Below are 72089 nucleotides of genomic sequence, written 5' to 3' on the forward strand. Positions count from 1 at the left end.
GGTGCACGCCTATCTATATTTTTACATTTTTCTGCAGTGGACAGCCTGAAGGTGAATTTGGTATCACTTCTATAATATAAAAATAATAATGTTTCTTTTTAAGTTTATTTATTTATTTTGAGAGAGAGAGAGAGAGACAGCATGAGTGGGGGAGGGGCAGAGAGAGAGAGGGAGAGAGAGAGAATCCCAAGCAGGCTCTGCACTTTCAGCTCGGAGCCCCATGCGGGGCTCGAACCCACAAACCGCGAGATCATGACCTGAGCCGAAATCAAGGGTCGGAGGCTTAACCAACTCAGCCATTCGGGCGCCCCCAAAATAATAATGTTTTAAGCCAGCGCCAGCCCACCGTGAGGTGACTCACCCAGGCCAGGAGAGTTGTAGAGCCCCCCACCCTGGGCCTCCTCAAAAGGGGAAATGGTATGCTCTACTCCAAGCACAGGGTGCATTCCCTTTACTGCCACATTCAAAGGGATTGGGGAACATTAGAGACGGTGCTGGCATTTACAGAAGACCAAGGTCCTGCTGGGGGCCCCCTGAGGACAGCAGCTCCCCTAGATAGCTTTCCTGCCTCAACTCCTTGCCACTACCCCCTGGGGCTCGAACCGAATTGGAAATGTCTCCTGCAGTGATGGCTCCTCACACTGGGCACCCAGCCTGCCCGGCCCTTCCCTTCAGGGCTGCAGTGGGGCGGCTGCGGCCACCCAGTCGGTTGTCACACCGCGCGCTGAGCTAGTGCCGCCGAGCCACCAGCCTTGGCACAGCAGGAGGGACCCTGGCAAACACAGGACACGTTTGAGAGGAACAAGCATTAGCCCAGCAGCACTCAGTTAGGTGCAGGTTTGAAGCATGAAACAGTTCCTTGCAGCAACTTGCTGTCATTTCCAGTCAGCGGGCTCTGGCCTCTAAACATACTAATGAGAATCACTCCCATGTCCTGGCGGCTCAGCCTGTAACAGGACTGTACGGACAGGCTCTCATTTAATCCGCATAACAAGCCTCCGGGAAGGAAGGCGTTGCCACAACTACTCCACAGATGAAGGAAGCCAGGCTCTGGGAGGCAAATTAACTTGCCTAAGTGTCACGAGTTGGGTCCCCAGGAAAGGAGACTCTGAGGCAGAGGTGAGCACGCAGAATGTTTATTAAGTACCTTGCAAAGGAGCAAGAAACAGGGGAGGGTGAGCAGAAGGCGAAGTCAGCTGCGATGTAGGCCCGAGGACAGCCTCGGCCACCCCCCCACGCCAGCAGGGAGCCGTTGGAGCAAGAAAGGCCCTTCAGGGTTATCCCGAGTTGCACCAAGATGGCCAGGTTTGAGACTCTGGCAGCCATCCATCAATGGATGGGGCCCACCCCAGAAGGCCACGACCTTGGCAAGGTGCCCTCTGGAGCCAAGACAGACCCCGAAGGGGCCGAGAGCTGAGGGCTGTCCACCAAGAGTATTGCTGATAGCAGTCAGAGCGACACATCTTTTCTTGAAGGGGGACCTTGGCCTCTTCACATCACTGTGCCCACCACACCAAGGTCATCTAGCTAATGAGTGACAGAGCCACCACTGGAAGCAAGCAATCCCGTGTCTACAGTTTCTGCTGTGCTATTAAGCTAACTTGCCTCCCGTGGGCTCCAAATGTTGCAGAAGCCCCGATCTTCCACCTAGACTGGATCTTCTCTTACACCTTGTAGAAGAAAGGGAGCCCCTATCTGAATCTAGATGACCAGGCTGTCCCAGGTGCTCCCGGAGCCCTGCTACAGGGGCTCCCTGACCAGCCGTTCCCGTTAATAAGGCTGTGGGATCTTTCACTCTTGCCTCAGCTAAGCCAGACATTCTGCCCCCGACCCTCCCCATCACCACCACGGTTAGCCCCACCGCATCCTTTAGCATCTTTAAGATGGATTGTAATGATCCAAAGGAATTTTACCCAAACCTAAGGAGACTTACAAGGGGAACAAAGAGCATTCGAGCACATTAGTGACACTTAGAAACTACGGTTTTCTCATCCTACAATAGCTTTCTGGGCATGAGTAAGCTGAATCGAGATCCTGACTCAGAGACTCCCTTTTTCTCTTCTCAGGTTCTTGCCCATCCCCTTCCCCCAGGCCCCACAGCCATACCAGGCAGGGGTGAGTGAGCTACCCAGTCCCGCAGCCCATCTGGAGGCCAGTGACACAAAGGACGACCCACACAGGTAAGGCCCACACTCCCTCCTGCCCCTCCTTAAGGGAGGGCAGCTCTTTCATTTGGAGGGAGCAAGATTCTGGGATCCAACACACACGTGGCAGTGGCTTGGGAACAGTGGCCTTGCTGGCTGGAGATTGGATGGAATTGGATGGGTTGAGGGAAGAACATTGATGTAGACACGGAGGGGCAAAGACACAGGAGAAGAGACAGAAATGGGTCAGAGATAGAGAAGTAACAGCCTTTGTCAGAATCCCACTCTGTCCAGCCTGGAGTATGAGTGTCCTAGGGCTCCTGTGACAAAGTACCACATGCTGCATAGCTGAAACAACAGAAGTGTGTTGTCTCACGGTTAAAATGAGAAGTCCAAGATCAAGGTGAAGGCAGGATTAGTTACTTCTGAGATGGGGGAAGGGGATCTGTTCCAGGGGTCTCCTCTGGCTTCTGGTGGTTTGATGCCAGTCTTTGGTATCCCTTGGCTTATAAAAGCATCACCCAGGAGCACAGTCAGTCAGTTAAGTGGGTGGCTTAATTGGGTGGCTCAGTCAGTTACGTGTCCGACTCTTGGTTTCAGCTCAGGTCCATGGGTTCCAACTTAGCATTGGGCTCTACACCGACAGCACAGAGCCTGTTTGGGATTCTCTCCTCTCCCTTTCTCTCTGCCCCTCCCCCATTTGCGTTCTCTCTCACGTGCAAAATAAATAAATACATTTTTAAAAAATGGAAGCATGGGGGCGCCTGGGTGGCTCAGTCAGTTGGGTGTCCGACTTCAGCTCGGGTCATGATCTCACGGTTTGTGGGTTTGAGCCCCGCGTCGGGCTCTGTGCTGACAGCTCGGAGCCTGGAGCCTGCTTCGGATTCTGTGTCTCCCCCTCTCTCTGCCCCTTCCCTGTTCATGCTCTGTCTCTCTCTGTCTCTCAATAATGAATAAACTTTAAAAACCTATTAAAAAATGGCAACATCACCTGGATCTCTGCCTTTTTTTTTAATTTTTAATTTTTTTTTAATTTTAAATTTAAATTTTTTAATTTAATTGTTTTAATTTTTTCAAGTTTATTTTATTTATTTAAAAAATTTTTAAGTTTATTTATTTTGAGAGAGAGACAGAAAGAGAGAGAGGGAGGGAAAGCACAAGTGGGGGAGGGGCAGAGAGAAGGAGAGAGAATCCTAAACGGGCTCCATGCAGGGCTCGGACTCATGAACCATGAAATTATGACCTGAGCTGAGATCAAGAGTCGAACGTTCTTGTGTGTGTGCCTCTGTGTCCAAATGTACCTTTTTCGTAAGGACACTAGTCATATTGGATTAAAGCCCACCCTATGACCCTAAAGACCCTACATCCAAATAAGGTCACATTTGGAAGTACTGGGGATTAGCATGCTAACATATCTTTTGGGGAGGGGGGCACAATTCAATCCATAACACTTACTGATTCCAGACTCAGAGTGGACATCTCTAATTTTCGCCGGCACAGCACGCCTGACCATCTTCTGGTAATGGCATACTCGTTCCTTTAGGAATGAATACTTCCTTTCCATGCAGCTGCCAATAACATGACCCCATTTTCCCATTATAGGGATGGACACATGACCTGAGCTGACCAATCAGATTCTCTCCACCCACCTCTCTCTCTCTGGATTTTGTAATTATTTAAGTGAATCAGTTGAGAAAGAGACAAAAAAGTTGGAGCTGTTCCTGAAAACTGGCCCAAGCCCAATCTGTTCCCAATATTTGCTCTTTCAGGAAAGTCTTCATGATGACATGACTGGACTATGACAAACCCAAGGCTGCCATGGCTGAGGAACGACCTTGGCTTTGATGCTTGAACCCTAACCTTCTCATTAACTAGCTGAGAGATAGAGAAGTTTTCTATGTCTTGGTTTTCTCCCCTATAAAATACAATGATTACAATGTTATCTATCTCAGAGCATGCTTTTATTTTTTTATTTTTATTTTTTTTAATTTTTATTTTTAACGTTTATTTTTGAGACAGAAAGAGACAGAGCATGAACGGGGGGGGGGGGTCAGAGAGAGAGGGAGACACAGAATCTGAAACAGGCTCCAGGCTCTGAGCTGTCAGCACAGAGCCCAACGCGGGGCTCGAACTCACGGACTGCGAGATTGTGACCTGAGCTGAAGTGGATGCTTAACCGACTGAGCCACCCAGGCGCCCCTTTTTTTTTTTTTTTTTTTAATATATGAAATTTATTGTCAAATTGGTTTCCATACAACACCCAGTGCTCATCCCAAAAGATGCCCTCTTCAATACCCATCACCTACCCTCCCTTCCCTCCCATCCCCTATCAACCTTCAGTTAGAGCATGATTTTTTTTTTAATTTTTTTTTTCAACGTTTTTGTATTTATTTTTGGGACAGAGAGAGACAGAGCATGAACGGGGGAGGGGCAGAGAGAGAGGGAGACACAGAATCGGAAACAGGCTCCAGGCTCCGAGCCATCAGCCCAGAGCCTGACGCGGGGCTCGAACTCACGGACCGCGAGATCGTGACCTGGCTGAAGTCGGACGCTTAACCGACTGCGCCACCCAGGCGCCCCTAGAGCATGATTTTTTAAAAAATATTTATTTTTGGGGGGGAGAGTGCAAGCAGGGGAGGGGCAGAGAGAGGGGGACAGAGGCTCTGAAGCAGGCTCTGTACTGACAGGATAGCAGTGAGCCCAATATGGGGCTCAGACACACAAACCGTGAGATCATGACCTGAGCTGAAATCATTCGCTTAACTGACTGAGCCACCCAGGTGCCCCTATCTCAGAGCACTCTTACAAGGATCACATATGTGAGAAGATTCCATACAGAGCAAAGGTCTGTAGAAATATGTGTCACTGGGGCACCTGGGTGGCTCAGTTGGTTAAGCATCCGACTTCAGCTCAGGTCATGATCCCTCAGTTTGTGGGTTCAAGCCCCACGTCAGGTTCTGCGCTGCTTGGGATTCTCTCTCTCTCCCTCTCTGTCTGCCCCTTGCCCACTTACACCTTCTCTCTCTCTCTCAAAATAAATAAACTTAAAAATATATTTGTCATTATTAGAGAGGTTAGAAATCCAGGAATAGGAGAGCCAAAGAGTAAGAATTTGTCAGTGTTTACCCAGTCCTGATTTAGAGCGCCGGCATCACCCTTTCCCGCCACCCCTTTCTCTCCATCTCCCAGTTGGCAAGGCTACGTGGTTGGTTCTGCCCACTGAGTGGTGAGCTGAAATGACAGGTATCACTTCCGGCCCCAGACTCAATGTGGGAGGGAGAAGAGGGGCGTGAGCACAGAGGGGCAAGGTTCATTAGGCGTCACCAAATGGTAGTCTGCCACCATGGTCAAATAATCTTCCATTTGTTCGTGCTTTCATCCGTTCATCAAATCCCTTTTGAGTACCCTTCGTGAGCCCAGCGCTGTGTTCGGCTCTGGGGATCAAAAATGAATAGGCAGGGTCATTGCCCTCAAAGTATTCCACATGTCACAGAGGAGACAGGTGTAAGCATATAACTGCAATATAATGTGTCCATCCCTATAAGGGAGGGGAACGCTGTGTGGAGTCCAGAGAGGCTTCCTGGAGGAGGTGATGCATCAGCTAGATCTTAAAAGGCACGTAAGTGATTACCAAGCAGATAGGGGGCAGAAGAGCTTTTCAGGCAGAGGAAGCCACACCTCTGAAGATACCAAAAAATGTCACAGGCATTGTGCAGAGATTCCGAGTGGCTGGAACACGGGGTGTGTGGAGGGTAAATGCCAGGCTAAAGCATTTCGATTAGATGCTGAACCCTGGGAAAGCAAAGGAGGTTTTCCAGCAGAGAAGTAGTGTAAAACGAAGTCTTTCTAGGAGAATAACTCCAGGGGAGGGGGGGTAGAAGATGAAGTGGCAGGAGACAGATTGGAGGCAGGCCAAGTAGGAGGCCACTGCACGAGTCCCGGAAAGGGATAATGAGATACACACCAAGGCATGGGGTGAGGACTGAGGGGGCCGGATTTAAGCAGAATTTCTAGGGTATAAGGGACAGATGTTGGGATGGGAGCCTGATGCTGACTAATTCTGGATGATTGGTCCAAGTGCTTTAGACAGAGGCCTGGAGTGAAGACCACCGGTCTATTGGGCCTCCATAGCTTGGTAGAAATTTGTTTGTTCTAATTCTCTGCCTCCTAAACAGTTTCCTGGTCTATAGTTTGGTCTACTGAGGAGATCAACCCTCCTGAAAGAATGTTCTGTGTAGATTAAACACTTGTGTTCAGAACCCAGAGAGGACTATCTAGTCAAAAATATATGTTCCTCTTTAAGAAACAAAATAGATGAACATATGGGAAGGGGAGGAGAGAGAAGAGAAGGAAACAAACCACAAGAGACTCTTAATGATAGAGAACAAACTGAGGGTTGACAGAGGGGGTGGGTGGGAGACGGGCTAGATGGGTGATGGCTACTAAGGAGGGCACTTGGGTTTTTTAATTTTTTTAATGTTTATTTATCTTTGAGAGAGAGAGAGAGAGAGCACGGGCGTGCACTCGAGCAGGAGAGGGGCGGGGGGGGGGGGGTGGACAGAGGATCCAGAGTGGGCTTTGCACTGACAGCAGTGAGCCCGATGCAGGGCTCAAACCCACAAACTGTGAGATCATGACCTAAGTGGAAGTCGGACGCCCAACCGACTGAGCCACCCAGGGGCCCCAGGACAGCACTTATAGTGATGAGCACTGGGTCACTGAATTCTACTCCTGAAACCAATATTGCACTGTATGTTAACCAACTAAGATTTAAATTTAAAAAAAGGGGGAAAATATATGTTCTTCCTTCTGGAACGGATGGGTGCATTTTCTCCTCTACATGTAAGATCTAAGAGGTGACAGAATTTGCTGATAGATTGAATGTCGGGTGTGAGGGGAAGAAGAAAGGAGAAGATAACACCGGGCTTTGGGCTCGAGCAATGGAAGAGCGGAGTTACCGCTTATTGAGAGGAGGACGAGGTGCGGGATGGGGGAGGTAGGAGTTTAGTTTTGAATGTTCTGTAGCTGAGATTCTACTGGGTGTGCAGGTGGAAAGATGGAGAAAGTGACTGAACATATTAATATGAAGTTCCAAGATCTCACCCAAAATGTGGCAAAGAAAGAGAGATGAAAAATATAAAAGAAGGATTACTAGTTATGGAGGAGAGAATGAGACAGTCTAATAAATGTTTAATTGAAGTCACAGAAGGGAAAAATGGAAGAAAGGCAATATTTGAGAGGATAATGGTTGACAATTTTCCAAAATTAATGAAAGACATGAATCTTCAGGTCCAGAGAGCCCAACAAATTCAAATAGGGTAAAAGAAATCCACATCGAAACACATCACAATGAAACTGTAGAATCAAAAAAAAACCCCAAAAACAAAAAAAACCCCCAAGATTCTAAAAGCAGCCAGGAGAGTGGGGGACGGGATGGGACACAATTACCTATAAAAGAATGACAATTAGAATGTCATCATAGTTGCCAACAGCAACAGTGGAAACCAGAAGAGAGCCAAATGCTTTTTTTAAAAAAATATAATTCACATACCGTGCAATTCATTCTTTTGAAGTGTGCAATTAAGTGGGTTTTTATATATTTACAAAGTTGTGCAAACATCCTACTACATAATTCTGAAACAGTTTCATCACCCCCCTCTCAAAAAACCCACTACACGTTGGCAGTCACTCCTGGTTCCCTTCTCCCCTCAGCTCCCTGACAAGCACTAACCCACTTTCTGTCTCTATGGATTTGCCTATACTGAATATTTCATACCAACATAGAAATTTTCCCTGGTGGGGCGCCTGGGTGGCTCAGTTGGTTAAGCGTCCGACTTCAGCTCAGGTCCTGATCTCATGGTCCGTGAGTTCGAGCCCCGGGTCGGGCTCTGTGCTGACGGCTCAGAGCCTGGAGCCTGCTTTGGATTCTGTGTCTCCCTCTGTCTCTGACCCTCCCCTGTTCATGCTCTGTCTCTCTCTGTGTCAAAAATAAATAAACATTAAAAGGGTTAATAATAATAATATTAATAATATATTATATAATAATATAACCATGAGGTTATATATATATATATATATATATATATAATATTATAACCATGAGGAATAATGAAATGATCATTGTTATTTTTTTTTAACATTTATTTATTTATTTTGAGAGGGGGAGCTGGGTGCATGTGAGAGTTGTGGGGAGGGGCAGAGAGAAAGGAAAAGAGAGAATCCCAAGCAGGCTCCACACTGTCAGCTCAGAGCCCGACACAGGGCTCGATCTCACGAACTGTGAGATCATGACCTGAGCCAAAATCAAGAGTCAGATGCTTAATCGACTGAGCCACTCAGGCACCCAATCCTTGTTATTTTAAATCACTAAGATGATTTGTTAGGTAGCCATAGGACACTGAAAACCACTGCCTTATTTTGAAGGCCAATTCCCTAGCACAAAGGGCAGAGTAGGAATGCTATCCTGGTCATTCAGAAAGGATAAGGTCCCAAGCTTGTGCGCGCGTGCGTGTGTGTGTGTGTGTGTGTGTGTGTGGTTAGGGCACAGTCCTAGGAAAGATAGTATAGGTTTCTGAAACCAGTCTAAGTGGGTACCAAGGACCAGTCTATCTTCCATACTGAGAGCCATATTGGGCTTGTATACCCATTGGTCTCCTTCAAGTTTACCCAATATGATTCAGTCCACAAGAACCACATCCTCCCTGAGTAAACTGCTAACGTCACGTTTGCAGGCTCCAAAGCTGAGGCCCAACCCACTTCAGTGACTCCATCAGAGGGGTGGCCCCTGCGAGGTTGTACATTTCTTAAGTGCAACATTTTGGCCAAGACTAAGAAAGCTTATGTTGGTGACGGTATTTTCATTAGCTCAACATTTCTTGGTGCTTACTGTTTCCTGAAAAACTTAAGAATGGACAGACTTCAGGATGCCTGGCTGGCTCAGTCAATGGAGCCCACGACTCTTGATCTTGGGGTCGTGAGTTTGAGACCCATGTTGGGCAGAGAACCTACTTAGGAAAAAAAAAAAAAGAATGGACAGACTTCTACCTGAAAGCATTAAAGTTGACTCTTTATTATTATTATTGTTGTTGTTGTTACTATTATGTTAAGAACACAACATGAGATCCACTCTTTAAATAGATTTTTAAGTGCACAACGCAGTGTTGTTAGCTATAGGCACACCATTGTACAACAGAACTCTAGGACTTCTCCGTCTTGCATGACTGAAAGTTTATACCCACTGATAAGTAACTCCCCATTTCCCCCTCCTTCCAAGTCTGCCTCTTAAGTGAATTAATTTTTTTTAATTAACAAAGCATAGGACAAAAATATATCCCCATTTTGTTTAACAAGTATCTAATCTTCTCAAAAGTAAAGTAACTGGAAGTGTAAGTTTTACATTTCTCTTTAAGAAATCCTTGAAGTTCGGGGGAGGCGCTTGGGTGGCTCAGTCAGTTAAGCGTCCGCCTTCAGCTCAGGTCACGATCTCGCGGTCCGTGAGTTCGAGCCCCGCGTCGGGCTCTGGGCTGATGGCTCAGAGCCTGGAGCCTGCTTCCGATTCTGTGTCTCCCTCTCTCTCTGCCCCTCCCCCGTTCATGCTCTGTCTCTCTCTGTCTCAAAAATAAATAAATATTAAAAAAAAGAAAGAAAGAAAGAAAGAAATCCTTGAAGTTCGGAGCACCTGGTGGCTCAGTTGGTGAAGTGTCCCCATTCTTGGTTTCTGCTCGGGTCATGATCTCACAGTTTCGTGAGTTCAAGCCCTGCATCAGGCTCTGTGCTGGCAGCAAGGAGCCTGCTTGGGATTCTCTCTCTCTCTCTCTCTCTCTCTCTCTCTTTCTCTCCCCTTCTGTCCCTTCCCCGCTTGTGTACGGGTGCGTGCTCTCTCTCTCTCTCTCTCTCTCAAAAAATAAAAATAAGGGGCACCTGGGTGGCTCAGTCGGTTAAGCGTCCAACTTCAGCTCAGGTCACGATCTCGCAGTCTGTGAGTTCGAGCCCCGCGACGGGCTCTGGGCTGATAGCTCGGAGCCTGGAGCCTGCTTCCGATTCTGTGTCTCCCTCTCTCTCTGCCCCTCCCCCATTCATGCTCTGTCTCTCTCTGTTTCAAAAATAAACTTAAAAAAATAAATAAATAAATAAAAATAAAAATAAAAAAATAAAATAAAAATAAAATAAAGCTAAGGGTGTTAGGAATATTGAATGCATTTTAAAAATAAGACAAATTACCAAATTATAGACTCTGAGTGCCTAATATAAATAATAATAAACAGCGAGTCTTTTTATGTATCAGGGATTATGCTAAAACTACAGATATCATCTGGTCTAATCCTTTTACTAGCCTTTCAAGTATACGTCTTTTTTATTCCTGTTGCCCAGATGGGGACACTGAGGCAGAGAGAAGCTACCTTGCCGGTTACTAAGTGGCCGCACCCAGATGTGAGCTGCTGGTCCAGTACTCTTTCTTTCAGCCACTATCCTCTGCTGCCTCCATGTGCCCAGCGAGAAACTTGGGCACTAACATTGCACACTTTCAAACTTAGCCAAAAGAGGAGAGAATAACATATTGAACCCCCACGTACCCATCACACAACCACCCAGTTGACGGCTCATCTCAGTTCCTCTATACCCCACCCACTTTTTCCTTCCCCCACCTCTTCCCTGCTGGATGTTTTGTAAAAAAAAAAAAAACAAAACATGTTTAAGATTTTATTTTTAAGTAATCTCTATGCCCAACGTGTGGCTCGAACTTACAACCCTGAGATCAAGAGGTGCATGCTCTATGGACCGAGCCAGCCAGGTTCTGCCTTACTGGATTTTTTGAAGCAACTCTCAGCCACCCTATTCTTTTATCCACAAATACATCAGTATGTATCTTTTGAAGATAAGTAATCCTTATAAACATAACAGCAATACAAATACCTCCCGCCAAATAATTAACAATGAGACCTTAATAATCATTCAGCCTGTAGGGGAGGAAAATTCATTTTCCCTCTACCCTTCTAGGTTCTTGGCTGATAATAAATAATAATAAAAGAGTAACAGGAGAGAACCAAACATGTCTAGTAACGTGTATACATCCTATATACATGGGAGAGATCCAGGAAAACTGAGTAACTTCCCCACACTGGGGAAGGGGAAGGTCAGTTATGGGCAATTATCAGGCAAAGCATATTAATCAAGAGTATGGTTGTTATGCAGATTTAGGTCACTGCCTTCCCCACTGATCAATTTCTAGAGACTGAGTCATCCTAGTATAGAGAGGGTGAAACCCTTACAAATGGAGATTTCCCTTGAACACATGATTTTCGCCTACAAGACGGTAACTTTCGCTGGACTTTCAGAGCTTTTCTTCTGTCTGCTCTTTCTTTAAAAAAATAAATAAATAATAATCAGCCTAATGTAATCCTTTTGCCAAAGACACTTTTGGGGATGGCAAATTCTGCTTCCCTTGCAAGTCACTTACATATTCAAATTGACTGCTTGGGGGTCCAGATGAATAAAAGCCCAGTTTCTCTCTTGGGGCTCCTCTTTTGGTGAATTAGCCAAGACACCAGTCCAATTCCATTGCGGTCCTGCTTCCAAACACGTGGAGGAGAAAGAACTGGAGAATCTGAGCCGTCCCCCGACAGGTACCCTCTTTATTTGCTGCCATGGCTGCCTCTGAGTTTTGTTGCTGGAAACCAGTGATCTTGGTCAATCCAACCACCCTGACTCACCGCTAGTCAAGCTCCCGTCTAGGCCCCGGTGGCTCTCCCAGGAAGGCCGACCCTCTTCCTCTGGGGAACCCTTGGGATAGGTGCCCAGAGTGGGGATTCCAAGTGTCTGGCTCTTCACTTTCCCCTGAAACACTCAGCCCTTGTTTCTACAACACATCTGGGGCTTACAGGCCCAGCCCCGACCCTGACCAGAATCCACCTTCCCCAACAACGGCCAACACCAAAGGTATTGATTGCAGTCAGCCTTCTTCCTACTTGGTGCACTTCCCCAAGTGTTCCCGTGTCCCCTCTTCAGCCAACAGACACCCAGCAAGGACTCTTTCGACCCATCAGAGAGGGGAGATGTCTCAGAAGTGAAGGACTGAGACCCAGTTCCCTGTAATGTCAGGAACCTCTCGAGCCCCACACAAGTCTGCCCTGGGACAGTCTCTGCAACCCAAGGCCTACTGGAAGAGGCAGGCCACATCCAGTCACAAAGAAAGGTCATGTTGGGGCGCCTGGGTGGCTCAGTCGGTTAAGCGTCTGGCTTCGGCTCAGGTCATGATCTCACGGTTCACGAGTTCCGGTTCTGCATCAGGCTCTGTGCTGACAGCTCAGAGCCTGGAGCCTGCTTCGGATTCTGTGTCTCCCTCTCTCTCTGCCCCTCCACCTCTTGCACTCTGTCTCTCTCTGTCTCAACAATAAATAAACATTAAAAAAAAAAAAAAAGAAAGGTCATGTTATACCCCTCCCCTGGGCTACCTGCCACCGTGCATTTACATAAGTAGGAGAGGTGGTTTAAGGATCTCTTAGACACCGGTCAACTTCAAGGTGACCTGTTGTCTCCTCCTAGACAGCTTGTGCAGTTGTTTTGCCTTCCTTTTGTTTTATTGATTTCCATTTTGTTCATTTATTTTTGGAACAGGTCAGACATTGGCATGGTTCAAACTTCAAAAGGTATCAACGGAAATGTAGAGAAAGCCCCCCACCCTGCTCTTGACCCCCCAGGTCCTCCCCCCAAACAGCCAGTTTTATCTGTTTCTTGTGTTTCCTTCAGAAATATTTTCTGTCTGTAGAAGCCAATATACGTATATCTCTAGATTCCCTTCCTCTTTACATAAATGGTAGCATACGTTACACAATGTTCTGTACCTTGATTTTTTTTTTTTCTTCACTTTACAGTATAATCTTTACAATCAATCCAGGGGGCTTTCTGGTCCTATGACAGCTGCAGAGTATTCCATAGTGTGAATGTACTGCAAATTATTTAACCTAAACTCTTGCATCGGTAGGCTCTCTGGTTGTTTGCAATCGTTTCCAATTATGAATAACGCTGTACTGAACAAACTTATAAACAGGACCCAGACAGCTTTTAATAAGCAACTTCTCTTGCCTGGAAACAAATTAACATTCTAACTAAGTAGGCACCCTGCTGTATAAGATAAAGGATGATAAAATACTCTGGAGGACCAGAAAAGATAGAACTTACTTTTTAGCTGTCTGGGGGCCGGGGAGAAGAGATGGGTGGGGTGGGAAAGACGGAATCTAGACGAGGGGAAATCACAGAGGAATTCATTTGGGAAAAAATTCAGTTACATTGGACTGTGTATAGAATGTACAATAAGGAGGGGGGCAAGTTGTTATTTCAATTAAAAGAACAAACCTCCTCGAACTTAAAAACTAGTGTTAACATGGCATTATATATACTGCTGGCCTAAGAATGTAAATATCAGGCACTCCAAAATAAATTACAGACATAATGCAAAATCTGACCCAGTTCTTAGGAACACAGACCATAAAACACTATAATGAAGGCAAAAATCCACATCAAAATCTCCATTGTCTCAGAAAATGGAATTTAAAGAAGTCCCTTCCCTATTCAGCAGCGTCATCACCGGCAAATTAGAATAATGCTCTTCCTGCCCTTTGTCATTAATATATGCTTGCCACTTCTTGGCAAATGTCTCTGGTTTGCCTTTTGGTTGGTGGGTGAAAGGTGATTGTAATGCAGTTAAGGTAGCAAATTTTCCCACAAACAGGCAGTGCAGACATAATATCTTTCCACACTGCACTTGATGCTCTGAATTATTAATTAGGACGTTAAATATATTGCTCAGTGCATGAGGTTATATTTAACTCCATATACTGACAATCTGAGCTTTGCACCTTCCTGGGTTTGAAAATCGGATTTGTAACATACAGGATTTCTTGTGTTTGTTCAGAAAAATCGTATCTGTAACAAGGGTGGAGAATCGTTCCAAGCTGCCCCCAACAGGTGAAAAGTCAATTGAGGTCTGGGATGAAATGTCCACATAGGAACTGGGAAAAGAGCAACATCCACAATTAGTTCCTGGCTCCTGCACTCCCGGGTTCAGTCTTCTCAAAAATTCTGTCGAGAGGTTTTGGGAAAGACTTGAGCTTCCATCAGCCGAACCCAAATTCAGATCTAGATTCTGCCAAAATCTAAGATACAAAAATAGGGGATTAGATCGATAAATTAGGGTACATCCACACAATGAAATATACAATTATTAAGAAAGACGTGTGCAGTTATTCTGTTAAATGGATGGTGCTGCAGCTTTCCATGTAAAGGCAAAACATTGAAATATTAGAAACGTCTGTTGAAATGGGTTTGGAAAATTGCAATACATCCATAATGTTGTGAACTGACAAAGGCCGATTTGGTCAAGGCACTCATTTTTTTTTTTAATGTTTATTTATCTTTGAGAGAGAGAGAGAGAGAGAGAGCACAAGTGGAGAGGGGCATAGAGAGGGGGAGAGAATCCCAAGCAGGCTCTGTGCCATCAGCACGGAGCCCAACTCAGGGCTCAAGCTCACAAACCATGAGATCATGACCTGAGCCGAAATCAAGAGTCGGAAGCTTAAACTGACTGAGCCCCCCCAGGCGCCCGGTCACAATACTCTCATGCCCCACCTTGCCACCGGCTTATGAGGAAAGTGGGTCTCAGGCCCACATCAGCCAGGTATATATTAACAAGCAGGCCTAGCAACACTGGCACAACATCTTCTGTGTATGCAAAAGAGTCCCAGCTCTGTCCTCAAGTGCAAGATTCATTGCAGGTGAAGGCTGTAGTATCCTAGAAGCTGTATTCCGTTAGCCTTGTAGGCTCTGTCAAGCAACCAGAATGTCCAAATTCATGGTTAGGTCAGGCCCCTTTAGAGATCAAGCCTTAGGGGCCACTGAGCACAGCTATACACCTGCCTGGATTCAACCACCCTGTGCGTGCAAGTGTTAGGAGCATCTCCCAAATAGTTCAGCCGATCCGTATACCTTGAATACCTCTCAATTCAATGATAAGAGCCCCTTTGGAAAAGCATAGCTTAAACTAAATAACACACACATTAGTAACACGCTGCCTATATTTAAAGTATAATACAGGGGCGCCTGACTGGCTCGGTTGGTAGAGCATACGACTCTCGATCTCGGGCCCATGAGTTCAAGCCCCACGTTGGGCATAGAGCTTACTTAAAGAAATATTTACAATAAAGTATAATACAGACACTGTAACACAGACAGCGGAATATTATGCACCTATTAAAAAGAACATATGACATCTCTACATCCTGCATGGGAAGATAGTTGAAACATTTTAAAGTAAAGCAAGCAAGAATATATAACATTTATTTTTATTAAAAAAATAAGAGATATTGGGGCGCCTGGCTGGCTCAGTTGGTGGGGTGTGCGACTCTTGATCTCGGGGTTGTAAGTTCGAGCCCCACGTTGTGTGTAGAGATTACTAAAAAATAAATAAAAATCTTTAAAAAAAAGAGAGAGATAGAGGAAAGTCTAGAAAGACATAGAACCTATTGTTACCCCTAGAGAGTGTGATTAGAGGGAAGAGAAGAGGGAACTATCTGCTTTTTTCTTCATGCATTTCTTTATTGTGAATTTTGTATAGTGAGTATATATTTGATTACGTGAATTTTAAAAATGCACACTTTTAAAAACAAGTTTCTTTATTCTTTTTTCAAAATTTATTTCGAGAAAGAGAGAGTGAGCAGGGGAGGAGCAGAAAGAGGGGGAGGGAGAGAGGGAGAGAGAGAGAATCCCAAGCAGGCTCCGTGTTGTCAGCGCAGAGCCCAATGCAAGGCTTGAACTCGTGAACCGTGAGATCATTATCTGAGCCGAAATCAAGAGTCAGAAAAATTCACACTTTTTGTAAAAGGATGTTGAGGAAGAATAACTATGTGGGGAAATGTTTATAATATATTCTTCGGTAAAATGTTTATAATATATTCTTGGGTAGAAGACATTAGATGGTATTATATTAGATGTGACGGCCGTTGTGTCCTCATCTGTACACAAACCCACGTGGCAGGTTGTATTTTCCAAGGATGACCAGGCCAATAAATATCCCAACCCATGGGCTCTTCTTCCAGTGTGACTTTGACAAGCCTCCTATGACAGGTGGCGGGGGAAGTCTGTGTTCCCTCCCCTTAAACCTGGGAAGATCTTTCTACCTGCCTTGCCCGAGCAAGTGAGCACAGAGGTGTTATTCAGTGACCTTCTGAGGCTAGCTCATAAAAGGGGATAAGGCTTCCATCTGGCTTTCTCTCCTTGGGAGACACACTTGAGCCATTGGAGTCCTGAGTCACCATATGGGACATCTGGTTGCCCTGAAGCTGCCATGCTAGAATGTCCATGTGGGGAGACCATGTAGAAATAGGGAGGTACCCCGAATTCCCCAGCTGTTCCGGCCCCCAACCTGTTTGAGTCTTCCCGGCCCAGGTGCCATACATGCAAATGTAGAAGCCTTGGAGATGAGGCCCCCTCCAGCCACCATCCGACTGCAACAGCATGGGACACCCCAGACCAGTACCACCCAGCTGAGCTGCTACCAAATTCCTGACCCACAGCAACCCTGGCAGATAATAAATGAGTACCGTTGTTTGAAACCGCTAAGCTTTGGGGTTATGTGTGGGTGTAATAGACACTATACACCCCTTTGAGAGAGCCTGCCACTTCCTCAGCCTGGGACAGGAAGCCTTAGAATCGGTTGGCTCTACACAAGCACCCGCACATACCAACAGTGGTGGGACCCCTGGAGGTTGCCTGAGCCTCATAGGGGTTCTCTGTTTCTCTCTTCCAGAAATTTGGAATGTGAACACTGACACTGAGTCTCCAAGCTTGGGGGCAGTAGATGCTTTAGCTTCAGTTTCTACCTGTGTCCCAGCTTGCAGAGGTTAGCAGAAGGAATCAAACACTCAGAGAGGAGCAGGAAAGAGAGAGATCCTGCAGCCCTAAAAGAAAATGAGAGGGACCTCCTTTCCTATTTTCCTGTCCTGTTCCTGATAGTCTTCCTACCCCTTGGTTCTTCCTTGAGATACCCTTGTAATCATCATCACCATCATCATCATCATCAAAGTTAATGGTGACTGAATTTCACTGTGCCCAACACTGTTCTAAGTGCTCTGCGTGTGTTAACTTTAATCCTCACAAGATGTATGGGGCTGACACCGCTATGGTCCTCATTTTACAGATGAGGAAACTGAGCCCTGAAAGGTAAAGTAACTTGTCCAACAGGCAGTTGAGTGATGCCTTTTTAAAAGTTTATTTATTACGGGGCGCCACCTGGCCGGCTCAGTCGGTAGAGCATGCGACTCTTGGTCTCAGGGTTGTAAGTTTGAGCCGCATGCTGGGTATAAAGATTACTTAAAAATAAAATCTTTAAAAAATTTAGAGATTAGAGGGGTGCCTGGGTGGCTCAGTCGGTTAAGTGTCTAACTTCGGCTCAGGTTATGATCTCACGGTTCATGGGTTCGAGCCCCTCATCGGGCTCTGTGCTGACAGCTCGGAGCCTGGAGCCTGCTTCGGATTCTGTGTCTCCCTCTCTCCCTGCCCCCCCTCCACTCAGCACTCTGTCTCTTTCTCTCTAAAAAATAAACATTAAAAAAAATTTTTTTTAAAACCTTGGAGATTAGAAATGTAGAGATCACTAAAAAAACAAACAAAAAACCTCTCTACACCCAACATTGGGCTTGAACACATGACCCCCAAATCAAGAATCTCACACTCTTCCAACTGAGCCAACCAGGCGCCCCCCAACAGGCAGTTGAATAACTGAATCTGTGCTCTTATGAGTTCTTTACCCAACACTGTTGTTACATGCCCTTAGATTCTGCCAATAAAGGACCCCTGTTTTTGTTCAGATCTTAAGGTGAGTAAATTCAGGAGAAGAGGATGGAAGAAAAGACATCAAAACTCCAAGCTGGATTAGGTAAAAACTGAGGGAGTCTGGAGTATGGGCTTTAGTTAATAATAATGTATTAATATTGGTTTATCAGTTGTGACAGGTATACGACACAAATATGAGATGTCAACAATAGGGGAAACTGGATATGGGACATAGAAGGAACTCCTGGGGCGCCTGGGTGGCTCAGTGGGTCGAGCGTCCGACTTCGGCTCAGGTCATGATCTCACGGATCGTGGGTTCGAGCCCACATTGGGCTCTGTGCTGACAACTCGGAGCCTAGAGCTGGCTTTGGATTCTGTCTCCCTCTCTCTGCCCATCCTCTGTTCATGCTCTGTCTATCTCTCTCTCCCTCAAAAATAAAAATAAACATTAAAAAAAAAAACAAATCAGAGGGAACTCTGTACTATCTTTGCAACGTGTCTATAAGCCTAAAACTATTTTTTTTTTTAATTTTAGAGAAAGAGCGAGTGAGAGAGTGTGAGCTGGGGAGAGGGACAGAGGGAGAGAGAGAGAAGCCTAAGCAGGCTCCATGTTCAGTGCAGAGCCCGACACGGGCTCAATCCCACAATCCTGGGATTATGACCTGAGCCAAAATCAAGAGTCAAATGCTTAACTGACTGAGTCACCCAGGCGCCCCTAAGCTTAAAGCTATTCTAAAATAGAAAATATCCTGGGGCATATGGCTGCCTCAATCACTAGAGGGTGTGACCCTTGATCTCGGGGTTGTGAGTTCAACCCCATGTTGGTCACCCAGAGACAGGTCTGACTGCAGAGGAAAAGAGAGAGTCAACCAAGAAGTCCGAATGCAGGCTGAGTTAGGACTGTCAAGCTGGGTCTGATCCACCCTTCTCTCCCCAACCCCAGCTCCACACCTAGCCCAGGACACTTGACGCCCAGACAGGGCCACACGTGAGCGCACGGACAGTGCAAGACCAGGCTCCGATGCTCCCCTCTCGACTCTCACTAATCTCGCTAACGACCGGGAGTGGGTCAGTACAAGGCACCCCACACGCTGCTGTGTGCAGGGTTCTTGGTGTGGTCCTCCCGAGGGTGAGGGAGGGTATCGCAGCCGGGAGATTTTTCATTCATAAGTCATCGCGTTCATAAGGGGAAGTAGCTGCCAGAAGTGATGAGAGAAGACAGAGCACAGTTGGTTTCCTGATGCTGGTAATGGATCGGTAATGACCAATTCACGCTTCTCAGTCTAGACTCTTTCCCCTTATGGTCAGGACGATGGATGCCCAATGGCTGGCTGGAGCTAGGAGTGTGGTCTCCCAAGGGATTGGGGAGCGGATAGGGGCTTGAAGGCATTGCTGGAAGCTTTAAATAGCTGTAGAGGTGGGGGAGGAGGGAGGAGGCAGTGAGTAGGTCAGGGGAGAGGATGGTCAGGCAGGTCTGAGGGCTCAGCTGAGAGCCAATCCTAGGGGTAGGGGCATTTCCACAGCAGCAATCAGCAGCCTGTTATAGGAAGAGAAGGCAGGCAGCTACATGGTTCCAGGATCAGGGTTTTGTCTAATAGGTCCAAGAGAAGACAGAGAGGAAAGGGAATCGGGGCATGTTTAAGAGAAAGAGTGAGGAGGGATAGTCCAGAGACAATCTTGAAAACACTTGTGGCCGAGGCATGGTCTTGCCCTGTTTTTTGGTTTTTTTCTGAATCTTGTTTTTTTCTTTAAATGTTTATTTATTTAACATTTTATTCAAATGTTTATTTTTGAGAGAGAGAGACAGAGAGAGAGGAAGGAGCAGAGAGAGATGGAGAGAGGGAATCCCAAACAGGCTTCCCATTGTTAGTGCAGAGCCAGACATGGGGCTCGATCTCACAAACCATGAGATCATGACCTGGGCCAAGATCAAGAGGCGGCCGCTTAACTGTTTGAACCACCCGGGTGCCCCTGCTTTGTTTCATCTTGGTTTTTTTTTTTCTTAAAGTAATTTCTACGCCCAATGTGGGGCTTGAACTCATGACCCCGAGATCAAGAGTCACATGTTCTTGAGCCAGCCACGCATCCCAGTCTTGCCCTAATTTTGCCTTTGTAAAGATCTGGAAATTGAATTTACTGTGATCACTTCACTAGCAGAAGATTCCTTCCATTTCATTCTTCACAGATAAGTAGAAGCCATCATTTGTTAATTTGTTCACTCATTCATTCATCCCTATATCCAATGTTGTGTTTGCAATGTGCTCTGTGAACATGGGTCCCTGCTAACATAGAGGTGAGCCATATGAAAGGAAGCTTTTTCCCCTCTCTCCCCGCAAATAGGACATAAATTCTCAGCTTATTTCCCCAAGGTTCAGCTCTAAGTTAGCAGAGCCCAGAGTTCACAGAGCACATTGTAAGTGTACAATGTTGGACAAACAAATGAATGAGTGAGTGAATGAACAAACTAAATGAACAATGGCTTTTATTCACGTTAGTTTCGATATGATCATCCACTAGGTGCAAAGTGTGAATACTCTAAAAATATTTCAGGTATAATTTGCATGTAAAATGTATGAATCTTAAGTGAACAGCTTATTGTATTTTCATTTATGTATAGCCTCCATATAACCACCATCCAGATCAAGATATAGAATATTTCCATCACCCTAAAAGTTTCCCTAAGCCCTTTATGAGTCTACCTCCCTCACCCTCAGAGATAATGAATATTCTGACTTCTATCATAGATTCAGAGGACACAGTGTTTTTGATTAGAGTTTTCAGGGGAGTTGGAGAGAACTATCCTAAAGTCACTGTAGTTAGTATCCAGTGGCTCAATGAGATAAAGTGCCCACTAAAGCTTGGAAATGAGATTGCCATGTCTTGGGGCGCCTGGGTGGCTCAGCTGGTTAAGCATCCAACTCTTGATTTCAGGTCAGGTCATGATCTCATGGTTTGTGAGTTCAAGCCCCGCATCGGGCTCTGCCCTGCATCGGGCACTGACAGTGCAGAACCTTCTTGGGATTCTCTGTCTCCCTCTCTCTCTCTGCCCCTCCCCCACTTGTGTGTGTGTGTGTGTGTGTGTGTGTGTGTGTGTGCGCGCGCGCGTGTACACACACATTTTCTCTCTCTCTCTCTCTCTCTCTCAAAAATAAATAAACATTAAAAAAAAAGATTGCCACATCTCAGTCAGGGTTTAATCAGGGAAACAGACATGGTGGGGAGTATGGAAGGGGGTGGGGAGCTCTCATGAACGGAGAGGTATGGTCTGTGCAGTCACCCCAAAAAAGTGGCTTATTACAGTGCCCTGTTAGTCTGACACAAATATCCAGCCTACCCAGGGAGTATATTCCAGCTGTGGAGATGGGCACAACAGAATGCCATGTGTTAAATATTTGCTCTGATTGCAAACTCACCAAGTTGATTTTGCATAACTAGGATTCCTGTGGCACTTCCATTTTTGGAGAGAATACACTGACCCGGTTGATATGAATATGCAGATTACCACATGCTTATACCTCATTGTAAATTAACAAAATGCTGTTTTCAACATTAAGATCTTCCAAGTTTTTTTGTTTTAGGTCATTGTCATAAAGTCAGATTCACTCTTGAGACAGTGACAGAACAGGGGTTCTCAGGCTGGAAGGCTGAGGGCTAGATTCTGTCCTGTGGTGAACTCCCACGATAGATACCACCTCTAAGATGTCAACCGAACTTTCTTTGGAAACTTCCACACTCACTGAAGACATGTTTTGTAAACACAAGATTCACCAAACATACACTGAAATCACATACAGGGGCGCCTGGGTGGCTCAGTCGGTTAACCATCAGACTCTTGACTTCGGCCTAGGTCATGATCTCACAGTTTGTGAGTTCAAGCCCCGCATCAGGCTGTCTGCTCTCAGCACAGAACTCACTTTGGATGCTCTGTCCCCCTCTTGCTCTGCCCCTCCCATGCTCATGTTCTCTCTCTCTCTCTCAAAAATAAATAAAACATTAAAAAAAAAAAGAAAATCACATACAAACAATTCCTACCAAGTCAAAGGAAGATACATCTTCTTAAGGTTCAAAAAAGCAAACTAGATTTTTTAAACCTTTTTATGGTAAAATATAACACACAAACATACAATATCAATGTTCAGAATATGGATAATTATGAACTGAACACTAGTGAAATAACCACCACCTAGGTCATTAAGAAACAGCCAGCACCCCCACATCCTTGTGCATGTCCCCTTTAGACACATCCCTGTCCCTACCACCCCATGCATAGGTAACCACTATTAGATTTTTATGATAATCACTTCCTTGCTTTTCTGTATACTTTGAACGCCTATGCTATATCCCTAAACAATATACTTTCTTTTTGCCTGTTTTGGAACGTTACATAAATGGAATCACATTGTTCATTTCTTATTTACATTTATGTATAATATAATATATATGATATATAATATATATTATTCGTATTTCTTAATTTTCATTGTGGTAAAGTATCCCATTGTATGGAATATACCACAGTTTGTTATCCATTCTATTGTTAATGAACATTTAAATTGCTTCCAGTTTTTGGCAATTATGAATAGTGACCAAATGAATGTTATGAACATTTTGTACGTGTATTCTGGCACATGTAAGTGCATATTCCTATAATATTTAATACATGGAATGGAACTGCTGGGTCACAGGGCATGTATATCTTCAACTTTAATAGAATAGGCAATGTTTTAAAATTTTTCTTTAATGTTTTATTTATTTTTGAGAGAGAGAGAAAGACAGAGCACAAGCATGGGGAGGGGGGGAAGCAGAGAGAGAGGGAGACACAGAATCCAAATCAGCCTCAAAGCTCTGACCTGTCAGCACACAGCCCGATGCAGGGTTTGAACCCACGAACCGTGAGATCATGACCTGAGCCAAAGTTGGATGCCCAAGAGACTGAGCCACCCAGGCATCCCAGACTAGGCAATATTTTTAAAAAAATCATTGTACTTGGGGCACCTGCCTGGCTCAGTCAGTAGAGCACGGGACTCTTGATCTCAGGCTCGTGAGCTCAAGTCCCACGTTGGGCATAAAGCTCAGTTAAAAAAAATTTTTTTAAATCATTGTACCAATTTATGCTCTTACCAACATGTTATGAAAGTTTCCGTTGATTCACATCCTTGTCTACACTTGGCATGGTCAGACCTTTTAACTTTTGCCCATCTAGCAGTGTGTTGTAATTTCCCCTGGTTTCAAATTTGCATTTCCCTAACTACTAACGAGGTTGAGTGGTTTTTTTTATATGTAGATTTACTGGCCTTTTGGATTTCCTCTTCTGAAAAGTATCTGTTCAAGTCCATTTTTCTATCAGGCTGACTTTTTCTTTCTTCTTTTTTTAAATATTTATTTATTTATTTTGAGAGAGAGAGAGAGAGAGAGCGCAGGTGCAGGCAGGGGAGGGGCAGAGGGAGAATCCCACACAGATTTTGAGCGGTCAGTGCAGAGCCTGACATGGTGCTTGATCACACAGAACCGTGAGATTAAGACCTAGGAGCCAAAACCAAGAGTCCGACGCTTAACTGACTGAGCCACCCAGGCACCCCAGGCTGACTTTTTCTTATTGATTTGTAGGAGTAATTTATATAGTCTGGATACAGCTTATCTTTTATTTTCCCATTTTGTGGTTCGTATTTTCTTCTCTTTCTTCTTCTTCTTCTTCTTCTTCTTATGTTTATTGAAGTGAGAAAGAGAGAAAAGGGGGAAGGGGCAGAGAGAGAGGGAGACAGAGGATCCGAAGCAGGCTCCGTGCTGACAGCCTGATGTGGGGCTCAAACGCACAGACTGCAAGATCATGACCTGAGCCAAAGTCAGACGCTTAACCAACTGAGCCACCCAGGCACCGCTGTGGCTTGTATTTTCATTTACTTTACTTTCTGGATTTTTTTTATTGACTTTATTTTTTATTTTTATTTTTTTTATGTTTATTTTTGAGAGAGAGCGCGCGAGCGCATGAGTGGGGGAGGGGCAGAGAAAAAGGGAGACAGAATCCAAAGCAGGCTCCATGCTGTCAGCGCAGAGTCTGATGGGGGGCTCGAACTCACGAACCATGAGATCGTGATCTGAGCCAAAACCAAGAGTCGGACGCTTAACAGTTTTAGATTTAGAGAAAAACTGAGAAGATATACAGAGAGTTCCCATATGCCTCACACCCAGTGTTCTCTATTATTATCATCTTACATTAGTATGGCACATTTGTCACAATTAATGAACCAATATTGACATATTATTCGGTAGAATCCATACTTTACTCAGATTTTCTTTTTCAGTTGCAGGATCCCATCCAGGAACTCACATTACATTGTCATGTCTCCTTAAGTTCCTCTTGGCTGTGACAGTTTCTCAGACTTTCCTTGTTTTTATGAACTTGAGAGTTTTGAGCAGTACTTGTCATCAGATATTTTGTAAGATGTCCCTCAGTTGGGATTTGTCTGATATTTTTCTCATGAGTAGACCGGGGTTATGGGTTTGGAGAGGTAGGCCATAGAGGTAAAGTGCCATTTTCATCACATCGTATCAAGAGTACACACGTGGTTTGTCACTATTGCCATTGACCTTGATCACCTGGCTGAGGTAGTGTTTGTCAGGTTTCTCCACTGTAAAGTCCCTCTCCCCTCACCCCATCTCCTCCCCTTTCCCATTCTGTATATGGTATCTTTTGAAAAGAAAAAAAAATTTTAATTTTTTAATGTTTATTTTTGAGAGAGACAGAGTGCGACTGGGAGAGGGGCAGAGAGAGAGGGAGACACAGAATCCGAAGCAGGCTCCAGGCTCTGAGCTGTCAGCACAGAGCCCGACCTGGGGCTCGAACTCACAGACCATGAGATCATAACCTGAGCCAAAGTCGGACGCTTAACCAACTGAGCCACCCAGGCGCAGCTGAAAAGAAATTCTTAATTGAGTGGGGACTGCACGTTCTGGGGGCATGGCATGATCTTGGGCTCCACAGGGCTCCTGGACGGCTGATTTGCAGGGACCGAGCCACCTCAAAATGCTGCCTCTGGGATCGCTCAGAACTTCCTGCTGAAATTAATGGGTCAGGGGGACAGAATGAGGGAAACAAACTGAACTATGTATTCTTTCAAATCCGAATCCTGGACCTCTCCTTTGAAAATTCAACAGCAAAGCATCAGCCACCTTTGTCTACTGGTTCGTCTCTGAGAATCCTCCCCTCAGGGCAGCGAATGACAGGAGTCTTGGCTATCTCGCCTGGGAGGAGAGGTGGGACGGAGGTGGAGGGGGCTTCTTTTAGGCTAAATGCGGGTCATTAGTTCCTGTATTATCCTGACACACATATATCTACCTCTAAATGCTTCAACGAGAAAGTTAACCGCACATCCCTGATTGTTTACCAAGCGCAAAAGATGGAATCGGAGGGGCTACACTGAGGGAGCAGAACTGCTGACGATTCAAAATGTGACCTTGAGTACCTACGCCTTCCCCAGGTTTCAATCTCTCAATCTGTGAAACAAAGAGAAAGCTTCCTACAGTGTTTATCTTGCTGGATTCCAAGGCTATAAGGAGCAGTGATGCCCCTTGGAGACCTCAGAGGAAAGGGGGCTTTAAAGGATAAGCTATTCACCCCTCACTCAAAGAAGGATGCTATTTCTCAAGACACAGAGTATGGAAAGATGGTAGAACTTTGAGGTTTGCTTGCGGGGAGGGGAAGGAAGAGGGATTTATTTTATGTTCCTGTCTATTTCGAACACTTTTGGTTTTTTCAAATTAAAATAAGAATGTCCTAGAACTCTTTCAAGAACAGAAAAATTCACTCCTTTTCCTGTTTCTTTTTTTTATTTTTATTTTTTATTATTGTTTTTTTAATGTCTTTCTTTTTGAGACAGAGAGAGACAGAGGATGAACGGGGGAGGGTCAGAGAGAGGGAGACACAGAATCTGAAGCAGGCTCCAGGCTGTCAGCACAGAGCCCAACGCAGGGCTCGAACTCACAGACTGCGAGATCATGACCTGAGCCAAAGTCGGCCGCTTAACCGACTCAGCCACCCAGGTGCCCCTCCTTTTCCTGTTTCTTTAGGCTGGATGAAATGGCGGGAGTTCTCCACTTTTAGCTGATTATGCTCCTAAATAAGGTTTATTTTTTCTTTCAGGGCCTTTGGTTAAGAATGTGTTCTTGGGTATGAAGCAAGATGGACAAAGAATACAATTTTAGTTGATGCAAAGAGAAATGATTCCATCATGCGTAAAAATGAATTTTTAGGGGTGGCAAGGTGGCTCAGTTGGTTAAGTGTCTGACTCTCGGTTTCGGCTCAGGTCATGATCTCACGGTTTCATGAGTTTGAGCCCCGCATCGGGCTCTGTGCTGATGGTGTGGAGCCTGCTTGGGATTCTCTCTCTTTCTCTCTCTCTCTCTGCCTCTCCCTCTCTCTCAAAATAAATAAACTTAAAAAAATTTTTTAAATTAATTTTCAAAAAATGATTAAATTCTTATCGATCTTTTTTTTTTTCCAAGCCAGTCATTTCAGAGTTGATGCTTTGGGAATTAGCTGCTTTAGACATTTTGAGGAATCTAGTAATTTCACATCCCTAATGGAAAAATTTCCCTTCCCCTTTCAGATTTCTTTAAAGTCACTTTTGTGTAAATTCTCCTCTGAAAGAATGCAAATTTGAGAGTCAAAAGTTTCCTGAAGTTGAACGAGGAGATTCAGATTCCATTCTATAAATTGAGAGTGGCTTTGGTGAGTATAGTGGGTTCCATAAATTGAAACCCAAGTATTTGGGTATTTGGGGAGTGTTCTGATTCCAGTTTTGAGTAGGGCAAGTTTTTCCTGGGGTAGGTCTGCTACCTGAACAACTCCTGGGATCACTGCTTCCAACTCACCTCTTTTTTTTTTCCCCCTTCAATTAATCCCAAGAAGAAAATGGAAACGGGAAACTGTAAACAGTGGGGTATTTTACCCCCAACAAGTCTGTCTTGTTTTTGTGCACTTTACAAAGCTCAAACACCTTCGATGGCTCCCCATTTCCTGCAGGTTGATGTGCAGTTCTTTTATTTAGCATTTAATATTCTCAATAAACAGGTGCGTAATTGAACATTTTAGCTCCATGTCCCCCCCCCCCTTCCCCATATAATCTCTTCTTTCATTAAATCAAACGGTTAATGCTCAACCTGACAGGCTTTCTCCATGCTGCATTTCACGGTTTTTGCTACCTGACAGAACCTCTTCTTCTCCTGTACTTGCATATTGAAACCACAAACATCTTTCAAGGTCTTGGGCTGGGGCATCCTTTTCTGACCTTAGGTGTTAAACTGTGTCTCTTCCTGCAAAAAAAAAACAAAACAAAAAAAACAAAAACAAAAAAAACAAAAAAAAAACTAGGCAAAAAAAAAAAAAAAACCCTGAAAAGGGGGAAGAATGGATGCAGGTATGATTAGTAGGTCTAGCCCTCACCTAACACTGAGCAAATGGATGAAGGAAATAATTAATATTCTTGTCCCATCACTCCTGGTGACAGGAGGGTCTTAGGAGATAGGGTTGCCAGATTTAGCAAATCAAAATACAGGATGCCCACTCATCTGTGAATTTCAGATAAACAACAACAACAAATTTTTTTAAGTAGGCTTCACGCCCCATTGCAGAATCCTAAGTGGGACTTAAACTCACCATCTGAGATCAAGACATGAGCTGATATCAAGAGTCAGAGGCTTAACCCCTGAGCCACCCAGGGTCCCCTATGAATACTTAATTTTTTTTAAGTTTATTTATTTTGAGAGAGAGAGCAAATGGGGGAGAGGCAGAGAATTTCAAGCAGGCTCCGCACGAGCCCAATGCCAGGCTCAAGCTCACAAAATCATGACTTCAGGACCTGAGCTGAAAGCAAGAGTCGGCACTTAACTGACTGAGCCACCCAAGCGCCCCCCAATACATATATTTTTTTAAGTATAAGCATGTTCCATGAAATATTCATGACATTTATAATAAAAAGTATTCGCTGTTCATCTGAAATTCAAATTTAACTAGGCGTCTTGTATTTTATCCGGTACTCCTACTTGGAGGGCCGGGGTTCCAAGGCGCCTGGCTTCCAGCAGGTGCTCAGCATCTGTGCAATTGTTAGAAGGAAATCCAAATCAGCCCGTAGCTTCCACAGCTGCACTCGTAGCGGGGCGGAGCCATGCGACCAGGAAAGACAGACACCCCGGTTGGAGACCGTCACCAGAGATCGGCCAAGGGGTCCGCACCTGGGAGCCAGTCCCACCCCGTGGGCACTCAGGATCCTTCGACTGGCTCCGTCATCCCCCACATCCCCGACCCCCTGCCCTACCCTCAATCTCGTGACTGGTGGTCACGGGCCGGGGGGCGGAGCTGCTCGACTCTTCAATCGCTGCCTACCATTGGCAGGTCCTCCCATCCATCACGTTAGGCCCCGCCCAAGAGCCTGACGCTCCCCAGCCTACGTCTCTCCCGCAGGCCGCGACGTAGCTGGCGATTGGTGGAGAAGGCGCCAGCCGTCCCAGCGGAGGCGACGACGGGGCGGTCTCAGGCAGTCGGGACGAGCCAGAGAGCGTCACCCCCTCCCGCTGCGGTGGTCGCTCGCGTTCAGCCGGCCGGGTCCGTGCCGCCCTGCACTGCTGCGGCCGCCGCGGAACCATGGCTGTGCTCGTGGTGCTCCTGTCCTTGTTGGCGGCGGGTGAGGACCGGGGCGCGCTCGGGGTGTCCGTGAGCCTCGGGGGTCGGGGGCGGCCTCAGGTGGGCGGCAGCGGGGTGGGTGCCGCAGTGCGGGCAACCGGAGGCGGCCTCGCCCCAGCCTCCTCCCCCTCGACCTTCTCTTCGGACCGACCTGTGGCGGCGCAGTCTGGAGGGCCGCCGGGGTTGGGGCCGGGCCGGGCCGTGTGGGGGGCACCTGAGCCGGCCTCCGCCCGCCGCCTCTTCCAGGAAGGCGCGTCCGCCGGTCCTGCCGCGGGTCTTTTCCGGCTCCGGAAGCACGGGGATGCATTTCCCAATTAACTGTGGAGCCGCAGCCCTCTGCGAGAAAGGGAAGGCAGACTTCTTAGCTGCCATCAGATGCTGCGTTTCTTGGCATTTTTCTGCCGTCTTCCTTTCTAGCGGTTGTCATCAGTAATTGATGAAATCCCCTCTCTTCCCTTAACGTGTTTCAGGATACAAAAGTTGGAGGTGGAGTAATTGTTTCTATAGGATTCTTTCTAAAGGCAAATTCAGAGTACCTCTCAATAGTTTGTCAGGGTTCTCCATTTTAAGGATTTGGAAACTAAGATGTGAGTCACGTTCTTAGGGTCACATGTCAGGTAAATGGTAGCTTTCAGGGTAGAACCGAGGTTCTCTTGTATTCAGCAAGTCAGCTAATGTTTGGCGTCTTTCTGTGTATCATGGAATTCATTTAATTTTATAGCAGTTCTTAAAGAGGACATCGTCCTCGCTTTACAGGGTGGTCAAGCCTAAATAAATTACCCAACACCATGCAAGTAGTAGGCAGCAAAGCTGGAACTGAACCCACGACAGCTGGCTTCAAAGTGTGGGTCTTTTCCATTATGTGTGTTGTGGTACAGGTAATGGAAATGCTGCTACTGCGTGGGAATGATGGGGCCTGGGGGCTCAGTGGCGAACAAGAGGCCAAGTTGAGAACAACTTAGAGAAACGGGGCTCTGTTCCCCAGTGTGCCTAAAACCTGTAGGTTAAAAATCTTTGTGAGGTGCTGGGGTGACCCGACCCACTTTTGGAATGGTGGTTTAATTCTGCATGAGGGTATAGACCACTGATGTTCTTGAAATCTGTAGGTCTTGGCCATCCCTGGAGGTGTGCTCAGGGTGGTGTGTTGATGATAGCTATACTTATTTTCATACCCCCAAGTTTTAGGGTTGTCTTGTTCCTTTCGTTTCTGCTCCTGGCTCTGGAAAATTCATCCTGATCTGTTACTTTTTTCTTAAGGGTTGTTTATTTCTTTTGAGAGAGAAAGAGTGCGCGTATGTGCACGAGCGGGAGAGAGGCAGAGAGAGGGAGAGAGAGAAGCCCAAGCAAGCTCTGTGCTGAGCCCAACACAGGGCTCAATCTCACGAACCATGAGATCATGACCTGAACTGAAATCGAGTCAGACACTTAATTGACTGAGCCAGCCGGGCACTCCTAGTAAGTTACTTTGAGGGATGTTTTTAATTCAGTTTTTGAAATTTCTTCTTTAAAAAAAATTTTTTAATGTTTTAATTTACTTTTGAGAGAGGGCAAGCACGGGAGGGACAGAGAGAGAGTGAGACACAGAAACCGAAGCAGGCTCCAGGCTCTGATCAGTCAGCACAGAGCCGGACGTGGGGCTCGAACTCGGGAAGTGCGAGATCGTGACCTGAGCTGAAGTCGGCTGCCCAACCGACTGAGCCACCCAGGCACCTACAGATTTTGAAATTTCAGAATCTTCCCTTTGATACTGGGATTTAACTGAGTATCTGTTGAAATTCTGTCTTTTTTTTTTTTTTTAACGTTTATTTTTGAGAGAAGAAGAGCATGAGTTGGAGAGGGGCAGAGAGAGAGGGAGACACAGAATCCGAAGCGGGCTCCAGGCTCCGAGCTGTCAGCACAGAGCCTGACGCAGGGCTCAGACTCACCAGCGGTGAGATCATGACCTGAGCCAAAGTCGGCGCTCAACCGTCTGAGCCATCCAGGCACCCCGAAATTCCATCTTTTAATGTTGTGACTGATACTATTTTGATTCAGTGAAGTTTAGGTGTTTTTTGTTTGTTTTTGGTCTGAGGCAAAGTAATTGCTTCTGTACATGGTTTGAACATGCTTTCCTAACTAGAATAGTCTAGTTCATACAGACTAAGAATCAGATCTTGTCAGCTCTGCATTGCTTGGTCTTGTCATGTGAGGTTAAATTACTATTTTCCACAATGACTAAATGTGATTTAGTGGAAAACATCTTTAAGAGATTGGGCTTCTCTATTTGAGAAAAAATAGAAGTCCTTTAAAATGGTGTTAACTAAACTGGAGAGAGACTAGAGGAAGGGAAGTAGGGTTATCAATACCATGTCTTGAGGGGTGTTTGAAAAAATTCAGGTGTTTAGCCTGGAGAGGAAAGGCCAAGGGCAAACACGTGGAATTTGAAGGAGTGTCCTGTAGAAGAGGGGTGTGATGTGGTCAGTGATGCCCCAGAGGTCAAAAGTAGGACCTATGTATTATTTTTTTCTGAAAGTTTATTTACTTATTTTGAGGAGGGGAGAGAGCTCAGTTGGGAGAAGGGCAAAGAGAGGGGGAAAGCGAGAATACCAAGCAGGCTCTGCACTTTGAGAGTGGAGCCCGGTGCGGGGCTTGAACTCACGAACTGAGCCGAAACCAAGAGTCAGACGCTTAACTGAGCCACTCAGGGGCCCCTATTTATTTTTTCTCTTACTGATTCCATCCACCGTTCATTGATCACAGCATAGTATGGTGGGAGTTCTAGAGGGAAGGATACTTAACCGTCTCTCCCAGAATGGGGAAGCTGAGGGAAATTTCCCTGGGGGGAGAGGGGGCAAATATGTGAAAGGTTGGGGTGGGGGCAAAAGGCAGTTTAGACAGAAAGGCATGTGTAAGCACAGAGATGTGAGTGCAAAAGAACCAGTAGTTTGGTGGGGCTTGAATGTATAAGAGTTAAGTTGGGGACATCCCAGAAGAAGTAAGTTTGGTGAAGTTCCTTGGGTGTTATGTTTTGGGTTGTCTCCAAAGCTCTGGGCAGCAAGTGAAGGTGATTAAACCGGTGGGTGAATGAGCACACCCTTATTTTGAAAAGGTTCTAGAAAGGCTGGCTCAGAGAATGGTGTTACAGGTCATAAGGCGGCCAGTTCTAGCAAACCCGGTAAGGACCTGGAGGGGAAGGGATATATGAGATAAGAAGAAAAAAATCCACAGAATTTGGCAGTTGATTGGCTGTGGTGCTGAGGAAGGATTTAAAGACCTGTTTGAGCAGCTGCATGAAAGGTGGTGTCATCCTTTGAGATAGAGAATACTGAAGGAGCCTGTGAAAAGACGGTCAGTTCAGTTTGGAACCTGTTGAGTTTGAAGAGCCCGTGGGACTTAGAAGGAACTGCTCAGCTGACTGTTGGGTCTGTGGGTCTCAGGCTCAAGGGAAGAATCTGGGAGCCATCGGTGTTGTAGTGTTTGCAGCCTGAGGAGTAGCTGGGCTCAGCCAGGGACAGGGATATAGAATAGGAAAGCGGTGAGGGTCAAGAATGGAGCCCTCAGATCTCAGAAGAGGGGTCTCTTGGGATGCCAGAGGAGGGTACTAGAACGTCCATTTTAATCTCCTGTGGTTTTTTTTTTTGTTTTTTTTTTTAAGTATATCTATTTATTTTGAGAGAGACAGAGACAGCGTGAGCTGGGGAGGGGGAAGAGAGAGAAAGAATCCCAAGCAGACTCTCTACTGTCAGAGTCCAGTGCGGGGCTTGAACTCAGGATACCCGGAAATCATGAGGTGAGCTGAAATGGAGTTGGACACTTAACCAACTGAGCCACCTAGAGTCCCCGTTGTTGTTTTTTTTAATACTAACGGTCCAATATTTCATAGAATGTCCCTCCATTTGAGTTTGATGTTTTCTCATGGTTGAATTGGGAAGAATATTACACAGTTACCTCATCCTCTTAAAAAATTTTCCGTTTTGGGGGTACCTGGGTGGCTCAGTCGATGAAGTGTCCAACTCTTGATTTCGGCTCAGGACATGATCTCACAGTTTGTGAGATTGAGATTTGTGTCAGGCTGTGACCTGACAGTGTGGAGCCTGGTTGGGATTCTCTCTTTCTCCCTCCCTGCCCCTCCCCTGCTCCTGCTCTCTCTCTCTCTCTCTCTCAAATAAACATTTTAAAACATTTCTATTTTTGTGTGCTTTGTAATATATTATCAATGTATAGTCTGTCCTACACGTGTGTACTTTATGTGTATATTGGGGCTACTTTCAGATTTTGTACTGAAACAGTTGAAATCTAAAAAGTTGGGACATCACTGTTTTAAAGGATGGAAGAGAAAGAAACCAGGTCCCAGAAGGACTGGGGAAAAAAACAAACAGTAGCCCGGGCTTCATGAGGGTCAAGGCAGGAAGATTTTTAAGGAGGGAGTTGCTCAGTATCAGGTGCTTTGAGAAGTTAAATGAATTAAGGGCTGAGAATTGTCTTTTGGATTTGGTGAGTGGTTTCAGTGGCATGGGGGAGTTTAGGTAGTAATGTGAGATGAAGTAGAGAAGCAAATGGTGGTTAATTACTCTTCTAGGATTCTTCCTCTGAAGGGAAGCAGAGGCTGGTAGGCCCAAAGGAGGGTTTTTCGTGGTTGTAATTTTAGAATGGGAGCACTCTAAGTGTATTTTTATGCTGAAATGAAAGAGCCAGTTGAAAAGGGGAAGTTGGTAGTGCAAGGTGTGGCTTTTATTCATTAACTCAGCAACTATTTCTTGAGCACCAATGTGTCCGGCACTGTTCTCCCGCTCTTGGGGATACTGTGTGAACAAGACAAACTGAAATCCCTGCCCTCGTGGAGCTTATATTCAGCAGGGCCAGCTTTTTATGCTTACAACCACATAGCCGCCTGACTCCTGATCGGTTGTCTTCCCAGAATAGTGGCATAATAAACATTGAATGACTAATAGGTGAGCAGATGAAGGTCCCTAAGAAGGCTGAATGCCAGGATAATGTCAGACTCTTGGAGGGACGTCCCTGCCAACATCTGGAGGGAGAGGAGATAAGGCTAGGAGCTGGTGCAGATAAATTTGTGGTAGGGAGAGGAAGCAGGCAGTGGGAGGGATTCCTCAGTTTTCTCTTGAAACTGGAGGTGAGGTTATCTGTTAAGACTGAGTCGGGGTGATAAAGTAAGTTGCAAGAAGCTGGGAGGCTCATTTCAGTTCAGTACAAGGAAGGACTTTTCAGGGGACTGGAATGTTGGCACAGTGGAGATGACTGCTGGCAAATGTAGGGTTCGTAAGTTGAGGTGGTGTCCTCCCTCCCTGGTTATATTCTGGTAGAATTTCTCAGTCTGGGAGCCACAGCGTAAGGTTTTCTAAAGCTCAAGACTCCTGAAGGACTGTTGTACAGGCACAGAAGTGGGGGATCTGCCTACAGTGTTGGGGGCAGGGGCGCCTGGATGGCTCAGTCGGTTAAGCGTCTGTCCGACTGCAGGTTGTGATCTCATGGTTCATGAGTTCGAGCCCTGCATCGGGCTCTCTGCTGTCAGTACAGAGCCTGCTTCGGATCCTCTGTCTCCCTCTCTCTCTGCCCCCACCTCCCCCCTACCCTGGTTCTCGCTCTCTCTCAAAAATAAGTAAACATTAAAAAACAACAACAACAACAATGTTGAGGGGCAAAGTCATTCCGTATAGCTTTCTTTGCCAGGGTTGAGTGATTAGGGTCATATTGTAGAACAGGACTGTCTCCAGACCCATATATGTGTATGGAACTTGGAAAGTATAGGTCTCTTGCTGCCCCATTTTCCTTAGTGTTTGCAGTAACCACTACTTGAGTGAACCAAGGTGTCCATCAGTTACAGACAGCCATCCCATTCTGCTAATTTTTTTTGCCTGCCTTCGGCTAGAACATTTTGGAAATTCCTGCTCTGGCGGCTGCGCTGAATTGAAACTCATAACTCTTCGTGTTGTATCAGCACCATCCTGAGGCCTTTTATTTACTGTCAGTACTGCAACACCAAAACATTTATTGTTGCTTCCAACTTTATTCCCATACCCCATAAGTGATACTTTCCTGAGGTCAAGAGAATAACAGTGATGCTTTATTAAAGTCTAATTTTCTCATACGAGGTAAGCATGGCTAAGATTTGTTTTGGACTTGGAGCTAATCTTTTCATAGGAATCTGAAAGTTTCCATTAGTTACATGTTCTTGTGTAAGCTAGACATCATGGGTTAACACAAAATGGCTGAAGAGGCCAAAGACCTCATCCTCAGCCCCCGGAGGGCTTATCAAATAGTCCCTTTATTCTCATCCTTCGCCTGTTAATCCCAGGCTCCCTAGCTAGACTAGTGGGCTTTATTATTACAAAATACCTTTTCTCAGCCTCTTGATACACCCATTGGAAATACTATTTCTTAGACTACTTTGCTTCTGAAGTCTGACGTGTTCATATTCTGTCTGGTTCATATGACGTGTTCATATTCTGACTGCCTCTGCCCGGTGTCTGACAGTCCTTATTTGCTTATGGGATGTAAAGAAAGATCTTCATCCTAGGATAGGCGAACTTGCTAAAGTTTCAGGGTGGAAGACTAGGAATTTTATGAGTTTGCATTTTGAAGACAGGGTTGAGGGCAGACATAATATAGGGATTTCAAGTTTCTTCCTTTTTAGTCTGTGCCAGGGTTTTGTTTGCATTTTTAAATGCTGGAGAAATCCCATTGATTTCTAATTCTTGCTGAAGTACCACATGCCCCCCTGTTTAAGGGCCACCTGTAGGAAGACATGTAGATCATTAGGAGAATCCTGTTTCATAACTGTGCCTCTTTTAGAGCAGAATGTATCGACTTAGGTTCTGAGAGCAGTACTTTGAAAAATAATTTGATGTTTTTGATTCAGTATTTTGTCTAATATATAGTATGCTAAGTCAAGAATGGGGAAACGTTCTATATTTAATAATTTTCAACGTGGGTGCAAAAGATTTATGATGTTGATCACTCATTTATTAATCTGTTTTCTTCCAGGTGTTTTGGGGAACGAGTTTAGTATATTAAGATCACCAGGGTCTGTTGTTTTCCGAGACGGAAATTGGCCTATACCAGGAGAGCGAATCCCAGACGTGGCTGCATTGTCCATGGGCTTCTCTGTTAAAGAAGTATGTGTATTTAAAAAAAAGATATTGGGAGCTAATTCTGAAAGTATTTTTGCTGATTTCTGCTAATAGCCCAAGAAAGCAACAAGCAAACATAGGTATATTGGTTACAGATTAGAGAAGTAAAAAAGCTCATTTGTAGTTGGGGAGATTTAGAGATGTGCTATAAGCTTGCTTATGAAACCCAATCATCATAAGTTATTAACCATGTAATTTTTCAGAGTAGTGATGTTCTTTGTATATGAGAGAATGCCTCTATCCAATTCATAGGATGTATAGTTGTACCTATTTTTCAGTACACAATATATTTTTTTATCTTAGTTCGGGCTATTATAAAATGCCATAGACTGGGTGGCGTATAGAAACAACAAACATTTATTTCTCACAGTTCTGAGGGCTAGAAGTCTAAGATCAGGGTGCCAGCCCGGTGGGATTCTTTGTGAGGGCCCTCTTCGAGTTTGCAGACCCCTGGCTTCTTTTCATGTCCTCAGATTGGCGGGGGGAGGGCTATAAGGCACTAATCCCACCCTGAGGGCTGCGTCCTCATGACCTAATCGGGTCCCTGAGGTCTGTCCCTAATACTACCACATTGGGGAATAGCTTTCAACCTGAATTTGTGTGTGTGTGTGTGTGTCAGGCGGGGTGGGGGGGGGGGGACACAAACGTTCAGCCTACTGCAGTTTATTATGAATGATAAAATGCATGTGCATCTTGCCTGAGTTTAAGAAGATAGTGCTGTCAGTAGCTGTGGGATAGCCTAGGACCTTGGTTTCCCACAATGAAGCCATAACCTGTTGAGTAACTGGCTGCTTACATGATGTAGTGGAGGGGGCCTAGATCCTGTCAGTGTGAGAGATCTGAAGTTAAGGGCTAGAAGATAGGAGATGCAGTTTGCTCTGTCTTGCTGTCATTATCTCTTCCCACTTCATAAATTTGGTGCTTTTGATGTGGCCTCTAGATACCATCAGTTACTCAAAGGAACTTTCCTCCTAGGTGCTGAGTGCCCTTGAAACCAGAAGCCACGCTTGGGAGCTACTCTCTACTGGGCCTGTGGGTGGAGCCCCTGAGCTCCCTGTGTGGCCGGGACTGGTTGTTTACGTATAAGGATGAACTTTGTACCTAATTCTTTACAAACTTAAAATCGACTACAATGGCTGTCAAAATAACCCTTAGAAATAATTATTAGTAAATTAATATGGGTTACTTCCAGCAGGAATTTTTTTTATGAAGAGCTTAGTCTATAGAGAAGACTTTTGATGATAGTTTTGCTGCATCCCTGTGAAAGAGAAGCCATGCTGTAGATAAGGGCAAGTGATGATGTGGGGGAAGAAAACGTCCATGTTTATATGAAGAAGGAATAGTTTGTAATCTGGAATTTGAAAAGTGCCTGCATTTTGTTTACTTGTCTGTTTTCTTCCACAAAAGGTGTGAGATGACTGACTTTGTCCTCTCAGATCCATAGAAGTGTACGAGCACGAAGGAGCTTGAAATCTGTATCCTCCATTAGATTACGAACAAAACCTTAAACGAAACCTTTGCTCTCCCTGTGAATTTTCATTGCCAGTGTCATCCCAGAACCCCTTGGCTCTGCTCAGTAGATGTTACTGAGGCAGTGGTTTCTGGACTTAATAATTAAGCACCGTTTCATGCTTTCCAATGTTTAGGACCTTTCTTGGCCAGGACTTGCGGTGGGTAACCTGTTCCATCGTCCTCGGGCTACTGTTATGGTGTTGGTGAAGGGAGTAGACAAACTCGCTCTACCCCCAGGCAGTGTCATTTCATACCCTCTGGAGAATGTGAGTATTTATTATAAAAAATTAAAGGCATGCATTTTTAATCTTGTCAGCTGTCGTTATGAATTATGTTCTAAGCACACTTCTCTTGTCTACATTTTCTCGAGCATTATCTTGTCACTTTCCCTTCCGAATTTTACCTGATTTTTGTGTAAGAAGGAGACTGGAGGCTATTTTGCTGCTTCACTCTTTCCTTCACTGGCTCTTCAGGCAGTATGGCTGGCTGAGCTGTCGTGAGAGACCCTCCTTCCACTGCTGGCACGTAGAAGTCACCAAAATGCTTTTATGTGCGTAACTGAATTTTCAGACAAGGAAGAAATGCACCCAGCTGCCAGATAGGAATGGGACACTCAAACGCCACAGCGGTGAGCAAGAGCTGAAGCTGGAGTTATGTTCCTTGCAGAAAGCCAGGGGCTGTAGAGTGCTGTCTCGTCCTCAGAAGGAGGACTGCTAAAGCCCCAACTGCCCCAGGGCTGCCATAGAGGGGCTGGCTTACCGCTCTCGGCGGTGGGACCCAAAGAGTCTCCCAAGAGAAATCAGAACTACAGGCTTGTGCTGTGCAGAGTGCTGTGCTCCAAATTCCCATGACCCACCGCATATGGAACTTCCACAGCCCGGGGCTGGTTTGGTTAAAAAAAAAAAAAAAAAAAAAAAAAATTGAAAATGAGTTGAATTTACAAAGCCCTTGCAAGAAAAAAAAATGTCATGAGAGAGTCAGCAGGTGCCACAAACCAAATTAATCCCTAGAGCTACAGATAATTGACCAATCTCAAAGACATTTGAAAATACATACGTTAAAATTGTGAAGGAGTTAAAGGAAGGGATACAAACTATGACACAGTTAGATGATGCTTTTGATAGGTGATGCATTCATTGATAATTCACTTCTAAATATTTCATAATTTATATTGTGATTTCTTTAACCCATGAGTTATTTAGAAGTGTTTAACGTGTGGGTTCTTTTCAAGTAATTTTTGATTTTTCAGTTTCTAATTTCATGGCATTGTAAGACTGGTCTGTATGATGGTTTGGGAGGAATTTTGCAGACTTTCTGTGGTCTAGTATTTCCAAAGCACACGTGACGTGATTACAAAAGGCCATGTACTAGACCGCGAGGCAAATCTCAACAAGTAATAATTAGTATCAAACCACTCTCTCTGACCACAGTGCACTTAAATCTGAAAACCACAAAACGATACCTTAAAAATGTATTTGGAGGGCATCTGGGTGGCTCAGTCAGTTAAGCGTCCAGCTCTCGGTTTTGGCTCAGGTCATGATCTCATGGTTCGTGAGTTTAAGCCCCGCATCAGGCTCCACACTGGCAGTGTAGAGCCTGCTGGGGATTCTCTCTCTCGCCCTCTCTACCCTTCCCCCACTCATGCGCTCACTCGCTCTCTCTCAAAATACTTAAAAAAATGTATTTGGAAGGGTAGGGGGGATGAAGGAAATAGGTAAAGGGGATGAAGAGGTACAAACTTACAGTTATGAAACAAGTCATGAGGATGTGAGGTAAAGCAGAGGGAATACAGTCAATAATATTGTAATAACTTTGGTGACAGATGGTAACTAGACTTGCCATAGTGATCGTTTCCTAATGCATATAAATGTCAAATCACTGTACACCGGCAAACGAGTATGGCGTGTCGACTACGGTTCAGTAAGAAATAATAAATAAATGAAAATGTATTTGGAAGTGGTAAAAACAAAATAGATGACTCCTCAGGTTTAAAGCACACTGAAAATCATATAAGCTGTCACAGAAAAGACATTGTCATTACAAAGGAATGAGAGTAGAAAGATAGCAGATTTCCTATTGCCATTAGGGACTAGAAGAGCAAAACCGAAAAGCAGTAATTGTCTAGTATAAGGCTAGGCTGAGAATATTGTGTAATCATCATAATAATGAAATGATATGGATCCAGTGAAAGTTATGACTGTTGGGAGGGTGAAGATAGAGAAATGGAGTGCATGTATGGGGCTGTGTGGTTGGTGACATGGGAGAGGTAAATCCTCATTTTCTTTCTTTCTTTTTTTTTATTTTATTTTATGTTTGAGAGAGAGAGAGAGAGAGAGAGACAGAGCATGAGCAGAGGAGGGGCCGAGAGAGGGAGACACAGAATCTGAAGCAGGCCCCAGGCTCCCAGCTGTCAGCACAGAGCCCGATGCAGGGCTCAAACTCACAAACCATGAGATCATGACCTGAGCTGAAGTCGGACGCTTAACAGACTGAGCCACCCTGGCACCCCTAAACTTTGTATATGGTTTTCTATATATCTCTTGAAAAAAAATTTCTTAAGTCAACAGGAAAAGTTAGTTGGAATAGATGTACTCCCAAATAATTCATGAGTTGAAGAGAGAATCACAGTGGGAGTTTTGAAATTATTTGGAACTAAATACCAGTGAATGTACCATATATTTAAAAATAGGGGGGTGCAGCTAAAGTGATAAGGAAAATTTATAGCCTTAAATGCTACATGTTAGTTTAAACGATTGGAAATCAATGAGCTAAAGAAACCAGAAGAATCTCAGAACAAATGGAAGAAAGGGAACAATAAAAAATCAAAAGGCAGATTTAGGGGCACCTGGGTGGCTCAGTCGGTTAAGCATCCAACTCTTGATCTCCACTCAGATCTTGATCTCAGGGCTGTGAGTTTGAGCCTCGCATTGGGCTCCACACTAGGCATGGAGCCTATTAAAAAAAGGCAGGGGTGCCTGGGTGGCTCAGTCAGTTAAGAGTCCAACTTCAGTTCGGGTCATTATCTTGTGGTTTGTGAGTTCAAGCCTGATTCGGGCTCTGTGCTAAAAGCTCAGAGCCTGGATCCTGCTTCAGATTCTGTGTCTCCCTCTCTCTCTGACCCCTCCCCATTCATGCCCTGTCTCTGTCTCTCTCTCTCAAAAATAAACATTAAAAAAGAGGCAGATTTTAAAAATGTTTTAATCATAATAAGATTATTAAGTATGCAATTTCTGTGAAAATCATTGTGATTTGTGAATATAAATTTATTTTAAAATAAATATATAGGGGTGCCTGGGTGGCTCAGTTGGTTGAGCATCCAACTTTTTATTTCAGCTCAGGTCATGATCTTCTTGTGGGAATCAAGCCCGCATTGGGCTCTGTGCTGACAGCATGGAGCCTGCTTGGGATTCTTACTTGCCCTCTCCCTCTCCCCCATCCCCCCATTCATACCTCTCTCTCTCTCTCTCTGTCTATCTCAAAGTAAATAAATGGTAAGACATTTTTTTTTTAATGTTTATTTATTTTTGAGAGAAAGAGCGTGAGGGAGGGAGGGAGACACAGAATCCAAATCAGGCTCCAGGCTCCGAGCTGTCAGCACAGAGCCCAACACAGGCTTGAACTCACAAGTAGTGAGATCATGACCTGAGCTGAAGTCGAACACTTAACCAAGTGAGCCACCCAGGTGCCCCTAAATAAATAAACTTAAAAAAAATTATTAAATATCCAAAATGCTACTAAGAATTTAAATCACATACAATCCGAAACTCAACATTTTTAACAGACCAGCCTCATTTTACATGAGTAGAAGCTGTAAAAAGAGCTCATGTTATTGCTTGACCCTGACTGACTGCTCCTAATACTTTTCCTGGCAGTAGGTGGTGAATGAAATCCAAGGCTCAGAGGACAAAACCTACAAAAGCAGAATGTCTTAGAATTCCCCTTAATGAAGCTTCTATTTGATTAGCCAGCTGTTCTCATTAGAATGTCAAGTCTAAAGATACAGGAATTTCATTTTCTCCGGGACAAACACACACATCCTTCTAATACAGTGGAAGAAAACGAGCCAGATTTTAAGCAGCTGAGCCTTTTCCTTTCTGAGCTTAGTGGTCTGTGTGATTTTCCCTTTACAGTTTGGCTCTTATCTGACTCTAGCTTCTCCAATTTGATTGCTAAGGATATGTTACCTTTAATCTTGCACTTTCCTGACACAAGTGCCATTTGACAAGGGGGAATGAGGCTGGAGAGTGTGTCACGGCTCCTGTGTTCCCTCCAGAGCCTGAGGTGAACTGTGTGACTGCAAGGCCGCCTCGGGCACCATGACAGTGTGCATTTGCAAGTGTGACTCTTCCTCCTTCTTCAGTGTCTCCAGAACTTATTTTAAGAGAATTTTGCGAAGAATTAATACACAGCTGGAGTGAGAAAAAGTTGGTTTTATTTCACAGTGTCATGAAATTGATCGATTTCATTTTGATGCTGGGATTTCATCTAAGATTTATTAATCATATTTCTTTCTGCCTGTATACCATGTTAGCAAAGGGAATTACTGGAAAACAATCACTGTAAGAAATCTCCATTAAAAACAAAAATGCTATTATAGTGCTGTTTTACTATAGTAATACTGAGGATAGCATAATTTTTTGAGGGGAAATGTTACTGTAACTTATTTTTAAAAATAACGTGGGGTTGGGGCGCCTGGGTGGCTCAGTCGGTTAAGCGTCCAACTTCAGCTCAGGTCACGATCTCGCGGTCCGCGAGTTCGAGCCCCGCGTCGGGCTCTGGGCTGATGGCTCAGAGCCTGGAGCCTGCTTCTGATTCTGTGTCTCCCTCTCTCTCTGCCCCTCCCCCGTTCATGCTGTGTCTCTCTCTGTCTCAAAAATAAATAAATGTTAAAAAAAAAATTAAAAAAAAAAATAACGTGGGGTTAAAAAATTTATGCGGATGGAAGTCAATTTTGGTTACCCTTGGGCGTGGAGAGAGTGCATGGGGAGCCTTCTAGGGCTCTGATAGTGTTCTCTCTTGATCTGCCTGGGCTTTATGAGCATATCCATTTGTAAATATTCCTCGAGCTGTTACCCCAAGATTTGTGCCCTATTATATGTATGTTATACTTTTAGTAAAAACAATTTCAAGAAAAAAGTAGATTTTGCTACAATTGGTTCTTTTAATTTGATGTGGTCCCAAGATAGAGGCTTCAAAATTCTTATGACATACTTTATGCCTTGTCTGAGTCTTCATTCTATCTGGAGATAAACCTTAAATTCAGCATTTTAAAAATTTTGAAATGGAAAATGAAGTCTAGTTCTCTTTCAATTAAATTCTTCTGACCTCCTCTTACATACAAGTTAATACCTTTTAGTAGAATATACATTCATTGTGACACACTTAATCCATATTGAAGCCAAATTACTTCCTGCTTAAAATACATGACCTATGACCAGAAAATGATGGTTTGTGCAAGAAGTTGTGTCCTTCACGTTGGCAAGTTATTTCCCATTAAGGCTTATTGGGAGATACGTACTCCTGGCCCACTAAAGGCTGTTTTGTCTGCACCCTCAAAAGGCTGTTTATGTTTCGAAATGATGGGGGTCTTTTGAATTTACATAGGAAATGATGGGGTTTTTGTTTGTTTTCTTTTAAGGCTCTTTTGTTGCTGAATGATTTTTCTTACCCCTTGGGTTCCAATGATAATTGAGGTCTTACTCTTAAATTTCAGGCAGTTCCTTTTAGTCTTGACAGCGTTGCAAATTCCATTCACTCCTTATTTTCTGAAGAAACTCCGGTAGTTTTGCAGTTGGCTCCCAGTGAGGAGGTAAGTGATACAGTTTTTACTGAAGATGCTTTAAACACTAAGCTTCCTTGGGGCATCCGGATAGCTCAGCCGGTTAAGCCTCCAACTTTGGCTCAGATCGTGATCTCACAGTGCCGTGAGTTCAGGCCCTGCATCGGGCTCTGTGCTGACAGCTTAGAGCCTGGAGCCTTACTTCGGATTCTGTGTCTCCCTCTCTCTGCCCCTCCCCTGCTCGTACCTTGTCTGTCTGTCTCTCTCTCTCTCTCTCTCTCTCTCTCTCTCTCTCTCTCAAAAATAAATAAATGTTTAAAAAAATTATTTTAATAAGCTTCCTTATTTAATGAAAATTTAAAACTACTTTTATGGAGGTGCCTGGGTGGCCCAGTCGGTTTAGCGTCCATTTTGGTTCAAGTCACGATCTCACAATTCATGGGATCGAGCCCCGTGTTGGGTTCCATGCTGACAGTATAGAGCCTGCTTGAGATTCTCCCTCTCTCTGCCCCTCCCATACACACGCTTTCTAAATAAATTTTTAAAAACCTACTTTTATGAAAGATTGCATATGCTCTGTATATATATATAGTATATATAGCCTATATTGTATTTTGTATTTACTTTGTATATTAGAATTAATCTGCCGACTGTAAAAAAAAGTTTGGATTCTTCTTGCAGAGAGTGTATATGGTGGGGAAGGCGAACTCGGTTTTTGAAGACCTCTCAGTAACATTACGACAGCTCCGCAATCGCCTGTTTCAAGAAAACTCTGTTCTCAATTCACTTCCCCTCAATTCTCTGAGTAGGAACAATGAAGTAAGTGGTGCTGTCACTGAATGAATAAATATCATTACTAATTTCCCATTCCTTATGCTCTCTGACATGAGAGCAAACTTGCAATTTTAGGAAATGACAAGTTTTACAAATTGACTGCTGGAGTAGATTCTTTTTTTCCTTTAGTGTAATTTTTAAATGAATCTCCTGACTAGACAGACTCTTTTTTGTGAGTTGAGCAAATGAGTATCGCGTTCTCGTGCGAGGGCTGCCACCAGTGAATGCAGACGGCCAGAAGTCACACAAACCACCCGATGGGTGGAGCTGTGTTGATCTGGTTACGTAGAGGCCGATACTCGTTACTCGCTGCCATTTCTGATGTGGTGCCTCCTCTTCCTGATTCTCAGCAATACGGTGGAGGGAGGCACTCACTCTTCACTCCCATCAGCCTCCGCACGCGGCATGCCACCTCTGGCAGCCTCCCCTCTTCACCTCCCGTGGCTGAGCAGGGCCACCATCTTTTCTGCTCTGCTGCAGAACATGTTCAAGGAAGGGGAGCAGGCGGGGCCGCTGGCGGGATCTCACTGCAGTGTGTCAGAGTTCTGTGATGCCCTGAGGGAAGGCCCCTTGAGACTTTGGATGCTTTATCGTGCCTTTATCAGAAACACAGCTGTTGAGTGGTAGTCCCCGTGCTGGGAACGACCATCACCTTTTTGTTAGGAAATGATGTTTTTATGTGCATTTTCAATTGAAGTGAACCTGCCAAATGGAGGACATTTGTTGCATGAAGTCACTTACTGTGCTTAACATTTGTAGTATCTTGTTCCTTACGTGATAAATGGCAAAACGCAGATCTCTGGTGCAGATTTAAAATAATGCTTATTTCCTTTGGTTCTCTGCAGGTTGATCTGCTCTTTCTTTCTGAATTGCAAGTGCTACACGATATTTCAAGTTTGGTAAGTAGGCTACTCTCGTATTTCAGTTTCATTTATTTTGGTTCCAAAAGACATTTCCTGAGAATCCTTGAATGATAGTGAAACCAACTGAAGTTTGATTAAGTATGCCCTAGAGTTATGATAGCACGAAAATTGAGAAATCAGTGGCGTTGGGAATTTTGAACTCCTCTCTTGTTACAGTGAAATTATTTTGCATTTTTGCTTTTGGGAGAGACAGGGAGTGTATCTTCTAAGGACACAGGCCTGGGAGTAAGGCCACCCTCACTGTAGTCCTGACTTGGCTATTGATTTCTTGAGAGACATTAAGACCCGATTCCTCTATCTTTATCTTTGGGTCCAAAATAGAAATAACAGGGGTGCCTGGATGACTCCGTTGTTTAGCATCTGACTCTTGATTTTGGCTCGGGTCATGATCTCACGATCATGGGGTTGGGCTCTGCACTGAGCGTGGAGCTTGCTTAGGACTCTCTCCCCGCTCTCTTGCTCGTGCATGCACATGCTTTATCTAAAATAAAATTTAAAAAACAAAATAGAAATAACAGTTTGGACTAATAATGCTGTCACAAGGAAGGAAATAAATATCTCTGCAGTATATTGTGTGTGTGTGTGTGTGATTTTTTTTTTAAATACTTTTGAAATTTATTTATTTTGAGAGAGTGAGCGAGCAGGGGAGGGGCAAAGAGAGAGAATCCCAAGCAGGCTCTGCACTGCTAGCGCAGAGCCCGATGAGGGGCTCAGACTCAACGAAATGTAAAATCACGACCTGAACCAAAATCAAGAGCTGGATGCTTAACTGACTGAGCCACCCAGGCTCCCCTGTGTGAATAATTTCGAAAAGATCCTCCTGTTACTGAAATAAGAAAACTTACCTGTATACTGTCTTCTGAATTTATTGCCCAAAGTTTTCAGCAGGTTGGTTTGGGGAGTCTAGAGGTGTATTGCTAGGGGTCAGCCCAGGTGGTCTAGGAGGGCATCTGGGAGGTATCTGCCCTCTGAGCACTGATGGCTCATGCTCTCTTGGGATCGAACTGGTCCAACTATCTGTTCTTTCATACACCGGCTCATATCTAAGGTTTTTTTATTTCGAGTTAGCTCTGCGTAGGCCTGACATGGAGCTCCAACTCCCAACCCTGCGATCAAGCACTGCATGCTTTACTGACTGAGCTAGCCAGACATTCCCTCCTATCTGAGGTTTTTTAACTAAGGAGTTTTTTAAAGAGCTTTTATTAAATGTTCAAGGAGTCTTAAAACTGCTCTTAAAAATGAGATTTGTGTTGGGTTTCTCGGAAACTCCCATTTCAACTGATTCTGTCTGCCACCATTTTAGTAGACTATTTGTATGTTGTGGCACACTGGTATGGTTCTGTTCAGCCTAGTCCAGTTAGGTATAAAACTTCAAGTGGCTGTGTCTGACATTACTTTATCCACTTCCTTTTGTTTGTTCTCCTAAGTTGTCTCGACATAAGCATCTAGCCAAGGATCATTCTCCTGATTTATATTCGCTGGAGCTGGCAGGTCTGGATGAAATTGGGAAACATTATGGGGAAGACTCTGAACAATTCAGAGATGCTTCGAAGATTCTTGTCGATGCTCTGCAAAAGGTAAGTTACTGAGCAGTTAGAATGTAACCATTTCACTTTTAGCCTCTCAGTGGAAAAATCCATTTAGTGAAGTACCATTGATTGAAGTTTCCCCTTCTTGGAGGACCTCTCATTTTCATGTCCCAGGGTAGAGTGGGTCAGAGGTGTGTGCCAGGAGGTCTCTCTCTAATGTTGGCAGATCACTAACTCCAGCACAGTACTTTTTTCTTTTTTTATTGTGGTGAAATACACACAAGACTTGCCATTTTGACCATTTTTAAGTGTCCATTTCTGTAGCATTAAATACATTTACATTGTTGTGCAACTGTTACCACTGTCCATTGCCAGAACTTTCTTCTTCCCTAACTGAAACTCTGTCCCCATTAGCCCTATGGAAATCATCGAAGGAGAACACTTAGCACAATCCCAGACACTGAGTAGATGTGTGGTACATGTGTAATAAATGCTAGTTTTTCTCTGCCCTTGGAGTCGCTCCCCTGCAAGTCTTCGGTGAGTTAAACTTTCTAGGTGTTTGTGATGAACCAGAGACCACTTAGGAAGATTTTCATTTCCCTTTCCCACTTCCCTTCCCCCAATTTACATGCCAACAACTTGTCTCCTCTTAATTTCATTTTGAACATTTGAATATATGTTGAAGGTGAACTTTTCTGAATATTTTAACATAATCAAACCTTTAAGACATAGTGTATTTCATTAGCCAATAGGCAGGTGTTCTTGTAGGTGCACAGGGCTTTAAAATTATTTTAATAAATACACGTTTGTGATTCATAGTGATGGCAGTACCTCTTCAGTTTGCAGATGACATGTATAACCTTTACGGTGGGAATGCTGTGGTAGAGTTAGTGACTGTCAGATCATTTGACACATCTCTTGTGAGGAAGACAAGGACTATTCTTGAGGCAAAACAAGAGGTGAGTACATTTTTAGGTCCTGTTTTAAAACTATAAAGTTAAGAAAACCCACAAAGTCCTAGATCACCTGTGGGAGACGTGGAAGAACAGTCAGGAAATCTGAAAAACGATTTAAATGAAGACACAGGTTGCTTATTCACATAGACATATGTGTTTTGCCAGGATTTGGGGGTTGTAATCAGATAAAGCAAGAATTTGAGTTCGGGATAAATGTGTCAAAGCCGGTAAGAGAATTCAAATATTGCTGTCGCAAGGAGTGGTAGGATTCAGCACGTGGAGTCTGCTTTTCCAGGAGGTATGCCATCTGTGTGGCATAGTCCCTCATTTGCTACGATCTGCTCTGTATACTCCTGATAACGTACCACAAGTTTTTGGCCTGGATCTTGCTTTAAGCGTTTAGAGGGTCCTGGGCAAGAGTGCCAGCCATAGCAAAACATGTGCTTTACATGTTATACATGCACCTATACGAGAGTAGCATCGCGGATACTCCCAAACGTCGTGTGGCCAACGTTATTAACGGTTGGCTTCATAGCGTGGAGCAGTTAGCTACCCCGTCATTTGTAGACACTCCCTTTTGGACCCATTTGCAGCCGCCACCGTGCTCAGTTTTACTGAGTGCGGTGTGGCACTTAAAGATGGTCAGAGGTAATGCCTGTTCAAGGTAAGCTAGAGGTGCCAGGTTTGAGGTGGTTTCATTCTGTAATTGGAATTGGAGGACCTGATTTAAGACAGCATGGCAAGCTAGACAATCCAACAATTTTTCCACTGCAGAGCACTTAGAAATACTCATAAAACATAAACAGCTTTTTGAGTGCACAGCTTAGCTCTCAAGACAGGGAAATTCTTAAGGAGCAAATAAAGAAGAGGTACTTGGAAACTAGTAAGCAGGCTACCCTAGGCACATTTCCAGTTGGGCTACCAGGAGACCGGAAACAAGGCCCTTGGCTCCCTGAAAGGGTGGGGTTTGAAACCGACCCCTCCATATAAAACTGTGAGACTCTGTCAGGGCTCTGCCCTTAGGGAGAGGGTAGACCAGAAAACCGTCATCTGCCCACCAGCAGGAGACAGAAGGGCAGCTTGGGCCCTATGTAGTCGGGGTATATGTTGGGGATGGAAATGTCTCTTAGGGAATTCTTAACCACAGGACCACCTTCCTGTTGGTGTGCGGCTCAAATTTCTATTACCTGCAAGTTCCAGAAAGCCCCGGGCCAAGAAATTAATACAAACCCTGGTCCCAGGCTGGTAAAGACCCGCGGTGCCCAGCAGGAGTCTGTGTAAAACCTCCAGTAGGACATTCCCTCCCCACGAGCCACAGTGGAGGGGGCATCCCCAGATGTGAACTCAGAACACCGTAAAGCAGGGGGAGCCAGTCCACCGTGAGTGCAAGGTAGCTACCAAAGCGTCCGTTAGACCACCAAAAACCTCAGAAGAATATGGGTATAGGCTACAAAACAATTTAAAGAAATAAAGGAGTCAAGAAAAAAGAACTTTAAGTTTGTTTATTTTTAGAGAGAGAGAGGGAGAGAGAGAATCCCAAGCAGGCTCCACACTGCAGAGCCCGATGTGGGGCTCAAACTCACAAACTGTGAGATCATGACCCGAGCCACCCAGGCAGCCCACAGGACACTGTTTTTAAAGGAAGATTTGAATGTAACCAGAGACTTTAAATACTAGATTCTTTCAACATTGTCCATGTCAGGCCCGCTAGTTTTATGTGAAGCAGTTCCAAAGACAAGTGTGCCAGTTTGAAGAAGGTACCCTTGTTTAGGGAGTTTGACAAACCAGTTTTGTAGAGGTGAATTGGCTCTGAGGTGTTAGGCTGAATTTATAATGGATAAAGTGGGTTTATTAGGAAGTAGTTTCTGAAATTATTATGCACGTGGTGAGGAGCAAGAACCAGGTGGTGGTTGTTGGATTTTCTTTACCTACAAGGTTGTGAATTAACATTTTACATATGTAATCTGAATTTTTAAAGTTTCCTATCTGTTAATACTAATAGACGAAACCACTTGGAGATGGGAGACTGGTACCAAACATTCCCGGGAATAAATACCATTCTGCCCAGACCCGTGGTCTGTGTCCAGCGTCTGCCCCTCAACTCTGTGCTGACAGTCTTGCCAACCTCACTGGAAATGAGGCCTTGAGCTTGAGGCTCTTTTTACGGTCATGGGAACGTTCTACAATTCGACTGTGGTGATGACTGTGCGTGATGACCTCTGTGAATATATGAAGATGCAGGGAGATGTACACAGGGATAGGGAACCCATTTACCCCGAAAAAAGAAAGGTCTTCGAGGGTGAAACCCCTTAACGTTTGCCTCCTCTCTAGGCTCCCCCCATGTGTGTGTACCCACCCTCTCTCTCCCAACGGAAATCACTAGCTTTCTTTCTTAGTTTGAAGTGTTTAAGGAAACGTTTGCGTGCTTACAGCACGCCAGGTGCTGGGGCTGTGGGGCTACAATCTCTTCTCTCTCAAGACAAACCTGGTCCTGTCACTCACTTCCCGCTTGAAACGGGTCCGTGCCTCTTCGTTGCCCATAGGCTCCGGGCCAGATTCTCCATACTTTCCCTCGAGCCACATCTGCGGTTTCACTCCTTTTGTTCTCTAGTCAGAATGAACTGTTTCCCAAACGGTGCCTTTGCACAGGCCTGGAATAGAGTCCACCTCCACCAAGCCCCAGCTGGATGAACATGCGCACAAACATGTGATGTGTGTGGTACTAGTTAAGGAAAAACATTTTAATACTGTATAAAGCGGAAGGGAATATTTGTTCCTAGGAACCTCGTCTTCTCTCTCTACCCTCCCCATCTACAGGTAATTGCTGCCCTGATATGTTAATCATGCCCTTGTTTCTTTACGGTTTGACCACTTAATGGATTTATCCTTAAGCAGTGTTGTTTGGTTTTGCCTGTACTTGAATTTTACATAAATGGAATCACACTATCTGTATTTTTCTGTATCGTTTGCTGCTCATTCTTGTTTCCAAGGGTCACACAGGCTGTAGTTCAGTCTTCCCTGCTGTGGGTTCCGTCGTGTGGATGTGCCGCATTTTCCGTGCTGTTAATGGATGTCCTTGTGCGTGTCTCTTGGTACATACAGCAGTGGTTCTTAGGGTGTGGACTGGCCAGATCATGGGATATTCACACTTTCAACGTTACTGGTGTTGCCCCATTTTCTCAAGCAGTTGGACTGGTTTATACTTCCACTGACCGTGTGCTTACCTTTTCTGGGAAAGCTCCCCTTCTTGGTTCCTCCTAGTATAAGCATGTCTTGATTCCACCTAGAAATAAGTGATCGTCAGATAAATGAATCATAGCTACCAAACTGGGGTAATTTCCTATCTTAAAATTCTTCCCTTTTGATATCTTTCTTTTCTTCATTGTAGAGGAACCCACCAAGCCCCTATAATCTTGCATATAAGTATAACCTTGAGTATTCAGTGGTTTTCAACATGGTACTTTGGATAATGATCGCCTTGGCCTTGGCTGTGATTGTCACCTCTTACAATATCTGGAACATGGATCCTGGATATGACAGCATTATTTATAGGATGACAAACCAGAAGATTCGAATGGATTGAACTTTCCTTATGCCAGACTTAGAAAAGGGGTTTGGAAATTGGCTGTTTTGTTAAATCTTTTAGTGTAGTTGAAAGTAGATGGTATACTTTAAATTTATAAAAAAGAAAAAAAATTTTTGTTCTGTGTGCCTGTGATGTTCTTTTAAAGTGAATTATAATATTGATGTGAACTGATTTGTGTGATTAGATTCCATAATATGCTCCAATATGATATAACCATTTAATATAATTTCATTCCATTTAACATTTGGAAATGTGCACTGAAATAAATGTAAAACATTTAGAATAGCTTGTGTTATTTATGTTGGGAAAATGCACTGAATTAGAGAAACTTATGAGTGTTTAATAACTTCCTTACACAGGATAGGTGAAAATATTTCAGTTGTTACATCCTATGAACTATGTGTAAATGTCTTAATTTGATGTAAATATCTCTGCAACAAGATAGAAACTTTTTAACTTCAAGTAGCCCTAAACTATAAGAGTGCTTCTTACACAGTTACTTAGATTGGGCGCTGCATCTGATGGACAGAGGATAGCTGTTTTTTAACCTCTCCTGAAAGTTGGGTGATGCAGGTCATGGTGTGGGTGTTAAAAAATACTACATTGATCTAAAAAGAAACTAGCTTTGTGCAGTTATAGATACCTATAATTATACCCACAAAAACCAATATTTGGGGGACATCTTGGGGCTTGAATATAAAATCTTTTAGTAACTTTTCCCCCTGTGTAAGTTACTATTAATGGTTTGTGGTACAACGTCATTCTCTGGAATATTAAGTGGAAGGAGATGCTCCCTACTTTTCATGCAGAAGTGGACCAATGTCTATAAAGAGTGACAAATAAAGTTAATAATGATTCCAAATTTGTGTCATTTCAATACTAAATCTATTTTGTATTGTAAAAACCTAACTAAACAGGGTTTTATTTAATCAGAATTGGCAGTTTTGTTATACAAACGGTTTCGTGGTGTTTTTTGTTTTTTTACATTTGTTTATTCTCGCTGCCTCTGAGATTCGGTATCAAGACAAGGAAGACATCTGAATTACCATTCTTGTTACTGAATTTATACAGAATATGTGGTGAATTCATACTAGAGGTAGGAAAAGCTTAAATTTCCCTATGGTATTTAAAAGACGAATAAGTAATCGGTCAAAATAGGAAGGACTAAGATAAAGTCTTAAAGGTTATAATTTTATTTCTTAAAAGACTTAATAGAATTTCGAATTTCATGATTATGTAGCAAGATTACTTGAGTCGGAGAGTTATGCTGCCCTGCCCCTGGGAACCCTACTTGGATTTAGTGTGAAACGTTTCTGTGCCTCTTCTTCGGAAAGATCATCAAATCATTTCTAAGTAACACTGAAGTTGGCAGGTTGGAAAAGATGGAGTCTAGTTAGTGTGTTTTCTACCACCTAAGGCAAGACGCCTTTAACAGTTACAGCGTTAAATGTCCATAGAGGAAGGTTTTCTTCTTGCCTCTCATTTAACCATAAACAGTCAAGCTGATAACTTCACCAAGAAAAGAAACGACACTGTTCTAAAATCACATGTGTATTCTCCACTGTTACTCCCTGGCAAGTTTATGGGGGTGAAGGTGTTTTCAGCTGCTTAGCCCCAGAACACTGACCTCCACAGAACTCAACAGGGCCTGTGTTTGGGGAGCCAGGAATGTATAATGCTACAGAGTAGTTAAAATCCACGTTTCTTTCACAAGTTTCTTATATAAACATTGCCATAGAAGATTACGATTTTATAATGAGGTAAACCAATGCCTTTGTAATTTAAAACTGATGAGACTAAGTTCTAGGGGAGAAAAAAAATTACATGACCGCACTAATCCTTATAGGGTAGATGGCATCAGCACCCTTCTGTCTGTTAGGCAGAAAGCAATTAATTAAAATAAATGTTCTGCCAAGATTATTATACCTGTTGCTGATGATTTGCTCTTAAATTAAGTCTAATTTGTTCAGGAACATAAATCACAGTGTCGAGATTTGTGTGAGAGGCAGGAAAGCTAGACTCGTGACAGACTATCTACTGACAGATGGAAAAAAAAAACCCAATCACCTTTTATGTAATTAGAATATTCCAGGTTTATAAAATATCTGAGATTCTACATGTGTTAGGTACTGCTTAAGGCCTAATTCTATTAGGAATGATATAGAACTGATTTTTATTTTCTTTCGCTATGCTGTTTGGAAGTAATGGTAATCTGAATACATTTTCATTGATACCAAATAATGGAGAAGCCATGAACTTACTTTTTAATGGATGATCAAACCAACAATTTGCAAAGGACATAGGAACTGGGGTCAGTGAGCAGGCCTTCTAACCTTAGGCTCAAAGTTTCTAGCCTTTTTGTGACGGAATGACTATGCAATGGTTTCTTGGAACAACAGAGTTGTTGGAGAAGGCCGTTAGTAAGAAGTACTGTGATTAAAATGCATCAAGGGTCCTACAGATGAATTCAGTTTGCCATGTCACCATTTAATTGCTGAACGATCTTGGGCAAATCCCTCAATCTCTGAATTAGTTTTAAATCTACATCATGGGGATGGTAATACTCCAAGTTTGTGGGAATGAGCATTCAGTACACTATCATGTTCTAAGGGTTGTGAATGCTTTCTAAAATAACAGTGCTAAATCCCAGGAACTCTGCTTGGGCCTGTGGTTGTACCTTTGATGTGTCCTCGCCAGTTTCTTGGTTGCAAACAATGGTAACAGTGGTTTGGTTAAATTACACCAACTGTCCTACTAAGAGCCTTCTATTGGCTCAGAATCCAATTCAGGAGCACACAATGCATTTAGCTCTCCTGTTTGCATAGGCTCCGTTAATCTGGAACAGTTTGTTTTTGAAGTGTAATGGACAGTTATTTTATAGAATGTCCCTCAGCTTGAGTTTGATATTTGCTCATGATGAAATTCAGGTTATATGTTTTCAGAAAGAATACCACAGAAGTGGTGGGTCCATCTCCGCCTGTCCCTGTCAGGAGGCGCATGGATGTCAATGTCTCATTTCTGGTGACATTAGGTTTGTTTAAGGTGGTATCTGCCAGTTTTTTCCCCTAAACAGTTGTTTATTTTTTCTTTTGTAATTAGACACGTTAAGACTATTATTTAGAGGCACCTGGCTGGCTCAGTTGGTGGAGCGTGTGACTCTTGATCTCAGGGTCGTGCATTCAAGTCCCACGATGGGTGCAGAGATTAAAAAAATTTTTTTTAACATTTATTTTTGAGAGAGAGAGTGAGCGAGCAGGGCAGGGGCAGAGATGGAGACACAGAATCCAAAGCAGGCTCCAAGCTAGCAGCACAAAACCCAACACGGGGCTCGAACTCAAGGACCACGAGATCATGACCTGAGCCAAAGTCGGACACTCAACCGACCAAGCCACCCAAGTGCCCTGAGCTTAAAAAAAAAAAAAAAAAAAAAATAGGTGTATATCTCATTATTCATTTTACTGTCACCCGTTCTAGCATCCATTGATTCTTGCCTGAAAGAATTATTACTGTGGTATTTACCAAATAATGCTTTTATTATTTTTATTTTAGTGAGTGCATGCAAGCAGGGGAAAGGGGCAGAGAGAGAGAATATCTCAAGCAGGCTCCATGTTCAGCATGGAGCCTGACACAGGCCAGCCTGGAATCATGACCTGAGCCAAAATCAAGAGTCAGATGCTCAACCAACTGACCCACCCAGGCGCCCCCAAATGATGTTTTATTTCCATCATTCCTTTTTTTTTTTTAATGTTTATTTTTCAGAGAGTACAAGCGGGAGAGGGACAGAGAGGGGGGAACAGAGGGTCCGAAGTGGGCTCCGCACTGACAATAGAGAACCCCAATGTGGAGCTTGAACTCACAAACTGCAAGATCATGACCTGATCTGAAATAGGATGCTCAGCCAACTGAGCCACCCAGGGGCCCCTTCATCGTTCCTTCTTATTAACTGGAATTCTATAAAGAAGAGCTTTCCCTTCTCCCCATTTATTTATTCCATTATTTATACCAGCACGAACTCATGGATATTTTAGGTTCTGTGTTACTATTATTTATTTTGTTCTGTTGTCCTAGATTTGGCCATTGGGAGACCCTTGAGTTGGTTCTTACGTCCTTTTGACATGTCCCCATCATTTTTTGGGCACTTGTTTACTTTCTGGCACCACATATTTATGAACTAAATTTTCAAGTTCACCACCACCAGCATACCTTTATGTGACGGGGAGAAAGATGGGTGGGGAGAGGCGCAAGTAAGGAAAGAAGCGGTACCAGTTGGAATATGTAAACACATAACAAAATGAGGAATTAGGAGAGAGGGAAGTGGGACTCACCCAGGGCTCACGTTTTCACCCAAAGTGGGGCTAGAACTCACATGACATGGGATCTGAGAATCATGACCTGAGCCGAAGTCGAATGCTTAATGACTAAGCCAGGTGCGTTTTGTTTTATTTTTAAGCACTCTCTACACCCAACGTGGGGCTTGAACTCACAACCCTGATATCGAGGGTGGCATGCCCTTCTGAGCCAGCCAGGCACCCTAGGCAGATGTCCTTCTTATAAGAACAGTCATATTGGATGAAGGGCCCGCTCGACTCCACTATGATCTCATCTTCACTAATTACATCTGCAATGACCCTATTCCCAAATGAGGTCACTTCTGTGGTACCAGGGGTTAGAACTTCAACATCTATCTTTTTGGTGGACAAAATCCAACCCATAACAGGATCATAAAAATGTCAGCTCTCTCCAAGTTAATTTAATGCCATCCCAATGAAAATAAAAATGTTTTGGGGGAGCCTGGGTCGTTCAGTTGGTTAAGCATCCAACTCTTGGTTTCGGCTCAGGTCATGATCTCACAGTTCATGGGCTCAAGCCCTGCAAACCATGGGATTTTCTCTCCCTCTCTCTGCCCCTCCTCTGCTTGCACTCTCTTTCTCAAAACAAATAAACTTAAAAAAATGTTTTTATGGAACTAGACAAGTAGATCCTAAAGTTTATGGAAAACAGAAAACACCAAAAAGAGGGGTTATAAGGCTGAACTAGTGCTACCAGATATTAAAACCAGAAGCCTCTATCATAGAAACAGTATGGTACCAGTCCATTAACAGGCAAACCAATGGAATAGAATAGAAAGTCTAGAAATAGAAATTTAGTATATGATAAAGGTAGCATCTCAAATCACTGGGCAAAGGTAGACTTTTTGATAAAAGGTGTTGGGGCAACCCAACCCATTTGAGAAAAGAAATTACATCCATATCTCCTAGCACATATAAGAATAAACTCCAAATGGATTAAAGATCTAAACTTTATTTAGGGCCACCTAGGTGGCTCAGTTGGTTAGGCGTCCGACTTCGGCTCAGGTCATGATCTCGCAGACTGTATGAGCCCTGTGTTGGGCCCTGTGCTGACAACTAGGAGCCTGGAGCCTGCTTCAGATTCTGTGTCTCCCTCTCTCTCTGCCCCTCCCCAACTCACTCTTTCTCTCTCTAAAAAATAAACATTGAAAAAAATAAAATTTTTATTTATTTTTAAAGACCTAAATTTTAAAGAGAGAAACCACATAAGTACTAGAAGAAAACACGGTTAATTATTTTATAGCTCAAGTGTAGGAAACAACTTTTCTGTTGGTATTGAATCAAAATCCAGATGCAATAAAAAAAAATGTTGATAAACTTGGAGATCTAAAAATTTGAATTTTAAAAAATTTACTGAGGCATATATGAGATACCACATATCTATTTCAAGTATATAATTTAATGCTTTTGTAAATTTATCAAGTTGTACATCACTATAAATCAGTTTAGAACATTCCCATCAACCCAATAAGATCCCTCATATACAGTTACTGTTAATCCTATCCCTGCCCCCCTCATCCCTACAACCACTAAACTACTTTCCATTCTACAGATTTGCCTTTTATGGACATTTTATATAAGACATCATATGATATGTGGTCTCTTGTGTCTGGCTTCTTCCACTGGGCATAATGTTGCTTTTTTAAATGTTTATTTATTTATTTAGAGAGCACAAGCATGCATGTGTGAGGTAGGGAGTGACAGAAAGAGGGAATCCCAAAATGCAGGGCTCCAACTCATGAACCGTGAGATCATGACCTGAGCGGAAATTGAGTCAGGCACTTTTTTTTTTCCGGGAGAAGCCAAGGTGGCAGAACAGCATGGAAGGTTTTTTTTGCACCTCGTGTCCATGAAATACAGCCAGATCAACACCAAACCATCCTGCACACCTAGAATACTGATTTGAGGATTAACACAACAATCTGCACAACCTGAACACAGAACTCAGCAGGTACTCAGCGTGGAGAGGTGAACTGGGGGAGAGAGAAGCCACGGAGGGCAGGGAGCTGTTTTTGCGGAGGGAGGAAGGAGATTGGGGGGTGGGGGGCAGGGAGAGTATGGGAAAAGCACCCAACCCAAAAAGCGGCTGGAGAGAAAGTGGAAAAGTGGAAACAGCTGCAGGGATTGAACAAAAAAGGGAGAAAGGAGAAAAGAGAGAGTTTAAATTCCATTAAGACTATATAAATGGGGGGAGTGCAGAGTCTGAAACTCCGCAGATCGATACCTGGCTGTGCTTTGCTGGGAAGGGCAAAACCCCAGGAGCAGAGTGAAGTCTGGGGGGTGCTCAGGCCACATGGGGAGAGGCGGCTCCCCTGCTGGAAGGACATTTGGTAGAGACTATGCAGCCACCCAAGCAGACCCCAGAGAACAACTACATTTGCTGGTACTGGAACAAGGTCGTTAAGGTGAAGCCTGGTGCCAGATGTGTGTTGTGATTTTCCATAATCTCTGAAATGCTCCTGCTGCACGATCGCACAAACTTTTTCTGGGGCAGGCTGGCACCCAGCCACAGTCTCTGGGTATCAGCAGCAGCACGATCCCGTGAACGTTCCTGGGTGAGGCCGATACCCAGCCATTGCTCAGTGAGACCCTCCTGCAGAGGGTCAGAATGGATCAAAACCGCAGTCCCTCAGAAGTGAGGGGTCGGGAAACACAGCCCCATCTGAGAGAAAACTCAGGAGGGTGGTGCTGCCTGGCAACCTGACGACTTGGTCACGGACAGCGTAAAAGCGGGGAATGGACAGAAGCTGGAGACAAAGAACGGGTGCACAACTGTTGATCAGGGAGAACAGAGTTCTGATACTAGAGACTGGGTAGCTGGGTGATGCCATTTTCACCCCTCCCACGCGTGCGCATACACACCTACAAGTGCCACAACAATCCACACCAGTAAGCTAAGCAGCGCCATCTAGTGGAGAATGGAGCCGTTACACTAAGCCCCACCCAACTGGGCCAACCTCACTCTTCAGGAACACCACCAGTCTCTCCGCCTGCTTACTTTACGGCCTATAAAGTGCTTCACAGTCTGACTTCTAGGGGAAAACAATGTAATTTCAATTGTATTTTAGTCCGTTCATTGGTCCATCTATTCAATTTTCTTTTTTTTTTTTTCATTTTCGCTTCTTTTTCTTGAATACAGAAAGAAAAAATTTATTTTTAATTTTTATTTAAAATATTTTTAATTTTTTTCTACTATATTTTTTACTTTTTTGTAAATTTTTCAAATTCTATTTTACTTTAATCATTTCATTTTATTCTATTTCATTGTATTCATTTTTTCAAATTTTCAAATTTTTTTTTTTTTTGCCTTTTTTTCTCTAATCTATCAAGCCCCTTTCAACACCCAGACCAAAACACATCTAGGATCTAGCATCATTTATTTGATTCTGTGTGTGTGTGTTGTTTTTAATTTTTTAATTTTTTTATTTCTTGCCTTATCAATTCCTTTTCTTTCTTCAAAATGATGAAATGAAAGAATTCACCCCAAAAGAAAGGGCAGGAAGAAATGACAGCCAGGGACTTAACACAGATACAATCAAGATGTCTGAACCAGAATTTAGAATCATGATAATAAGTATACAAGCTGGGGTCGAAAATAGATTAGAATCCCTTTCTGTGGAGATAAAAGAAGTAAAAGCTAGTCAGGATGAAATAAAAAATGCTATAACTGAGCTGCAACCTGGAATGCATGCCATGGCGGCAAGGATGGATGAGGCAGAGCAGTGAATCGGCGATACAGAGGACAAACTTATGGAAAATAATGAAGCAGAAAAAAAGAGGGAGACTAAGGCAAAAGAGCAAAATTTAAGAATTAGAGAAATCAGTGACTCATTAAAAAGGAACAACATCAGAATCATAGGGGTCCCAGAAAAGGAAGAGAGACAAAAAAGGGGTAGAAGGGTGTATGTGAGCAAATCATAGCGGAAAACTTTCCTAACCGGGGGAAAGACACAGACATCAAAATCCAGGAAGCACAGAGGACCCCCATTAGATTCAACAAAAACTGACCATCAACAAGGCATATCATAGTCAAATTCACAATATACTCAGGCAAGGAGAGAATCATGAAAGCAGCAAGGGAAAAAAAAATCCTTAACCTACAAGGGAAAGCAGATCAGGTTTGCAGCAGACCCACGCACAGAAACTTGGCAGGCCAGAAAGGAGTGGCAGGATATATTCAATGTGCTGAATCAGAAAAATATGCAGCCAAGAATTCTTTATCCAGCAAGGCTGTCATTCAAAATAGGAGGAGAGATGAAAAGTTTCCCAAACAAAAATTAAAGGAGTTCATGACCACGAGACCAGCCCTGCAAGAAATTTTAAGGGGGACTCTGAGGGGAGAAAAGATGAGGGGGGGCAAAAAAAGATGAAAAGCACCAAACACTAGAAAGGATGAGAGAACACCACGAGAAACTCCAACTCTACAAGCAACATAATAGCAATAAATTCACATCTTTCAGTACTCACTCTAAACGTCAATGGACTAAATGCTCCAATCAAAAGACAGAGGGTAACGGAATGGATAAGAAAACAAGATCCATCTATATGCTGTTTACAAGAGACCCACTTTGGACCTAAAGACACCTTCAGATTGAAAGTAAGGGGATGGAAAACCATCTATCATGCTAATGGTCAACAAAAGAAAGCCAGAGTAGCCATACCTATATCAGACAATCTAGATTTTAAAATAAAGACTGTAACGAGATGAAGAAGGGCATTATATCATAATTAAGGGGTCTATCCACCAAGAAGACCTAACAGTTGTAAACATTTATGCTCCAAATTTGGGAGCACCCAAATATACAAATCAATTAATCACAAATGTAAAGAAACTCATTGATAATAATACCATAATAGTAGGGGACTTCAACACCCCACTTACAGCAATGGACAGATCATCTGAACAGAAAATCAACAAGGAAACAATGGCTTTGAATGACACACTGGACCAGATGGACTTAACATATATTCAGAACATTTCATCCTAAAGCAGCGGAATACACCTTCTTCTCCAGGGCACATGGAATGTTCTCCAGAATAGATCACAACTGGGACACAAATCAGCCCTCAACAAGTACAAAAAGATCGAGATCATACTGTGCATATTTTCAGACCACAATGCTATGAAACTTGAAATCAACCACAAGAAAAAATTTGGAAAGGTAACAAATACTTGGAGACTAAAGAACATCCTACTAAATAATGAATGGACTAGCCACGAAGTTAAAGAGGAAATTAAAAAGTACATGGAAGCCAGTGAAAATGGTAACACCACAGCCCAAAACCTCTGGGACGCAGCAAAAGGCGGTCCTAAGAGGGAAGTATATAGCAATCCAGGCCTTCCTAAAGAAGGAAGAAAGGTCTCAGATATGCAACTTAACCCTACACCTTAAAGAGCTGGAAAAAAAAAAAAACAAAAAAAAAAAACAGCAAATAAAATCCCAAACCAGCAGAAGACAGGAAATAATAAAGATTAGAGCAGAAATCAATGCTATTGAAACAAAAAAAAAAAAACAGTAGAACAGATCAATGAAGCCAGAAGCTTGTTCTCTGAAAGAATTAACAAAACTGATAAACCACTAGCCAGTTTGATCAAAAAAGGATCCAAATGAATAAAATCAAGAATGAAAGAGGAGAAATCACAACAAACACAGCAGAAATAAAAATAATAAGAGAATATTATGTGCAATTATACACCAATAAAATGGGCAATCTGGAAGGAATGGAAAAATTCCTAGAAAAATATAAAATACCAAAACTGAAACAGGAAGGAATAGAAAATTTGAACAGACCTATAACCAGTAAGGAAATCGAATTGGCAATCAAAAATCTCCCAAGAAACAAGAGTCCAGGGCCAGATGGCTTTCCAGGGGAATTCTACCAAACATTTAAGGAAGAGTTACCACCTATTCTCTTGAAGCTGTTCCAAAAAATAGAAATGGAAGAAAAACTTCCAAACTCTTTCTATGAAGCCAGCATTACCTTCATTCCAAAACCAGACAAAGACCCCACTAAAAAGGAGAACTATAGACCAATTTCCCTGATGAACATGGATGCGAAAATCCTCAACAAGATATTAGCCAACCAGATCCAACAATACATTAAAAAAAATATTCACCATGACCAAGTGGGATTTATACCTGGGATGCAGGGCTGGTTCAATATCCACAAAACAATCAATGTGATTCATCACATCAATAAAAGAAAGGACAAGAACCACATGATCCTCTGAATAGATGCAGAGAAAGCATTTGACATAATATAGATCCGTTCTTGATAAAAAACCCTCAAGAAAGTAGGGACAGAAGGATCACACCTCACACCTTGAGATCATAAAAGCCATATACGAAAGACCCAACACTAATATCATCCCCCATGGGGAAAAACTGAGAGCTTTCCCCCTAAGGTCAGGAACGAGACAGGGATGTCCCCTCTCGCCACTGTTATTCAACATAGTATTGGAAGTCTTTGCCTCAGCAATCAGACAACACAAAGAAATAAAACGCATCCAAATCGGCCAGGAGGAGGTCAAACTTTCACTCTTTGCAGATGACATGATACTCTATATGGAAAACCCAAAAGATTCTACCAAAAAACTGCTAGAACTGATGCATGAATTAAGCAAAGTTACAGGATATAAAACCAATGCACAGAAATTGGTTGCATGCCTATATACTAACAATGAAGCAACAGAAAGAGAAATCAAGGAATCGATCCCATTTACAATTGCACCAAAAACCATAAAATATCTAGGAATAAATCTAACCAAAGAGGTGAAAAACCTATACACTGAAAACTATAGAAAGCTTATGAAAGAAATTGAAGACAACACAAAAAAATGGAAAATGATTCCATGCTCCTGGATAGGAAGAACAAATATTGTTAAACTGTTGATACTACCCAAAGCAATCTACATATTCAATGCAATCCCTATCAAAATAACACCAGCATTCTTCACAGAGCTAGAACAAATAATCCTAAAATTTGTATGGAACCAGAAAAGACCCCGAATAGCCAAAGCAATCTTGAAAAAGAAAACTAACGCAGGAGGCATCACAATCCTGGACCTCAAGCTGTATTACAAAGCTGTAATCATCAAAACAGTATGGTACTGGCACAAAAACAGACAGATCAATGGAACAGAATAGAGAACCCAGAACTGGACCCACAAACATATGGCCAACTAATCTTTGACAAAGCAGGGAAGAATATCCAATGGAATAAAGACAGTCTCTTCAGCAAGTAGTGCTGAGAAAACTGGACAACGACATGCAGAAAAATGAATCTGCACCACTTTCTTATACCATACACAAAAATAAACTCAAAATGGATGAAAGACCTAAATTTAAGACAGGAAGCCATCAAAATGCTTGACGTTGGCCACAGCAACTTCTTACTCAACACATCTCTGGAGGCAAGAGAAACAAAAGCAAAACTGAACTATTGGAACCTTGTCAAAATAAAAAGCTTCTGCACAGTGAAGGAAACAATCAGCAAAACTAAAAGGCAACTGATGGAATCGGAGAAGATATTTGCAAATGACGTATCAGATAAAGGGTTAGTATCCAAAGTCTATAAAGAACTTATCAAACTCAACACCAGAAAAACAAATAATCCACTGAAGAAATGGGCAAAAGACATGAATAGACACTTCTCCAAAGAAGACATCCAGATGGCCAAGTGACACATCACAAAATGCTCAACATCACTCATCATCAGGGAAATACAAATCAAAATCACAATGATATACCACCTCACACCTGTCAGAATGGCTAACATTAACAACTCAGGGAACAGCAGATGTTGGCGAGGATGTGGAGAAAGAGGAACCCTTTTGCTCTGTTGGTGGCAATGCAAGCTGGTGCAGCCACTCTGGAAAACAGTATGGAGGTTCCCAAAAAACTAAAAATAGAAATACCCTACGACCCACCAATTGCACTACTAGACATTTATCCAAGGGATACAAGTATGCTGTTTCGAAGGGGCACATGCACCCCAATGTTTATAGCAGTGCTATCAACAATAGCCAAAGTATGGAAAGAGCCCAAATGTCCACTGATGGATGAATGGATAAAGAAGATGTGGTATATATATACAATGGAGCATTACCTGGCAATCAAAAAGAATGAAATCTTGCCATTTGCAACTATGTGGATGGAACTAGAGGGTATTATGCTAAGCAAAATTAGAGAAAGACAAGTATCATATGAGTTCACTCATATGAAGACTTTAAGATACAAAACGTGAACATAAGGGAAGGGAAGCAAAAAAAATATAAAAACAGGGAGGGAAACAAAACATAAGAGACTCATAAATATGGAGAACAGAGGGTTACTGGAGGGGGTGTGGGAGGGGGGATGGGCTAAATTGGGGAAGGGGCATTAAGGAATCTACTCCTGAAATCATTGTTGCACTATATGCTAACTTGGATGTAAATTAAAAAAATAAAATAAACACTTCAACAAAAAAAAAAAAAGAAGAAAAAAAGAGTCAGATGCTTAACTGACTGAGCCACCCAGGGGCCCCTGGGCATGTTTTTGAGGTTCATTTATGTCATAGCATGTGTCCACGGTTTGTTATTTTTTACTGATGAATAATATCCCTTGTATGGATATACCACATTGTGTCTATCCATTCACAATTTGGGGCTATTATGAACAATGCTGCCAAAAACACCATAAAAAAGTCAAAAGACAAATGATAAACAAGGAGAAAATACTTGCAACATACACCACAAAGTACTAATATGTCTAATACATAAAAAAAACTTTCCAAATTTGAGGGGAAAGTCCAAAATTCCGATTTAGAAATGAGCCAAAGACATGAATAGACAATTCACCTAAAAAGATACTAAAATGACCCTTAAACATATGAAAAGAAATTCACTCATACTAAGAGTGCAAATTACAAATGTTATCGAGAACAGTGACTAGGATGGGCATGAAAAAAGGCAGGTAATTACAAGTGTTGGCAGGGATGTGCAGAAACGAACCCTTGTGCGCTGCTGGCAGGACTGCAAAATGTGGCAGCCTGTTTGGAAGACAGTCTAGCAGTTCCTCAAAAAATTAAACAGAGTTACCATATGATCCAGCAATTCCACTCCTAGGTATCCAACCACGAGACACGAAAACACACACCCACACAAAAACTTGTACGTAAATGTTCACAGTGGCATTATTCACAACAGCCAAAAGTAGAAACAGCCCAAACGTCCATCCCCCGATGAATGGATAAACAAAATGTGGTCGATGCACCTAGTGGAACGGTCTTCTGGCACAAAAAGGAATGGAGTATCACTACATGCCACAACATGGATGAACCAAAACAATATGCTAAGTGAAAGAAGCCAGACATAAAAGCCACACTGTATGCTTCCATTTATACAAAATGTCCAGAATAGGCAACTTCTTAGAGTCATAAAGTTTACAGGCTGTCAGGGGCTTCAGGGAAGGAAGAATGAGGGGTGACTTACTACTAGGTACAGGGTTACCTTTTGGGGTGATGAAAATGTTCTAGAATTGATTGTGGTGATGGAGGCACAGCTCTGTGAATATTCTAGGAACCACTGAATTGTGCACCCTAAATGGGTGGATTATACAGTATGTGAGATATGCCTCGATACGGCTGTTATATAAAAAAAAAAAAAAGAAACTACCGGAAAATACTATTTCTCTACTGTCACAGCAGCAAACACTCTAAAGCTTGATAATATACTCTGTTGACAATGCCGTGGGGTAACAGACACTCCTGTACATTGTGAGAATGCAAAATGGAAGGCAAATTTGATCATATCTAACAAAATTAAATTTATATTTACCCTCTGATCCAGCACCAACAGTTATAGGGCCTTGCTCTTTTTTTAAGGTTAGTTTATATATGTATGTATGTATGTATGTATATAATCTCTACACCCAATGTGGGGCTCAAACTCATGACCCCAAGCTCAAGAGTTGCATGCTCTTCCAACTGAGCCAGCCAGGTGCCCCTCTGGGGCCTTACTCTTAAAATACACCTGTAACAACAAGAAAATACACAAGCATATTCATGATTACTCACACCTGCAAAACAGTAGAAACTACCTAATCATCTAAATGAAGGATACTGGCTACATAAACTATGACACATCCACATAATGGAGTACTTTGTAGCTGGAAACAAAACAAAAAAGATGTTGGGGGGCACCTGGGTGGCTTAGTTGCTTAAGCATCCAACTTTGACTCAGGTCACGATCTCATGGTTCACATGTTTGGGCCACACATCGGGCTCTGTGCTGACATCTCAGAGCCTGGAGCCTGCTTCAGATTCTGTGTCTCCTCCTCTCCCTTCCCCTCCCCCACTCACGCTCTCTCTCTCGCTCTCTCAAAAATAAACACTAAAAAAAATTTTTTTTTTAAAGATGTTGGAAGATCTCTAGAGGATGATATGGTCATTTCCAAGAAAAATTGTAAAGTGAAAAAGAAAATAAATAGTCTGTTCCCATTTGTGTAAGAAAGGGGAAATAAGTAAAAATGCACTTTATCTCCTTATTTTTGCAAAAGGAAACACAGGAAGGATGAACCAGAAAAAAAAAATGAAAGTAGTTACCTATAAGTAGTGTGTGTGTGTGTGTGTGTGTGTGTGGTGGGGTGGACAGCATGAAATAAATCGGGGAGGGAACAGCCTTTGTAGGGTATATCATTTTGTGTAGTTTAATGCTGGGGTCAGAGGGGACAGCTTCGAAGGGCTGCCACTATCCAAATATGGACCAACTGGAGCATCAAAATTAAGATGACAGTAAAGGATTCTAATCACTGAATAAAACAGGAATCTCGGAGACCAATTTAGTAATAAACAGGTAAGTATATACATGGGGGGAGACGGGAGGTTCTTCCTTACAGTAATGCTGACGTATATATGGAAGGACTGGTAGGATTGGAAAATCTTCACCTTGCTTCCATCGTAGTAAATATTGACTTGGATGAGACTCATCCATGGATGCTAAATCTCTGGGAGAGAAAGTCTGATAAGGAGCAGGATATTTATATAGTTTTGAAGTATCTATTGACCACTTATTAGCTCCGAGGGGCAAAATTGTAACTACAGTGGGGAACCTGGCCAGTGCTTTGACCAGCTGATCAAAATGAACATTACAACCATGGGCAGGTGCACACATGCTTCTGGATGCAATCATCGCGGAAGGACACAGATCACTGATAGTATTTTGGCTGAGAAAGTATAATCTTTCTGAATCTGTGAGGAAACATCAGGCAAGCTCCGACTGAGGAACAGTTCTATAAAATATCTGGCCTGTGCTCTTCAAAAATACCCATGTCATAAAAAGTGACCAAAGGCGAAGGAACTGTTCCAGATAAAAGAGGAATATGAAATGCCCTGCATGACACTGGACAGGATCCTGCATTGAAGGAAAAAATGCTATAAAGGACATTATTGGGACAGTTGACAAAACTGAAATATGGACTAAAATCATATAAAGCATTGTATACAGTGTTACATCAATGAGTACTGTGGTTACATGAGAGAATCTATTTGTTCTTCTCTCAAATGGTTCAGACAAAATACACAGTAATGTATGCTTGGACATATGTAATCTAACACACACACACACACACACACACACACACACACACGCCTAGAAAGAAATGATAAAACAAACATGGAAAAACTTTTTTTCTTTAACATTTCATTTTTAAGTAATCTCTACACCCATCATGGGACTTGAACCTACAGCCCTGAGATCACGAGTTGCACACTCCACTGACCAAGCCAGCCAGGTGCCCCAAACATGGAAAAGTTTGTAATTGGCTGGAATGGTCTGTACTGTGTCAACCTGGTTAAGCCAGAACCCTGTTTCCCAGTCACCTTTCCCATATGTTTCCATGTCTGAGACTGGACATACAGAAGTAAAACACGACTCTCCAAACGCATTCGGGGTTAAATGCAGTGCAAGAGGCAGAGGTGTTGGCAGATTCCAGCTTGTTCTATTCTCTGCTCCATGGCCAGCTCTTCTTCCTAACTGCAGGTCTTACTGACCAACAGTGCCGCCCTCCCCAGGTCCATCACCGGACTCTTGGCTGTAGCACCTCAGAGGCAAGAGTCCCCCAGGCCTGTCTGCCAGCCTCCCTTTCAGTGCCCCAGGCCCTGCTTTGGCAGCTGAATGGGCCAGAGTCTTCACGATGACCTGACCAGTTGGTGACTCCTCACCCTCCAAGTTCCCCTTTCAGACACAGTCACATCCCCAGCTCCTCCCACGGCTCTGTTCTTTTCCCTATAATAAATCCCTTCTCACTCACAGTGGCCCTGCCTCCCTGACAGAACCCTGCCATTGGTGAATCTGAGTAAAGGGTATATGAGAGTTTTTTGTATTCTTAAAACGTTTTGGTAAACGTGAAATACTTTGAGAACAAAGTTTTCAAAATTCAAAGTTCTATTTTGGTAAAATTTTAAATATTGGATGATCCATTCACTAAAAGGTTAAAAAAAAAAAAAGGTTTTTCGTTTCTGGCGCCAAGACTATGTAGAAGTAGGCACAGCTATTTCTGATGACAGGTTCCTCCAACGAGGCCCTGGCAAGAGAGTGGGTGGAGGGTGGCTTTGCAGCCTCCTGCTCTGTTCTCCACAGACTTGATGGCAGGACACGTGAATAAGGCAGACATCACAAAAGATTGTAAGCAGTTCGCTGGAGGCTGGACCCTGGACCCAACCTACCCCCTTCCAGCGACGTGATTGCACCGAGGTACCCAGACCAGGCTATGACATGCTTTACAGCTGGAGAAAGGGGGACACAGCACACTTAACTGGTGTTCTCATGGCTACTGAAAGATGCACCCACCCAGCCTTCAGCCACTGTATTCACATAAGGAAAAAAGAGCACACAGAAAGGCAAAAGATTAGAATCAGGGTCACAGATGGCTCTAACATTACTTTCAGCAGTAACTGAAAATAGCGGAGTCAATATATCCACCTACTGTTTTATTCATCTAGTTTTAAAAAAATTTTTTTAAGTTTATTTATTTTGGGGAGAGAGAGAGAGAGAGAGAGAGAGCGAGCGCACATGCAGGGAGGGGCAGAGAGAGAGGGAGACACAGAATCTGAAGCAGGCTGTGCTGACAGCACAGAGCCTGACATGAGGCTTGAACTCACAAACCGTGAGATCATGACCTGAGCCGAAGTCGGACGCCCAACCAACTGAGCCACCCAGGCACCCCTTTTTAAATTTTTTTTGTTTATTTAGTTTTGAGAGAGAGAGCGCACGCAAGCACAGCTTCTTTTGAGGCACTATGCTATTTATTCCCTTTGGTAGAATTTAAGAGCAAATACTCCAAGGAGATCAGCATAGATGTGGCAAAAAAAATTTTTTTTCATAAAATACCCAAGTCCTAAATGTTCGGTTTTCGTAGCCATAACTCAGGAATAGTCCTATGTTTTGTAAATGTTGGCCAGCATTCCAGGACAACTTTAATGAAATACATTTCTGACTTTTGTTTTAAACCAGAAGACTAAAATTGTTTTAAAAAAAAGAATGCTGCCATCTTTAGAGTAATACTGAATTCAGGCAAGAATCGGCAATGGGTGCTAAAATTAGTAGCTTAAGTATTTGATGAGAAAATAGATATTTACATAGTCTCAAAGTACCTCCCCACAAATTACTTATTACAAAGGGGAAAATACTGACTTTACAGTGATGAAACCTGGCAAAGACTGCCTTACTATTACTAATAACCAGACACAGATATCACATGCCTGCCTCCTCATGTGACGCACTGGTGACAAAACATCCCCTTCGTGGGGTTCCTGCCCAAAATGAACACCCTGAAGATGGGCATGAAGAAACATCAAATAAACCCATAATGACAGACATTCTATCAAATATCTGGCCCGTACTCTTCTAAAATGTCAAGGTCATGAATGGCAAAGAAAGGCAGAGGAAGGTGGAACTGTTCTAGGTGAAAGGAGGTAAAAGAGACACCACGATGAAATGCACTGTATCATCCTGGTCTGGATCCGGGACTAGGAAAACGAAATTGTGAGCAGGACATTACTGGGACAATGAACAAAGTGTGAATAAGGACCACAGATTATGGTATTATATTGTTAAACGTCTTGATTTTGATGGGTGTATTGTGCTAATGCAAAACAAAGTCATGGGTGTCCATGTGCTGAGGAAATACACACTGACATTCTTAAGAAATACCCTTAGAGGTAGAGAAAACTTTACAGGGACTGTTGCAAAGTGTTAGAGTTGGTAAACCTGGGTGAAGGATAGGAGGGTGTTCTTTTGACACTTCTTGCTTTGTTACACTTGCTTTAAGCTGTTTTAACTTTTCTGTGAGTTTGAAATTATTACAAAGTAAAAAGTTAAAAAGAACAGGTAAAATAAAAAGGCATGCTCTCTATGGTCCACTGCATTGGAACTCACTGAAGGGTCGTGTACTGCGAGAATTGTTAACATCAGGCAGATTTCACAGGACCTTGTGAGCTGGCATCTTGGTTAGAGGAGAGGACTGGGCAAAGGTCTGAACCCACCTTTGTATTTGGTTGTCTTCTCCCATCGTTTTCCTCTGAAAGAGGATAGTGAACTGACTGATCAAGTTCACATAAGTGTCTCCAAGCTGAGTCACACAGTAGACCCTGACAGCTTTATGCTGGGAGAGGCAGCACGGTGGGGAGAAACACCACTTCCAATAATATTAATGGTAAAGAGATAGTACTTAAAATAATGATAAACCTTCAGCTGTTTAGTCCCAGCTGTTAAAACACACTGGGATACACAGCAGGGCTCACTTACCTGTGGGGAAAGGTAGTCATTGGCCAACATTAACTGTAATAGCACCCGGCTGGTCTTAAGGGTTAACCTGCTTTCAAGTTAACACACTCCTCTCTTGCTGACCTAAGGCCTTTGATCTGTAACAGAATTGATTTGCTTTCTTTGAGATATGCAGACCACTGGCCTTGGGAAATGAAGGACCAGAACTTTCCCAGGCCATAGAGGCCAGCAAGTGTGTTTGAGGCTGCGTCAGCTTTCCGATTAGCCCAGCAATTTTTTAGCAAAATGTTTTCTTTTTTTAAGGTCACATAAATGACTTTACTGACCTCCCTTTGTGCATCTGTAGACCTTGCCCTCCTATGCAGAAAGAACAGGATATTCTTGCACAAGATCCTGAGTACCAAGGAACCAGATCTTCTTCCACAACCACCCCCGCATACCAAGGAACCAGAACTTCTTGCACAGCCCGCCCTCCTGCCTCCCGGGCACCAAGGAACTAGAACTTCTTGCACAACCTTCAAACACCAAGATAACTCTGTAGCTGGCATCATCGAGGTGCACATAATCAAGGAATGCCACAGACCACCTCACTCCCTTAACTGATTGAACTCCTTTAAAAATTTCTAGGCCAGGCAGAAACCTTGGAGTTGGCTTTTGGACAAGAGTCCACCTTCTCCCCAGGTGGCAGGCCATGTGAATACAGCTATTCCTTTCCAATCAACGCTTGCCTCTTGAGTATTGGCCTTTCAAGCGGCAGGCAGCCAAACCTGGGCCTGGTAACATCACTTATGTTCTCTAATCCTAAGATTGTTTTGTCACCATCTTTGCTTCAGCCAGGAAGAAGTCTCTGTAGCTGTGCTCACTCCTAGCCCTGTATCTTTCTCCAGTTTCCCTTCAAGTGCTGGCCAAGCTCCATTACTATGTCTTACCCTCCGCCTGGGCCACTCTCATAACTGTACCAACCAACACGTATCTACCAGGCACAAACCTTATACAAAGACATTATTTAGCCTGCATCTACCAGCCTGGAATCTACCAGGAAAGCCACACATTGCGTGTACCTCCATTTCTCTAGCTGTAAAATGCTCCACTGAAAGGCAGACCCTGTCTTGTTCAATTTGTTTTGGGCCATATCCAGTCCGCCTATTAAAAGGGCTCACGGGGAGAAGGAACAGTTTCTTTGGTGATGTTTTCCCTGGTCTGAGGGAACTCACAACATGGTAGGAAAGACAGAAACACATCAGATGTTAAAGTGATTTGTGCAGAGGACTGATGTGGTCTATTGCAAACTCACTGTATCACCATGGCAAATGACATGATCTCTTAAGGCTTCATGCCTCATTTGTAAAATGAGGGGGTTACAGTGGATGATAAAAAGGTAACAGAAATTCACTGAACACTTGTTATATACCAGATCCTATACTAAGCCCTGAACAAGGATTATCACATTGAAATCTCACAATACTGCTGTGAGGTAGGTACCACTGTCCACATTTTACAGATAAACTGTGAGATCCTTTCAACCCCAATGTTCTATAATTCTGTGATTACAAGTAACGTGGTAAACTCTGTTTTCCAAAGGCGGCCACAGTATTTCCCATCCCACATGCTCTTTTTTAAGTTTATTTATTTTGAGAGAGAACCAGCAGGGGAGGGGTAGAGAGAGAGGGAGAGAGACAGAATCCCAAGCAGGCTCTGTGATGTCAGTGCAGAGCTCAACATAGGGCTTGAACTCACGAACCGTGAGGTCATGACCTGAGCCCAAACCAAGAGTTGGATGCTTAACCGACTGAGCCACCCAGGTGCCCCTCACATACTCTTCTTAAAGTATGACTTTGGCACTCACACTCCTGCCTTTGCGAGGTGGGTCTATGTCCTCTCTCATTGAATTTGGGTGGGCTTATGATTGGAGAAAGCGATGTTATGTGACTTTAGAGACTAGATCACAAAAGCCAATATAGCTTATATTAGTTTTCCATTGTGGCACAACAGATTACCACAAACTTAGTGGCTTAAAACAATACCCACTTATTATCTGGGTCTGTAGGTCAGAATTCTAGGCACAGCATGGCTGGCTTCT

At 43.4% G+C, this 72089-nt stretch overlaps 1 protein-coding gene across 1 annotated transcript; it reads left to right on the forward strand.

Annotated features, from left to right (window-relative positions):
* The first annotated feature begins 28473 nt into the window (after positions 1–28473).
* ATP6AP2 (ATPase H+ transporting accessory protein 2) lies at positions 28474–51758 on the forward strand. Its single transcript, XM_042974351.1, has 9 exons — positions 28474–28648; positions 35632–35762; positions 37424–37555; positions 43003–43098; positions 43750–43887; positions 44748–44801; positions 46253–46402; positions 47194–47313; positions 50699–51758. The coding sequence occupies exons 1-9, from the start codon at positions 28609–28611 to the stop codon at positions 50891–50893; spliced, it is 1056 nt and encodes a 351-aa protein (XP_042830285.1). The 5' UTR covers positions 28474–28608; the 3' UTR covers positions 50894–51758.
* The last annotated feature ends 20331 nt before the right edge of the window (positions 51759–72089 follow it).

The sequence above is a fragment of the Panthera tigris genome, chromosome X (assembly GCF_018350195.1).
Source record: "Panthera tigris isolate Pti1 chromosome X, P.tigris_Pti1_mat1.1, whole genome shotgun sequence".
Taxonomy (NCBI): Eukaryota; Metazoa; Chordata; class Mammalia; order Carnivora; family Felidae; genus Panthera; species Panthera tigris.

Coding starts and splice junctions, on each gene's coding strand:
- ATP6AP2 (XM_042974351.1), top strand. CDS start 28,609: ATGGCTGTGCTCGTGGTGCTCCTGTCCTTGTTGGCGGCGG. Junction 28,649..35,631: donor CCTGTCCTTGTTGGCGGCGG/GTGAGGACCGGG, acceptor GTTTTCTTCCAG/GTGTTTTGGGGAACGAGTTT. Junction 43,099..43,749: donor AGTTGGCTCCCAGTGAGGAG/GTAAGTGATACA, acceptor TTCTTCTTGCAG/AGAGTGTATATGGTGGGGAA.